Source organism: Aphis gossypii, unplaced genomic scaffold, assembly GCF_020184175.1.
Source record: "Aphis gossypii isolate Hap1 unplaced genomic scaffold, ASM2018417v2 Contig00334_ERROPOS140289, whole genome shotgun sequence".
Taxonomy (NCBI): Eukaryota; Metazoa; Arthropoda; class Insecta; order Hemiptera; family Aphididae; genus Aphis; species Aphis gossypii.
Genome location: NW_026083071.1, coordinates 67,534 through 139,622, shown reverse-complemented (window position 1 = coordinate 139,622; position 72,089 = coordinate 67,534). Strand labels below are relative to the sequence as shown.

The 72,089-nt window shown below is 31.4% G+C and overlaps 6 protein-coding genes and 5 pseudogenes across 6 annotated transcripts; 5 read left to right on the top strand and 6 right to left on the bottom strand.

The window, feature by feature from the left end:
* The first annotated feature begins 2,135 nt into the window (after positions 1 to 2,135).
* LOC126553822 (piggyBac transposable element-derived protein 4-like) lies at positions 2,136 to 4,423 on the top strand. Its single transcript, XM_050208933.1, has 2 exons — positions 2,136 to 2,422; positions 2,615 to 4,423. Exons 1-2 carry the CDS (start codon positions 2,326 to 2,328, stop codon positions 3,469 to 3,471), a joined length of 954 nt encoding a protein of 317 aa, XP_050064890.1. The 5' UTR covers positions 2,136 to 2,325; the 3' UTR covers positions 3,472 to 4,423.
* Positions 4,424 to 7,058: 2,635 nt separating this feature from the next.
* LOC114120165 (uncharacterized) lies at positions 7,059 to 7,841 on the bottom strand (annotated as a pseudogene).
* A 36-nt stretch (positions 7,842 to 7,877) lies between these two features.
* Positions 7,878 to 13,065, bottom strand: LOC126553820 (uncharacterized; annotated as a pseudogene).
* A 2,052-nt stretch (positions 13,066 to 15,117) lies between these two features.
* LOC114125282 (uncharacterized) lies at positions 15,118 to 15,675 on the bottom strand (annotated as a pseudogene).
* A 1,259-nt stretch (positions 15,676 to 16,934) lies between these two features.
* LOC126553819 (uncharacterized) lies at positions 16,935 to 17,663 on the bottom strand (annotated as a pseudogene).
* A 2,714-nt stretch (positions 17,664 to 20,377) lies between these two features.
* Positions 20,378 to 21,190, top strand: LOC126553818 (uncharacterized). The gene has a single exon (XM_050208931.1). The coding sequence runs from the start codon at positions 20,378 to 20,380 to the stop codon at positions 21,188 to 21,190; it is 813 nt and encodes a 270-aa protein (XP_050064888.1).
* Positions 21,191 to 22,091: 901 nt separating this feature from the next.
* On the bottom strand, positions 22,092 to 25,483 carry LOC126553817 (uncharacterized). Its single transcript, XM_050208930.1, has 3 exons — positions 25,075 to 25,483; positions 22,582 to 25,026; positions 22,092 to 22,510 (listed from the first exon to the last, which is right to left on the bottom strand). Exons 1-3 carry the CDS (start codon positions 25,481 to 25,483, stop codon positions 22,092 to 22,094), a joined length of 3,273 nt encoding a protein of 1,090 aa, XP_050064887.1.
* A 6,064-nt stretch (positions 25,484 to 31,547) lies between these two features.
* LOC126553816 (uncharacterized) lies at positions 31,548 to 32,240 on the top strand. Its single transcript, XM_050208929.1, has one exon. The coding sequence runs from the start codon at positions 31,548 to 31,550 to the stop codon at positions 32,238 to 32,240; it is 693 nt and encodes a 230-aa protein (XP_050064886.1).
* A 132-nt stretch (positions 32,241 to 32,372) lies between these two features.
* On the top strand, positions 32,373 to 33,605 carry LOC126553815 (52 kDa repressor of the inhibitor of the protein kinase-like). Its single transcript, XM_050208928.1, has one exon. It carries the CDS (start codon positions 32,373 to 32,375, stop codon positions 33,603 to 33,605), a length of 1,233 nt encoding a protein of 410 aa, XP_050064885.1.
* A 22,886-nt stretch (positions 33,606 to 56,491) lies between these two features.
* On the top strand, positions 56,492 to 60,458 carry LOC126553814 (KRAB-A domain-containing protein 2-like). Its single transcript, XM_050208927.1, has 5 exons — positions 56,492 to 56,625; positions 58,898 to 59,204; positions 59,297 to 59,651; positions 59,835 to 60,088; positions 60,162 to 60,458. Exons 1-5 carry the CDS (start codon positions 56,492 to 56,494, stop codon positions 60,456 to 60,458), a joined length of 1,347 nt encoding a protein of 448 aa, XP_050064884.1.
* A 6,213-nt stretch (positions 60,459 to 66,671) lies between these two features.
* LOC126553813 (uncharacterized) lies at positions 66,672 to 69,734 on the bottom strand (annotated as a pseudogene).
* Positions 69,735 to 72,089: the final 2,355 nt, after the last annotated feature.

Sequence of the window (72,089 nt, the reverse complement as noted above, 5' to 3'; positions counted from 1 at the left end):
AGGAGCTTGCAATTATTTACTTTGGCAATATTCTCAAGTTCTCTTGATCGAAGAGCTGATGTGTGGAAAAATGTAGATAAACTTGTTAATGTTAAAACTGAATGCTGTACTTCGGAAACTAAATTACTTGTATCTTTCCATGCTAAGTTGGATCTATGAGCAGCACACCAAATTGTAATTTATGGAATACTATTTTCTTCCAATGATCTATATTTTTGTTTAAATAATGTCCAAAGTCCTCCACGTTCTCCAGTATTAACAGAAGCTCCATCCGTCACAATTGATGAAATATTATTAAAAACATATTCAGTAGCTTCGGCACCAATCGTGTTAACAGAAGCGACTTCAATTGCATCTAAGATTCCTTGAGCCCCACGTTTAGAAACTAGTCCAGCACCGAGAAAAAATTGATCTTCTTTTCCAAACTTGTCAATAACTTTTATTAATACATATATTTTGTCTATTTGAGATCCATCCACTGAACCATCACATCTCAATGATATAGTCAAAACATCTTTCATTAGTTTCAAAGAAAACTGTTTCCTATAACTTGTAACTATTGTTTTTAATAAATCTTTGTGAGTGGCAGGAGTCAAGTATTGAAAATCGTAAGTATCAAAATTGTTTTCTTCATTAATATGATTAAACTTGAATGATGAAGATAGTTCGCCAGTTATTACCCTCATTGGATAAGTGTGAGCACTTAAAGTTAATTTTTTCGCATCACCATATATGAATCATTAAAGATCCTATTCTATTAGCAAGTTTTTCTTTCGATTTAATTACCATTTGGCCAAAAGTAGTTGATTTCGCGATTTCAGGTATTGACATTTTGCTTATTTTGAATGCTTTTAAGCATTCGTTGTGGTAATCCTGTTTAAGATGTTCATCAATAGTTATAGTTCTATACTGGGCACCTAAGTCCTGGCAGATTTTTGGAACTTGAGTTTTTTTAGAATACATTTTGACAAGTTCTGGGAATTTGTGACGTATTATACATCTAACAAAATGTTTACCTCCTCTGTGCATATGGTCAAATGTTTTGGAAAGTTTAGGCTTTTCGGTTATAATCATAGAGGGATTTGAAAAACTATTTTGGGTTGATTCAATCGATGAAGAAAAATCACGAAATGTTGTGGTGGTGGTTGTAGTTTCTGTAATTGTTACATGACTTTCTGATGAAGAAGTTTTTGTGTTAGTACTATGAGATTTTATTGATTCTGATAAAGCAGATGATGAATCCAAAGACGTAGAAGGTGCCATTATCGGTTTCACCAACCAATTATTCAAAAAATTTGATGTCATATTTATTATTTATATTATAAAATATGAATAACCTAGACAAAAATTTTAATTTGTAGAAAATAGCTGTTCAAAAGACAAAGACAAATGAATTTCAATAAAAAGTATCTAATAAAATATACAAGTTGAATTTAATACCAATTTCTGTATTAAAATATTTAATATTTTTTAGTTAATTAATTTGTTTATAATATTATCTAAGGTTTAATAATAAATTTTGCAAATGCAGTGATGCATCATTCACAGTCATTTGTACACAAGCCATCACAAATTAAAAATAACAATAATATAACTTTATAGCATATCGATGGCTTAGTGCACACTAGTTATAAGTCACAACATTTAAATTGTACAGGAAACTTTTTTAAATATTAACTTTTTTAAACCAGCTTAACTTAAGTAATATTTAATCTATTTGTTTTTTCTAAATTTATATTTACTTAATAATATATGTACTATGTAGTTTCCTTTTAATATATAAGTTTAATTCATATAACATGTATAAATGTATTTATTTATTTTAACGACGTTTTTTAAAAAAAATATGTGGACTTGGTAACTATGTGACAAAATAAATTTGGATAGACATGAACTTAAAATATTAACCCTTTCACTGCCATTGACGCACATGTGCGTCAATGACAATTTACATTGATAGGCCATTGACGCATATGTGCGTTTACTCGTTTATAATGTTATCAGATAATCTGATAGAAAAATTGATAACTGCTAAATTGTAGTATTTTCAAAGACGAATTAAACTACGTAAAAAAAAACATGGTACTGTTCTTATCAAAGAAGTTACATGCAATTTAATATTTTCTAATGTCCCAGGTTTCCCAAAATATTGTTATCAGTTGTTATGTTTTGATAATTTGTTATCAATATTCGATGTTTTGAATTTTTAAACGTTCATCAGTCATCGCGTATTTAGTATTTACTATACACCTAAGTGACTACGTTTGTATTCATTTTTGTTATACTTGTGTTTTTGTTGTCGGTATTATTCTACTTAGTTCTATCATGTCACATATTATGAGTGATGAATGTATATTGGCAAGTTTGGATGAAATTATAGCAAATGAGGAGTCAGACGACGAATTCATTAGTGATTTATTCGGTAATTATTATTATTAAATCGTTATAGTACATATTATACAAAATATATATCCTATAAACTTATGTATTGTATTATTTTGTATACGATTATGAACAATTACTATACATAAGTTCATGATAACATATCGTATAAGGTATACCATGTTGATATATGCTGTAAATTGTTTATTTATTTGTACTATGTATTTTACAGTAGGTTTTGATGATGAAGAAGAAATAGCTTCAAATCAAGACATTGGAAGTGTGCAAGGTGATGTTCACAAGTACACTGTATTCCAACAAAATGATGCTGAATATAAAACTATATCAGACACTGAAGAAGAAATTGTACAATCTGATAATGAAGAAGAAACTGAAGTTTCATTTCCAACACATCAACCAAAAGTACTTGTACCTCAAAAAATTAACAAAGACATGTTTACTCCAAATTTTAAATGGAAATCTGGTACACCATTTCAACCTAAGGTTCACCAGTTTTGTTCTGCTAAAAGTGGTATTCAAAAAGAGTTTGAACTGAACAGTAACTCTACTATTTTAGATTTTTTTGAAGCTCTTGTGACTCCATTTTTATTGGGCAAAGTTGCTTATGAAACAAATGAATACTTTAGGCAAAATATTGAATCAAATAATGTTATGTCATCTCGTGATACAAGTTGGTATGACACTACATCAGAAGAGTTATATTTATTCATTTCAATACAAATGCTTATGGCCAGAAATAAAAAACTTGAAATTGCAGATTATTGGTCTACAGATCCACTACTTTATTCTCCTATTTTTGGAAAAACCATGAGTAGAAATCGGTTTCAATTACTTTTGCGTTACATTCATTTTTGTAATAATAACAATCAAATCAAAAATGACCGCTTATTCAAAATTGATATGGTATTACAAGACATAAAGAATAATTTCAGATCTGCTATGGTGCCATTTCAAAATCTGGTTATAGATGAGAGTTTGGTGTTATGGAAAGGAAGACTTTCATTTAAACAATTCATAAGGACTAAACGTCATCGGTTTGGAGTCAAATTTTTATTTTATGTGATGTAGAAACAGACTATATTTAGATTTTATAATATACACTGGAAAAACTACACGTCTTGTTTCATGTGATGCTAACTTAGGGCAATCAGGTGCTGTTGTAAAAACATTGATGAAAAGATATTTGAATAAAGGTCATACTCTATATACTGACAACTGGTATACATCACCAATATTATCAATTTACTTGCATAAAAAAAAGACCAATACTTGTGGAACTGTAAGATGCAATCGTCGAGGAATGCCACCATTTAAAAAAACTAAATTTCAACCAGGTCAAACTGAAAGTAAACATACTGGAAAAATGTTAACAATAAAATGGATGGACCGGAGAGAGGTGCATATGCTTACCACAATACATGAAGATGAACAGTTACCAATTAAAAAACATGGTAAAATAACAATGAAACCTAAATGTGTTAAAGAATACAACGAAAATATGGGATCTGTGGATAAAACTGATATGTTACTAAGTAGTGTAGAGTGTGTAAGAAAAACAATAAAATGGTATAAAAAAATATTTTTCCATTTGATAGATTTATCATTGTTAAATGCTTACTCATCATATAAAACAGTTACTGGAAACCATATACCAATAGCTCAGTTTCAAATAGAACTAATAAGATAAATAATAGAAAAATATCATACCAATCGTGTAACAAAATCAAGACCACCAACTAAAGACCAACCATCAAAACTAATTGATAGGCATTTTCCATCAGAAGTTCCAGCAACACAATCTGGAAGGCTTGCCAGAAGAAGATGCCAATTATGCAAGAAGAATAATAAGAGAACTGACACTAGATATATGTGTACAGAATGTGATGTGGGCTTATGCGCAGCACCTTGTTTTAATATATACCACATAACAAAATGTTGACTACTATTTTTTTTATATTTTATTATAGATTGTACCTAGTATAATACTTAAGTATAATTACATGTAGTGTTTTAATTCTAATCCATGTATTTTTTTTTTTTTTTTTTAATAAATAATTAATTTTTGCAATTTATAATATATGCGTTATTAATTACCAATTAACGATAAATGTTGAGAACCAATGACTGATCAATTAAAAAATACTTACAACTAATTAGGAAATTAACTAATAAATTTTTTTTTTTTGCTGATTATTATTGATTCAAGGAATTCATTAGATATAATAAAAAAAAAAATGAAAATTCAAAAAAAAAAAAGCTTGGCCTGGCAGTGGTAAATAATTTTAAAGTGCTTGGCAGGGAAAAGGACCTACAAAGAAATTATTATATTTTCTTTTCATAAAATCTTAAAAATTAAATAAGTCCTACAACTAAAATATTTTTATTGCACTCATATAATATGTCCGGACTTATAACATGTAAGTAGTTAATAAAATAAATTGGGTAATACAAATCAAATTTATGTTAAGTACGGATATATAAGAAGTGTGCATTTAAATAGCAGTACAAGTACAAAATTTAAGGACTTATCATTAAGAGTCGAGGACTTAATACATTAGAGCAAAAATAAATATAACTAACTGCCATTCATGATAAGTGAAAATAGTAAATATCACATGAATAATTAATTAATAGTTATAGAATACAAACACCTTGTAAAAAACGAAGAGAATTCAATTTTCTAACGATTAGTATCAAAAAGTGTTTTTCGGAAAAAATTAACTTATAACAAGTTTGCATTAAGCCATCGATATTAGAGTAGGTATCTACTTATTAATATTAATTAATAATTTTACCTAAATAATGATCCGATGATGACAAACCCGTGAATAATGCAAAGTAAATCAAAAAAATAAAAGCATGTATGGTATACACACGTACAGTTTCAAGAAATAAAATGTAAAGTCGTAGATAATCGGCAACGATCTGTGATAATGACAATAATATGATATTATGGTAAATGGTAATTAATAATTATATTATTTAAATATAAAATCATAGTATAAATTTAATAGTAAACAAAAATATTCAAAACAAGGGACGCCTGCTGTCAATAATCTATTTTTAACATGTTCAACGCCGATAACGAGCGCGTAGTCGGCAATCGTCATTCGATGTCGGGTGTGACTGATATCACGTACCTACTAAATAATACATGCATTATTTAAATAATTTTGGAAAATTAATTTTTGTTGTATTTCTCAAGTGCACATATTCGCTAAGCCAACTGCACATTGTATATTTCCTAATGCACAATTAGTGTCCTACTGCACCTTACAATAAAGCCTGATAGTATAGCCCCTCGATTTAATCGTACACTAAAATAAATGTTTAGAGAGTTTACAAGCAGATTTAAATCCTACGTCAGTGACTATAAAACAACGTGAAATTAATAATGAAAAAATTAAATTCAAAGTTGGTGATAACGTTTGTATCAGTACACAAAAAGGTGTGTTTACAAAAGGTTATTTACCCAACTGGTCAACTGAAATATTTGAAATTATTAAAATAAATAAAACATTACTCGTCACTTATCAGTTACAAGATTATACGGGTAAACCGATTGCCGGTTGTTTTTACTCGGCGGAAATACATAAAACCCAACACCCGAACGAATATCTGATCGAAAAAATTATACGTAAAAAACAAAATAAAATGCTTATCAAGTGGCTTGGATTTGATAACACACATAATAGTTGGATAAATACACGTGATGTTAAAATATAGTGTCAGTCGTATTATAGCTATGAACGTGTTTGGAGGTTCTCAAGCTGGTGATACTAAAAAAATTATATCAGATATTCAGTCAAGTAATAAAACATTACAAAATGAAATAAATAATCAGCAGAAAGAAAATCATATCATAAAAAGTAATGTTGTTCATCTACTAACGCTGGAAAATCGCATGTCGGAACAGTTTAATAATTATATAGAAACAAATACAACACTTTCTTTTATACTTTCTTCTATAGACAGTGTAAATGCCGAAATAAAACGCATAACGGGTATATTTGATGAAAATTCTTTACCGAATCATGGATCATATATTTCAGATTTAAACACTCGTTTGAAAATCATCGAAGAAAATTATATTAAGAAAAATTAATTTTTTTACATAATATACTTTTTAAAAATAATTTTAGTCATGAATGTGTTTGGTAGTTCACAAGCTGGTGAAACTAAAAAAACTATTTCTAAACTCGATGACTATAAAAATAATTAGATTTGAATTAAATGAAAAAATGAGTCAACTTGAAAATAACACTAAAATTATTGAACACAAATTATCAAATATCGAATAATTAACCGAAAATTTAAAATTTAAAGTATCTGATCTGGAAGATAATGTGGACTACATGAAATCTCAAATATCAGACCTTGTAGAAAATGATGCAGAAAATATCGCTGAAATTAAGAAACCTAAGGAGTGAACATAAAAATATTATATTTTAACATTTATTATTGTAACATAATTTTTTTAACAATTAAAATAATAATATTTACATTTTAACATTGTTTTAAATATACATTCATTTTTATCCGAAACATATTACAACATGATTAATTATATATATATATATATAGGTATATATATATACATCAAACAAATAACATGGTTATATAGATAAAACAGTTTACAAAAATGGGGGGTAAAACTATTCCATTAAACATCGTACAAGCATTCTATATAATTCTTTATCTGAATCTGTCCATGGCTGTCCTTCAGGATCCAACTGCAATTCGAGTTCAGGCCAAAACTCAGATTCATCTTTTCTATAAAATTATAAGTAAAATTAGTAAAATTATTTTTAAATATAATTATGATAACTTACTCTATACTGTAGTGTCCATGAGCTAGTGTGTTTATTTTATCATCTAGCACAACCCGCTTATCATCATAACTGTTGTACGTCAATTTATTTGTTCTGATTGTCAACAGCTTGTGTTTAAATGATCTAATAGACACATTTTCTTGGTTAGCCTTCACACCGGCTTCCCCAAACAAACATTTTCTGTAGTCCTCTAATGTCATGTGATTCTTAACCACATGATGTCGGACCCCCTTAGCTTTAATGCTTTCCCTTCCTACAGTATCGGCCGTATTTGATGAGTATTAGTAAATGTGATGAGAGTAGTAATCTTATAGGCATAAGATTTCGCCCTCAACGCACAAAACTCTGATATAATATCACCCTTTGACTCGTCAGAAAAAAAATCCGGTACCTTTTTACGTGCTGTTGTATAGCACGGATGGTTAGATGGCAAGTCTGCTGTGTCTGACCTATCCATCAAGTTTGGATTTTCCAACAAGTCAGAGTAAAAATAATGTGATACACTAGTGAATCTGTAATAATGATATTAATTAATAAATACACAAGAGAATAGTTTTAATGTACATTTACCTGTGTCAGTATACATAAGCTTAATGTGTTCACCATAGTGCCTCTGCATCACATTATAATGATAATCATACATCAAAGTTTTGCTAATGTCCAATACAGCGAATCCTATAGAAAATAAAATAAAAAATAAATTTTTACCAATTAAAAAAATTAATTTATTAATTATATTTTTATATATATATATAAGCTTATATATACACCTTTACACCTATATGTATATATCATAGAAAACGGATCTATAGAATGCCAACTCTGCCCGTTTTTTGATACTAGCGCAGCGATAGAACCTTGTATCGTCACAGAATTTTAGGCCATTTCCTTATCTCCATGCGTAACTATAAACAACATCCTAACGGTTATGTAATAATGTTTCCCCGCTCTCCTACCCAGTGTTCGGTTTTCGCTGTCTGTCTGACTCCACCACCGTCGTTGGCTTTGCCGCGCCGTTGGTATGCGTCAGCAGGGCATACCTGGACACCCAAATTATTGTATGTTCCCACCTCAAAACGACACTGCAAGACACCAAAATTCACCGACTACGTCCATCACGATCTCCGTCTCTGCGCATTTTGTCAAAAACCGTCCACTTGGTCACTACTCACTACTCTTGGACACCGCTTTCAACAATTAATTTATCGTTTCACCCACGTGGTTGGTCAACGTTTTTTCTTTCTAAATATCTTTTTCTCTATCATTTTGTTTAACGTTTTGTCCGTTACAACATGATGGGCTAACTACATCGGCAGGCCCGTGGCGGGCGAAGCCACCACATTCACAACGGTTCTCCATCACGTCGAGATCGTCATCAACACCTCAAGCCTTCAGTCGTCGTAACGTATCAATTTTCCCCAAAAAACCCCCCTTTTTTTAATGTCTATCCACTTTACCATACCGTTTTTCTTATATCTCATTTCTCTCTTTTCTAAATCTCTATACCCCGGTAACCGTTTTTACGGAGCCGTGGGTCTTTCTTAATATATAATATATTATAAAAAATAATGTCTATCCACTGAACCATGCCGTTTTCTTATATCTCATTTCTCTTTTTTCTAAATCTCTATACCCCGGTAACCGTTCTCACGGAGCCGTGGGTCTGTTTTAATATATATTTTATATTAAATATTATTCCCATTTCTCTGTAGTTAATATAATAAGCTCGGTAACCGATTTTCGGAGCCGCAGCCCATATTAGTATTATTCTATCTTCATTTATCCCCCCAATCCACTGCCTTTTCAAATACATATTTATTTATTTCATTTCTTTCTTTCTTTCTTTCTAACTTATTATTTTGTCATATGTATTTTCATCAATTTGTCATTTAATAAAAAACTGTACACTTATATATTTTATACATTTGCCATGTGACAATTATATTATGCATTCTTGTAATGCTTTATATATTATATCTGTATTGCCATTTTTGCCATTTAACTATTGCTCCATTTTTAAATTATTTTTATTGTTAATATTATTTATTCTCATGTACAATATATATTTATATCTATTACCCTAACTTTCTCTTATTATTTCATAAGGTTTCTCTAGACTTAATATTATTATTTTATTTTTTGTTATTTCAACGTTAAGTTTGTTTAAAGCCCATAGACTCTACCGATGTGTCCACAAGACACCACGCGGTACGGTCTATGGGTCATCACATAAGTGTTCCCCTGATGTGATGAGTGGTCAGTAAGCCCCTAAAAAGGCTGAAAGCTCACAACCTCTTTTGCAACAAAAATCGATAGTGCATACAATCTATATTATTATCGATTACTATCATTATCGATACTAAATGTTTATTACATTTTCATTTTTCATTATTCAAATTCAAAATATAAAAAAAAAATCACCATAAAACCAATTAGTAAATTAATCAATTTATTTTTACAATCAATTTACATTACAAAACTTAATAAAAATAAAAAGTCACAGGAACATATTATATATGAATATATAATAAAACAAAAAACAAAACCTATATGTATAGATATCATAGCAATAGTAATTATTTTTGATATGTTGAGATTGCACAAAATAATTACAGTCATAGGAACATATTTTAATAAAATAAAAAAACAATAAACCTTAAATAAATATCGTAGATATAGTAATTATCTGTGATATTTGTAGATTGCACAAAATAAAAATAATCATAGGAACATATTATATATGAATACATTATAAAACAAAAAACAATAAATAAATGAATAAAATGATTTAAAAAAATGTCAGGTTTTTTTTTTTTAAATATTATCTTTTTCTTTGTTTTAAATAATATTGATAAGCCGACACTTTAAATGCATCACTTTTACACACATTATTTCTATCTAAGCCAATTAAGATACGATTGATATTTTTAACATATGTAAATAGAAAGAAATTTTTAAATTTATTATATACTAAATTTTTTAAGTCATATTTTGGGCACTGTATTTTAAAATCTACATTAATTTCAAAAAATAAAATTAAATGTTTACCTATGTTTTCTTGACTGATATTGGGTAAAATATTTTTGGTTACATAAAACATCTGATTAATAATATTTTTGACTTCATCTGATGGATAGAGTAATGATTTTTTTGTATGAACCATAACTTGAATTAGATCATTGTTTTTTACTTGACAAACCAACTCATTTTTACAGAGTCTACAAAAACCTGTGTCTTTTAGTACTGAGCGAGCCAAATAACCACATACATACCCTATTGTCATATCAGTAAGAAAAGATGCATCTAATGTTATGGGCATATCAATCATCGATATTGTTATTAAGTTATCATTAACATCATCTTCCCAAAGAAGGCTACCAGAACCACTTTCAATAAATTGTCTTAAGTTATATAATGCATTTTCACTATCATCATGCTCACAATTTCCAACTGAATTTATAGACATAAAATTATTTATCAATAACGTTTTAAAAGAACAAATAAATTGGTAACAATTAGGATTAATGTTTCTTACACCATGGCTACGTATATAACCAAATAAACACTTGTAACGATAATATTTTATACGCGTGTTGAATAGTTACAATATACGACAATAGAGCGCGTTATTTAGCCATGGTACTTGTTCCCTAGTACATAACACGCAATCAAGTACGAAACCTAAGTTTTTCTATGTACGTCAGGCGGTTGTGGAAGGGCATATAAGAGACCGTGTCGCACCACAAAAGTGAAGTATTTTCCCGATTTGATCCCAGCCATAATCTGTAAGGCATAATGGATCGTCTGGTTAGTGGTAGGCATCGCTCAGCCACCTGTTAAACAGGAAGGTTAGCGGAGCTACATCCACTCGGCCGGGTCCACCTGAAGATACAGGCTCGGGAGATCAAATTATTTTACTAACGTGACAGCGCCGTCGACAATTACCGGAACAGTATCAACGCCGATCCCGCTGCCCGGTAGATGTGAGTGTGTGTGTGTGTTGTCGCTCCGGGCAGTCAGTGTTATCGACTGTTGGCACAAACGCCGCACACACGATCATTTCGGTCATAAGCGTCGCCGGACGCTATTCAAGGTCACGACGTTAATAGTTATTAAATCGGCGTATTTATACCTTGTAACAATTACCGTAGATACGCTGATATCTGTGAGTACCCAAAACTATATACAAATATATATATATATGTTTGTGCGTGATAATCTCTTTTAATCATATCATATATTGTACAATTAATAATATCAAATGTTTCATGTTTTATTCAAAATAAATACTAATATTATATTCGGGAATAATAAAATTATATTTCATATTATATTCAAATTACGTCATATTATATAAAATATGTTACGTTTTGTACTGTATTTTGTTCAAAGCAGAAACTGATATATAGATGTATTATGTAAAAAAAAAAATAATAAAATGTTTTGTATTGGTTATTTTCTATAATTAATAAAATAAATGTTTTTTTTTTTTTTAATTTTATACGATTTGTTCTAACAAGAACTGGCGCCCAACCTTAAATACACCATTACACACTCTAATGGATCTTGGTTAACATGTCTAGGTAAAAAATATCTTAAATTCGATTTTCTCAACTGATGCCAAAGATAAATAAAAGATTTTAGAGAAAATATCCAATTTTTAACGGAAGGTGGTATCATGGTTTTACCATTGGTTTTGTTGATAAATTTCATAGATTCAAATACTTTGATGGCATACTTCTAATGATCAACATGTGTGGATCCATCTCTTATAGCCCTTCTTAACGGCTTTCCAAACTCAGAATTAATTGTTGTTGCATTCACTGAGTCAAAAGTCTTGTCCATAAAAAGACAAAACTTGGCTGTACCAACAGCATTGGCTAGTAAACTGTGTTTTGGAGCTAAAAAGTTTATCATAATATTAGTAACCTAATTATGTTTATCGAATAAGTTGATATACATACCACTATCGGACACCAGTTTCATTATTGATGCAACTTTGTGACTAAACGCCTGTGTAGCATTTGAAACTTTCATTTTGCTTCTTTCGATGTTAATGTGATTGTCATTCAACTTGACCAGAGTTCTGAGTTCGAATTCTTCATTTTGTTTGTCGTGCTCATATACAGCCACAATGTGGTCCCATGATGCTGTGTATGTAGTACCATCCAATGTAAATATAACATCCTTTGTAAATAAATTATTTCTTATCCCTTTAAGTAGGTGAGGTGGTGTAACAATTCGCACGGGGCCATACCCAGATTCGGCGTGGAGTGCACATTGACGAAGCTGGTGTAGGTCGCCAACCCACAGCCGAGATTCGAAAATCGGAGCATGCGGGATTTTCTTTATACAAATAAATAAATAAATTGGAAAAGGGAAAAAACTTAAAACAGAGTGATGGGGATTGGTTTTTTAATATATACCAGAAAATAAAATTTTAATTTATGGCCAAGAAAAGCCAAAAGCATAAAAACGTACTTAGCCGCAACCGAAAGTCACCGAACAAACAAATAAAATAAAAAATATAATATAATAATATATAATTGGACGAGATGCCAATTCCAAAACACGGCTCCGAATATTGGTTACCAGTGTATGAATAAACAGATAATAATAACAGTATATGAGTATAATATATATATATGAAGGACCATGTTTGATAATATTAACGAACACCAAAAGTGTCAAAACCTATTTTAATAATAATATTAATTCACCGGCCAAGGTGTGGGTGTACGTGTGTTGTACGCACAACATTAACAAAACACATTACCATCTTCTTGGTGTCTGTGCCGTTGAAGCGTCGTCCCGAAAACGCAATCCCCATCACTCTGTTTTAAGTTTTTTCCCTTTTCCAATTTATTTATTTATTTGTATAAAGAAAATCCCGCATGCTCCGATTTTCGAATCTCGGCTGTGGGTTGGCGACCTACACCAGCTTCGTCAATGTGCACTCCACGCCGAATCTGGGTATGGCCCCGTGCGAGTTGTTACAGTGGGTCATAAATTGGGATTATTTCTTTGCCTTCGATTTCAAATCCCAAATTTGTTTTTTCCTTGTTGAGAACTGCATATCTGTTTCGTGTTTCAGTCATTAAAAATTTAATTGCAGCCGTATTTGGTCCTCCTTGGTCGCAAACAGTAGCTACAATATTAAGTCCTGTTTTGCTAACACTTGTGATGACTGTTTTTAAATAAGAGACTAAATCACTAGTTTTTGTAGTGCTGTTACAGAAGTAGTAGGCATATGGTTGTTTCCATTTCTTCACAATGCCTCTTAACATGAAAACAAGAACATGATTCGAAAACTTAGGCTGTTGTGTTGTGTTGGATTCAATTTTCTGAAGGCCATATATCATATCATGTTTTTTATCGTATTTTAATCCAGCACTTAAGGACATCTTATCAAAAATCAAAATACATTTCTTGTTGTTCTTATGTAATTTTGTTGCTTGAAATTTCAAATTTTCCTCTGTGTGGATTTACTCCTGGTTTAAAAGGAATTCGATATAACATTAAATTTAATGTAGATCTTGATAGAAGTGCAAAAATTGAAGACAACAATTTATAGCCTTTTGGTGAAGTTTTATACAAAGAAAGTGATAAAATTGTATCATCTAATGTATATCTTCTTCCCTTTGGCCTTTTTTTTTGAATATTGACTTGAGTTTTAATGAAGTTCAATGTTGTGTTGTTAAGTTTTTCAGACAAGTTGTTACAACTATCAGAAGTAACAAACTTTTTGGCATATTTCAATTGTTATTTAAATGATAAATTTTTTTTACTCATAAAATTAACTTTTTTGATTAATTTCTTGGTCACTGTATACAACTTTACTTTTCTTGGGGTCAAATCTGCTTTTCTTCTTATTCCAATACTACTTAACAATTTTGTCTTCCTTTTTGTAGACAATTTATTAATTTGCATTGTACATGATTCTGTAAATAAAATGATAAATACAAATATTAAATTGCCTATTATGAATCACACTAATAATCATGGTTGGAATGTATAGTATAGTATATAAAATGAATAAAAAAAGAACGACTTTGTTAGTAGGTACTTATTTAAAATTCGGATTTTTTTTTTTTTTTTTTGAAAAAATAAAATTATACAAAAATATTGATTGTTAAATTGTATTTAATTTTTAAATTGAATATTAAATATAAAAAAAATGGTTAAACATTGTACGCATTATAATATGGTAGATATGATACGCGTAATGTATAAAACGTTTATGACACATATCCATATTTAATCATCTCTGCAATTAACAAAGGAGTAGGAAATAAAGATAAGGTAAATAATTTATACAATCGTATTAAATAAAAATAATTAAGTACTTTATTAGGTAATTTATACAAAATTAGAATCAGTGTTTTACAATATTTATGTAGATATACAACTAAAGTTCGCCCATGTATTTCAAGTTTATTTATTTATTTATTTTAAGAATAAACGCCGATCGACTTTTACAAAATAGTATATGTTTTATCTACTATTACTACTATTAAGTATAATTAGATAATAGTAATATACTAAAAAATACTAAAATATAAATACAGTAGAATTGTGATAACTCGAAGCTGGAGAGGAATAAAAAACCGCTTTGAGATATATATTATTTGTACGTTGAGTATAACGAGAATTCCGAAAAGAATAAAAAAAAAATTGAAACTGGTGAACAAACATTTGCTATGTTGAATGTGTATAAGACGGAGACAACGTCTTACAAGTGTGTAACATATCAAATATTATGCTCAGCAGATCACGTTTAGTTCTGTTAGTTTAAAAATTAGAGTGAATTAACCTGTATAGAAATTTTACGAAACTTTACGCTTTTTACATGTGTATTGTAATCCCTGGTTAACTCTGTATATTAATTTTTACCTAATGGTGAATCGTTTATAGGTAAATCCAATGGTGACGAACTACTAAAACTCGCAAATTCAATTGACTCAATTACAAATAGATGTTCAAGGCCATCTAATAGTCTTGGGTGAAATTATAGCTAGAAATAAACCAGGTTAAATTATTAAAAATTCAATAAATAAAAGTATATTTAGTACACAAAGTATACTTGTATACCAGTTAAATAATTATTCAAAAATCATTAGTGGTATCAAATATTCTAGTACAAAGTAGTCTTTTATAATAAAATAACCAAGTAAACATAATAATACATACATGGTAATGAAACGGTAGGCAATGAACCCTTCTTCAGTCGAAAAGTTCCACAACTGTAGTTGGAACTATTGAAATGTTTGGTACATATCAAGTATGTTTTCCTCACATCAGACTTGGAAAGAGCCTCCAATTTTACGTTTCCAGTTCTTGAAACCCATGTGGCAAAGTCATTGTCTTCCGCAGGAAAAACATGTTTTTTAACCGAATTACCACTTTCACAGCCCAACACACAGCATTTGTTGGATGGCATAATTCAAAAATTATGTAACAATAAAATATAATTGAAAATGCAAAGAAATTTGGTAAAACTTGTTAAAAACGTTAGTCGTTAGATATTTCACTTTAACGGGATTATAAAATTCTTCGGTCATAGAGTAAACGAACATAAATGCTAAATTGTAGTCAGTTATTCTGTGAGATACGACCCTAACGTAGCGACTGTTTCTCTTCTGAACTAATATCAAAGTCATCGAATTCGCAGCTATAAGTTGACTAGACCTGGTATATATGTATCAGGATGAATCATGAATATTGACGAGTAAATGGTACTTTTATAGGATACAAATAGGACTATTATAGGAATTTCCTGTGAATGTCATAGTGGGATATTCCCGGGAAGTAGACATTAAGCAATTATTGGTATATTACTTTGGATGTACGATTTTAAGTCTGGGACCTGATCAAGATGTTCCTGAAATAGGTCTAATGCTCCTGTCTGAATGTCCATGGACCTACTTTTAGATGTCCCTGTGTTATTAGGGTATCAACACCTGAGCACTTTTACGACACTCAGCCACTTATTATATTAGTTACATGTACTTTATTTATACGTAATAATAACATTATTCATTATTAAGTTGTAAACTTTCATTCTAAATAACATTTGGATTCAACTCTGATATAGGCACGCAACAGTGTCGTCTACGTATTATTGGCCTGCAATAATGTGGAAAAAAATGAAATTATTTTTAATACATCACAAATTAATATACACAACGATAACATATAATATAATTACATTTTTAAAATAACTATTTCCGATTACAGAAATTTAAATACATGTTATGTGTTATTTATATAATCTTATAAAAACGATGTTGACTTTTACTATTTGAGTTATTTATTTTAAAATTGACAATAACAATAAGTCTTTAAACTCTAAAAGAAAGTCCCATTGGAGGCACGATTTTAGAATTAACATTTTTATTTGTAATAAAAATATGTAAATTAACAAACACGCTCCAAAAACAAAATAGGGACCTAGTTTATTTTTCAGTGGTTAATGGTTATTATTGAAACACGTTCAGCAGGGCTGTATGGTTGTAAACTGTATATATAAGTACCTAGTGTCCTAGTATAAATATTAATTACTACCAAGTTGTAGTAATTTCGATACAATTTTATTATAATGTAGTATTTAATTTTAAGACTATTAGGTTGTATTTTCATTGAAATTATCTTTACACTTTATTTACTGTATAGTATGTTAAAATTTTCAAAAATCATTTTTTAGGAACTTAGAATTTTGGGAGCCTTAAAATATAAATACATAAATAATGTAATATAAAAATATAAAATTAATCTATTTTAACTTATTTAAATTACTTCTACTGTAAAAAGTTCTCTTCTATAGGAGTGAGTTGGTTTTTGGAATTCAATACTATGAGAGAGTACTTGTTTAGCCTATTTGATTGAATAACGAGTGTATAGCCCCTTCCTTCAATGAAAACACTTTTTTCTGTCCAAAATCCTTGAAAATAAATTAACTTTTATACCAAATTCCTTTATTATAATCTGATATATCAGGGGTGGCCAAACTTTTTTTGTTCACGATATACCAAAAATTTACTTCACCTTTAAGGATCGACTTTCATAGAAAATTTTTTTATTATTAAATAACTATAATTATTAAGAAACATAAGGAACGTGAACCTAAAAATAAATTCTAACATGATCGACTTTGAAATTGTCCACGATCGACTGTTTGGCCGTCCCTGTGATATACCAATTCATTTAAACTCTTACTTCAATTACATCTGATGGTATTGGATATGTAGTACAAATATCCTCAGGTAAAAAATGTTCTAAACAAATATACTTCAGGTCTTTTACCCGATTACTTATTGAACTACGTATTGCTGTTTCCCGAGATGATTTATTAGCATTTGTGACACTGAAAAGTGTCACTTTAATATTGTGATTTTGGCTGTTACATTCAGCAACTGAACACTTACGCATTTCAAAATTAATTAAGGCAACAATTTGTAAAAAATAAATCGTAATTTATCAGTATATTATTGTTTATGAATTATCTTTGTCTTTAAAATTTGGAATGTTCGGATGGAACTTAATATACGATATGTAATATGTTGGTCAGTGATTTTTATAATATAATATTATTAATATATAATATACTATATATAATATGAAGGTTTTTTTGGCGGGAATACAATATTAATTGGTACATGGTTTATCATTGAAATATAGATGGCGCCAGATTAGCTCATGTACGATTCCCCCTTACTACACCTCTCTTGCTGACACTAAGCGGCCCGGTGATAAACGTCTCGTTTCCAGTCCAGTGTAGTAGTCCGTGCCACGGACTAAGATAGTGAGGACTGGAAACGAGCACTTTTTTAACGGTTCCGAAGTGCCTTGGCTGTTTTCCGTTGTACACGGCTAGTTTTAATGCTATCTTGTGGCATAGTGAAAAATGCAATGATGATAAGAATTAAAATTATATTCAAATAGTTGATATTTTACCAAGCAGATAGCGTGCAATTAGTAGTGCACAAATTTGGGTGGGAAAGAGTAGAGGGACCGAGGCGATTGCGGTCCGGCTCCCCGTCACCCGCCTATTAAATTGTTTCCAGTCATCTTTATCTTATATATGTATATATATGGTATATGCTACAATACAGATTGTAGATACATCATTTAATTGTATCAAATTCATTCAAAATAATAATGTTCATAAATGATCTATATAGATATAGCACCGTCTCTAACAATATTACTCAAGTATTATATACATTTTCTTAATATAAATATACATAACATTATTTTGTTGGGTAGGTTTTTTCAAAAATTTAAAACTTTTTAACAATATAAATATATAATTAAATAACAATCAATAAATTAAAATTATAGAATTATACTTGATTACCTATAATCAACATAAACCAAACACTACAATACTATTGGTGAAATATACTTGAATTTACCAAATGTGCCTCCTTACATGACGTTAAATATTTAAATGTATGAATACCTGACTTTATGCACTTACAAATATGTATCGAATCCAATTTCTTATATCTGTTTCCAAAACAAATATGCAGATGCATTAAGTCTCAAGCTCTGTTGATAATATAACAAATGTTTTAATGAATCAACTAAAAAAAATTAATTAAAAAAAACACAATATTTTGCTAATGTCAATTCTTAAATTAATGGACAATATAAAATATGATAACTACTTTTATAAAAAGATTTTCAATTTCAAATGAAATATAGAATTAGCTGAAAATGAAAATATATTTGTGTATATCAAAATTGTTTTCTTTATTTATTACCTTATATATTATACATAGAAATTAGAAACATTGGTAATCATCTTTGAAGTGCAATATACATTAATATAGAAATAAATGAACATTGTTAAGACACTACAAGATTAAATTCCTTAGTAGGTATTTTTCTTTCAAACCATCACTGTAGAGACGGGTGTAGTCATACGCAAGATTTATGTGAAATAATAGCAATATCCACATTGCCAGATAACATTTAACCATTCTGAAAGTAAAAACAATGAATATTATTTACTAAAATTTATTTATTTAAGTCTTTAAGCCAAGGTACTTTTTAAGATTGATCTTTTAAGATTTGGTAAAACTACTTACATTTTAAAATAACGTTGCAGTACGGTGCCTACTTAATAAAATGTTAAAAAGTGACAATAATTTTGTATTTAGTTTTTAAGTATTCATAATTAAGATTGATTTTAATTGAATATTTAAATACGAGCTTCGCAAAATAAAAATAACATCTATTATTTTTTTCTGAAATCAAACATATTATGAGATAAAATTATGTTTGATATTAATTGAAAAATAAGCATAAAAAATATTTTACTTACAATTATGTGCAAACTATCTATGAATAATTTTGTTCAAAAAATTTGTTTTATCTTGTGTTTTATAGATTATACAATTTAGGTTTGTTGGGTATCAATAAACCTCAATAGTAGTATGAAATAGCCGGTTCTGGATCCCCCCCGCTTCACCATCCCCGGCCATAAACGCGGCAGGTTCTACGTCACGACCACTACCCTCCCCCCGCGCGTATCGTGGCCCTATACTACGCCCCGCCCCTATCCCCACCCCGCCCCGCTACCCGGCCATCCCCGTGGCCCAGGCCGCGGCACAACCCCCGCCCCAGCGTGCCGCCGCCGCCGCGTATCGTGGCCCTATATCTCACCCCGCCCCGCTACCGCAGCAAACCGCGCCAGCCCCGTTACGTCATACATACTATATACATACCTATATACTATATAAATACATATATACATACATACATACATACTATATACTATATACATACATACATATATACTATATACATACATACATACATACATAAATACTATATACATACATACATAGCTATATACATAACACATAAGTGCGTGCACAGGGAGCTCGTGGCACCCTCTATCCGGTTCGCCAACCCTTTTATCGTATATGCGCGAATTTTCGCGCTAAATTAATATTGTGCTCGCCGCTTGACGTTTTGAGCGCTGTAAGTCGATCTAGTCTCGATAACTGATTACGCAGATTTATTGTTAACTATAAGATAATATCGTTATATAATATATTTCACGCGGCAGTGACGCTCTGCCAGCTCAAAGTTCAACAAGTGCGTTTAATTAAAACAGTGTGAAGCAACAAAAAATGGCAGGTCAAGCTATTCCTGTTCAGGTTTACGGTGGACTTGCGAGTAAAAATATACAACGCTCGTCTACTATACAGTCACCACCACCACCACCACCACCTAACGATTTAATTGACACCACGAACTTCGTTATAGACTTCGCTGCACGGAAGTCCATCAACATAGGACTCGATCCGTGGGACGTATTCAACGTATCCGTACAGATAATAACACCATCGCGTTATGTAAGCATAACAAGTGACTTTTTGAGGTGTATTTACTCATTGATGGGATATATTCTCTCAATTATATCTGACCCACCTGTTAAAAGTCGAGAGAGACTTTTCCTCAAAGACGAAATTAACACGCTGTCCAAAACTACTTATCGTGGCGAAAATATGCTCGTAATCGAGTCACATCTCCGTCAAGGATGTCGCGTGCTTTTGAACAGGCAAAATCTACTAAGGCTTCAAGATATACAATGGGCAATCGACGAATCGATCGCACGAAAATCTAATGTCGTACGATGTACAGTAATGGAGCAAACTGACCTAATTGCGTCATATTTAAGTATGAACGTTTATGTGGAAAAATCTGCGTGCGTTGAAGAAATGATTGCTGCCACCCGAAATATTCATAACAATTTACACACAATGAATATAATACCGGAGAGTCAATGCAGTTTCATTAACCAGATTAAATTGTTCGCCAACAAACAATTAGCATTGTGTTGGTCGGCGAACGTTCAGGCTAGCAGCGCGAAAAAATGCCGGTCCCGTTATAAGATGAAACACATGTGCATTATAATACTTTTCTGTACTATCTGTATTTAGGTCATCCGCTCACGCATTAATATAACATATTTTGTACATTTTGTATTAATTATATTATTGTAAAGACTTGTACATGCATGCAATATTGTTGAATTTCTTCATATTATATTATACATTGGGGGAAAAAAACGCGTTATATTTGTTATTTTTACTTTATTTATTACAAAAACATAATTATGCATAATATATAATAGTATACATACTCTAGTTGTACATATTGAGTAAAGTGAAAAAAAATACAGATTATTTTATATATACAAGGATAATATTATATATACATTTTAAACTATAATAATACATTTTTCTAACTTCTCCGCTAAACGGGTTGTACTGAATGACTCGATCATGTATAACTAGACAATAGTCTGCCGTGTTTGGTGGAAAATTATTAGCTGCCTCGATTTCAACTCGAAGATCTACGTTGGAAATCTTAGCGTCATCATTTTGCCGTGAACAATCTATGCAGATAAATGGTCCCAACTCTTTATATTTTTCCCTCGTCAAGCACGGCTGGCCAGTAAGTCTCTCGTAATAATGTTTTTGGAAATCGGCGTAATTTTGATAGAACATGGTAAAGAGATTTTTGTCAAAGTTTTCGTTGAAATCTTCATACGGATATTCGATTGAATTAATATATGCTTTAACGTTTGTCAGTGAACATATATCATAATCTCACGTTATAACCGTCCGCTACAGTACCGGGTGAATTGGTGAGAAAAGCAATTATTAAGCACCTAGGTTTTTCCACCTGCGAGTACGTTTTAACCATTCACGAGTGTTTGCTTGTCTGCGGCAGATTCGGGTACTCGCAAAGCTCCCAATTTCTAAAGGCGCAATTTATCATTTTTTTTGCTATCCACGATTTTCATTAGCTTCAACCTCTCCCAATCATCGACTTTGATCACAGGCACTTTCCACAACACACGCGTAAGCTCATTTTCCATATAAAACCATATTCTTTTAAGTTATTTCCACCTAGATTCAAAACAAAGTCTTCAATTAATACCAAACACTTATTATAAAGTTCACTGTCTGTTATATTATTTTCTAGATGTTGTCTATAATATTGTCGCCGAATATCGTCTGAAAAATCGTCCTTATACTTAGTCCAAAGACTTGAAGCATCTGAGGGATGGCAAAATATTAATATTACACTGAAAAGTTCTCGCATTTTATTAGGTGAACGACATAATGCTGCTTCTTCTAAAGCAAAATCCCACTGATTGTCATCTTCTAATAATCCAAGTGCTTTACATGTGGCCTGGAATGTCGGATACTCGATATTGTTCACAATCTTCAAAAATGAATACGATGTTGGACCTTTACGTAATGAAGAAGAAGACGAAGATGGTAACATTCAACATTGTTTGGGTGGATTGTATAAACTCTACCCAAAGCTGTATCTTTCTTAACTCCTGGCCAACCTTCGACATTCTGGCCTTGTTTACGTCTAACAAAATTCTTATTTTTCCACACATAATACGAAGCAACTTGTGGATAAAGCAATGTTCTTGCAAAATTATCGGTTTGACATATCTGGAAAAAAGCCTGAAGAGTTGTTGTTGGTGGATTTTCTATTCTTTCGGCAACATTATTTGCTGTGAAGTAGACACGTTGTCCATTTTCTAGGTGAACATCAAGATGAATAATAGCTGGATACCTATCGTGTATATAAAAACCTAAAATTTTCCAAGCTGCTTCGGAACTACTTATATACCTGCCACTTTCATATATTTTTATTTCATCTGTATGGTCAGATTTTCCTAAACCAAACGCTGCGTGATCACTACCTTTTGTGACATATTTGCATACATATTTTATAGACTTGATTGAACTGGTTATTTCTACATTTATATGAGCACTAAAAGTACGCAATAACACAGGGTTATATGGAACAACCCACCTGTTATCTAAGTCAATTGACTTAATACTCACTTTGAAACCACCATCGTTTGTTGATCGCCTTCTATATTTTGGATAGCCATCTTCACCTCTTTGAGTTTCTTGAATGAGCGTAACTGGATAACGTTTGCTGCAAACACCTCCTTTCATGCACGGAGAATTTTTATTCAAAAGTCCACATGGTCCATGTATCATGTTAGCCTTTACTATCTCGTACAGTAAAGGATCTACATCTGGATTCGGAATCTCAGCACACACGAATTTATCTATCATATCTGATGTAATTTGATTCTCCCACCATAGTAATATGTGTACGCGAGGTAGGCCTCGTTTCTGCCATTCAACTGAATATATATGGCACCTCACTTTCCCAAACAAATCTCCTTTTGTCAACAGATCTATTAACTCCTTAACTTTTCGATTAAATACTCTTGCAATGATGTCTGGGCGATGGTAATGTTTTTGTCCTCGTAAAAGTGCTTCTTGGATTTCTTGCCATTTTGGATTACACGTAAAAGTTACGAATAAATCTGAGCTGCCATAGTGTCGAACGTACGTCAGTGCATCTTGGGCTCGTTCATGCATATATCGTGGGCCTCCTGTAAAAGATGATGGCAATACAACTAATTTTCCAAGTTGATCTGCGTCAACATCTTGTCTTCCAACGGTATCTTTTAAATGAATATATTTAACTGCTCTAAGCTTATTTTGATGATTTCTAATGAAATTTAATCTTTCAGTCTCTATTTTTGCGTACATATCTACTAAATATTGGTTGAACAATGGACCATAACGAAGCAAATGATTATCTTGTTCTTTCCTTACCATAATTTTATATGAATAAAAATTGGCAGCAGATACAGTTTTATTTGTAATTAATTTTGTAGTTGCATCCTTCTGAGAAATATCTATTGAGTATCCATCTTCTCCATAACAAAACATTAGACGGTATTGAAGTGCGTCGTAGGATCTGTGTAATTCACTTATCCGTTGTAATCGATTATCGTGGCTTTGAATAATAATATCACGTTTTTCAAACTGCTGCCCAACTATAACTAAAGCTACTTCATTACATGTTGCAGCATTATAACAGCCTTTGTGTCCATTAGCAGGTTTTCTATCAGCGTGAATAACCACCTGAAAATTAGTATTATTTTGACTTGCATTATCTATTGTGGTTTTTAACTCTCGAATATACTTATTTTCAGTATGCAGCATATTTTGTAGCTGTTTGACTAATGCTTGTTTAACTTCTGGATAAAGAGAGCATCTAAGTTGAACTTCTTTTTCATCTTCGCCAACAAAATATATTTGTAAAAATTGTGGGTTTTCCTGAGTATTTGGAATCAAACTGCCGTACAAATGGTAGACTTGGCCTTGCACTTTAAATGTTGGCATAAAACCTTCTTCAACAATCTGTTTAGCACCAAACGAAGTCATTTGAAAACAACTATTATATTTCCTAGTACGATTAATGAAGTGATCATGATCAGGATGGTCTCCCTCAAGTAAACTGCGTAATGGTTCTGGGGGCGGCTGTAAGAGATCGAGTTGTGTTTTACCTATATTACAGCACATACCAGGAGTTTCGCCTTTCCACTTGAGAGCGTTACAAAAATTACATTTTTGGTTCATAGTACCAATGTTATTTTTATAATCAATAGTGGGATTATATGCTAGACCAGATAATTTCTTAATTTTCCATTTGAGTAAATTAATTTTAGTCGGAAACCCTAAAGTTTCTTGGTGTTTGATTACTTTGTACTTTGTTATAGCTTTCTTAACTTGGTTGATTCGAGTTTTATGTGTATATCTAGCACGGCGACGCTTCTTACTTTTTTTATTAATTGTATTTTTATTTTTATTACTATTTTCTGTGACACTAACATTATTAAAAATAGATAAATCACCCTCTGAAGTAGTATTTAAATTTACTGCAACATTATGAATATTAGGAATAGATAAATAAACATCAAAATGACCACTATTAATATTTCCAGTTAGACGCAATCTTTTTACTGGGAATGTATCTACACCAAATTTAGCATAAAGATTATGATTATAATAAATTTGAAATAAAAATGGGAAAATATTTCCAGCTGCAACCAATTCGCAATAACCACCGTAGACAGTAGGATTGACCATTTCACGAACATAAGCCTCAGCAGTGGAAAAGTTGTCACCATTTGAATTGTAAGACATAGTAATAAAAATATTCCAATTATCAGACACATACGAAACAATTTTATTTCGGATCTCCTGACGTCTTTCTTGAGTGTTAAACAAATGAAATGATATTGAACGGAAAAGGCAGGCACCATCACCGATAATTGGTACAACTATTTGAGGTGTCAACATTCCATTGACAAAAATGTCTTCAATCGATGACATTTTAAAAAAAAAATATTCAAACAATTAATAAATTGAATAAATATAATATTTTCAATAATTATATACAAAGCTAGAGTAGCTATAGTAACAGCTAGAGGCTCACGGCTTATATTATTGATAATAATTATAATTTTAGATAAGAATTAGAAATAACCGTACATAAACTGGGGTGCGTATACGAAGACGCATTAATAATTAATATTCGAAAATAATAAGTAAAACACCTAAAGCGTAGGGTATTTTACGACTTCATGTTATCATGTTTTTATACATAATAATAATAATTAGCTGTAATAATAAAGTGATAAATGTGTTAACACATAAATCAGGTTGTTTAAGCAACCATTTATAAACAAAAATTATAAACAAAATTTCCATCGTAAATCTCAAAATCCCCGTTTGAGCAACCCTTTAAAATGAGAATTTCGAAAAATCCTTTCTTACTGCGACTATACATAGTAATAAGTACATATCCTGAAAAATTCAAATAAATCCGTACGGTAGTTTTGGCTGTACGTTGATTATTGGTAAAGTATACTTTCTCTTATATATATATATTATTATTATATCTATATTTTTTTTACTTTATAAAATTAAGTCGCTTTTTTTTTGTCCGGGCTAATCTCCGAAACTACTTATTCAATCGTCGTGCAATTTTTTTTAAATTAAAGAGAATGTCGGGGAGCGGGTTTATAGCATAAATTATGGACCTAACTCCTGTGAGTTATAGATTTAGAGACAAAAACTGAGTTACATCGGTGGCGCCCTCTAGCAGATAAAAATATAAATATAAATATAATAAATATAATAGCAGGGCTTGAAATCGATGAATATCGATAAAAATCGAAAAAAAAAATATTTTTATATTCTGGTTGATATACATTTTTTATTATAGATACTGAGAACTTTAGAGTAAACAAATATAATAGTTGGCACATTATTCATTTTGTTTTGAAACTTTATCGTTTTATGTTACCTATGTACTTTTTCAATTGTTAATAGAAGTTAATCATTTAAAGCCGTAATTGATTGTACTATTTATTAAATTATTTACTATTTATTTAATTGATTGTACTACTTTCATTTTTAAAATACCTCGACGAAAGTTAAACATTGGTCGATCTCAGAATGATGCCAAAAGAAAGCGTGTAGTACGTAGAGAACGACAAACAAATAATGATGATGTTGTTAAAGGAACTGTGGTGGAAGGGCACATTGACGTCAAAAAAACCGATGTTCTGGGCAGAGTATATACAATCCATCCTAACAATACCGAGTGTTTTCACTTGAGGATGCTGCTCCATATAGTTAAAGGTCCAACTTCTTTTCAAAGTCTTCGCACAGTGAAAAATGTCATTTATGACACTTTTCAAGGTGCATGCAAAGCGTTGGGTTTATTGGATGACGAGTCTCATTGGGAAAACACGCTATCAGAAGCGTCTATATGTTGTACACCTAAATCACTAAGATGTTTATTTGCTATCATGCTAACGTTTTGTCAAATTACTGATCCTTTGAAGCTTTGGCAAAATTATCGTGAAAGTATGGCCGACGATATACTGCATCGAAAACGACAGGAATTGTCATCAAATGATATTAGTTTTGACCAAATTATATTTGATGAAGCTTTATTTGAATTAAACAAAGAAGTGGAAGTTTTATCGGGGAAATCTATAGTACATTTTGGTTTTCCCTTACCGATAAACATAAATAGAACAACAATTAATATTGAGTGTTTAAGAGAGAGAAGTTATGATCAACAGCAACTATTATTGTCCGTTCAAAATGAAAATCAATTAAACCGTGAACAAAGAATTGTATATGATTCAGTAATGTCGTCTGTTAACAATAATGAAGGCAAAATATTATTTTTAGATGCTCCTGGGGGCACGGGTAAAACTTTTTTGATAAATTTACTTCTTGCAAATGTAAGATATGGTGGAAAAATTGCTCTTGCGGTAGCGTCATCTGGCATTGCAGCTACGCTATTAGTAGGGGGCCGAACAGCTCATTCTACATTTAAACTTGCTTTGAAATTTGATAGTGACGATATTACGAGTGTCTGTAACGTTTCAAAGCAAAGTGGTACTGGTAAATTGATGCAGGACTGTTGTCTAATTATTTGGGACGAAGCGTCAATGTCCCAAAAAACTTCAGTTGAAGCTTTAGATAGAACGATGCGAGACTTGCGTCATAATAATAGTCCTATGGGTGGCTGCACAGTGTTGTTCTCTGGAGACTTCCATCAGATCTTGCCTGTGGTTACAAGAGGGACAAGAGCTGATGAAGTCAACGCGTCATTGAAAAGATCCTACTTATGGCCTTATATAAAAATATTAGAACTTAAAAAATATATGAGAGTGCTATGTACAGATCAAGATAATATAAATTTTCTCAAAGATTTACTTTTAATAGCAAAGGAGAATTTCAAGCAACGAATGATAAAAAATATTAAAAGTTTCTGTAATTCAGTACCCACTATAACAAAATTGATTCAAAACGTGTGCCCGAACATTCAAAATATATCTTCTAAATCATTGAAATGGTTTCAAGAAAGGGCTATTTTGTCACCAACAAATGAGCAAGTCGACAAAATAAATGATTTGATTCTATCTAGGTTTGACACGCTCAATCACAAATGTACTATTCAGTTGATACAGTTTTAGAAAAAGAGGATGCAGTCCATTTCCCAACTGAATTTCTTAACTCTTTAACACCTCCAGGAGTCCCACCACATAAACTGATTTTAAAAATAGGGGCACCTATTATTTTAATGAGAAATTTGAGCCCACCCACACTTTGCAACGGTACAAGACTACAAATCAAAAAATTGAGAAGTTCATTACTCGAGTGCATAATATTAACAGGCTGTGGTAATGGAAAAACTGTTTTAATACCAAGAATACCAATTATACCCTCAGATTTACCTTTTAAGTTTAAACGTATTCAATTTCCCGTTAAATTAGCATTTGCAATGACTATAAATAAGGCACAGGGACAAACACTTAACGTTGCTGGAATTGACCTAAGCGTTCAATGTTTTTCTCACGGTCAACTATACGTCGCCCTGTCACGTGTGACATCCAAATTTAATTATTATTAATATTATTATTATTATTATTATTATTATTTTTGCCCCTGATCCAGAAAAAGTTGATAACGTTGTTTATAAAGAAATTTTTTAAGTCTTTGAATAATTATCAAAATACTGGCATAATTCATCTTTTGTTTCATCCATAGTTATACCTACAAAATGTACATACACAATTTACATACATCTGAGAAATCTTGCAATAGCGAAGCATTGCCGGGTCAGCTAGTATACTTATAATAATCGTAATAATATGGTATTAAAAAAAATCGTAAACGTATGTATTTATCGTATAAGAGAAAGCATTAGCTTTAATTTTCAAAATTCAAATTAAAAAATCAAAAACTAACTCGAAAAAAAAATGCAAAAAATTGTTGAATACGGGCGGAGGACACGTTAATTAGAGTGCCGCCGTAAAAATGCGCCAAAGGCACAGCCAGGGAGGGAATCGAACCCGCTACCTCCTATTACCTTTCACGGGGAACTTACGCCTTGTCCTATCGACTACAGTTTAAGCTGGATACTGGTGCCGAATCTCGAGCACTTAAACTGTTTCTGTGCTGCTACGAATTTTTCGTTCAGCTCAGTTTTAATTCGTATAATTCGTGTGTAATAAAGCTTAATTATTCTTATTAATTATCTAATTAATGCAGGGGTGTCCAACCTTTTGTGAAGACTGGGCCACATCATATAGGTAGAAGTTGTTGTGGGCCACATATTTTTTTTAATAATAATACATTCAAATTTAATGATTAAATTATATTTTATAATACAACAATATATTTTTTTTTATAATTTTACAATAGTGTATAATAAGCAGAAATATTTTTACAAGTATTAATATTTAATTATAAGTACACAGAAAAGTATATTTATTTATAACAAAAAAAAAGTTTTAGCTTAAAAAAGTTATTTAATGTGAAATTTACACTAATAAAGTTTATCTTTAGGCCCGATGCACACGACCGTATGTAACATAAGATAAAATGACGCAACGGTAAAAATATAGACGTGAGCATCGGCCCTTACAGTTTATTTGATGTTTTATAATTTTATATTCTTAAAATAAATTTGTTCTCGTAATATTAATGTATTATTTACAATTAATTCACGGTTTTTAAATTGAAGTGAGGGCCGCATCAAAATCTACTAAGGGCCGCATGCGTTGGGCACCCCTGATTTAATGTATATCTGTAACACTACCTACTTATATACCTTAATCATACATCTATTTAACGTATTTAATAATAAATCTACAAAATAAGAAGTTAACGTTTCTCAAAGCAACGTACAGTTAAAATACTCATACCTATAGGAATTTTTATAACATATAATCATGTACACGAACATTGTATTGCTTGGTGAATTGTCGTCTAGAAACACACAGCAAAAAAAACAAACAACGGTTGAATATAAAACAACATAATTTTGTATTATAATATACAAATTATCAGACAGATCGGAAAAAACAGTCGAATAAAAAAAAAAAATCGAAGGAAAACGTCGTCATACTCGGAAGACTCCAAAACGCACGGAACGGAACGGAAAACGTTCGGAAAAGTATGCAAATCGTAAAAAAAAGTAAAAATTTTTCGAAAAACCGCATAATAATCGAGCGGAAATCGAAAACGCGTTATATATATATGTATATAATACTATAACAAAAGTGTCATAAACATTTCCTACAGAAATTCTTAGGTATGATTAAAAATATTTGCAATTACAACTTTGACTTACCTAACTATACTGAGTGCGCCGAAAGAGTGCAAATCGGCTATCAAGTTCTGCGCATCCTCTTGTATCTCCCTGCTGTCCAAACTGGTTTCCCTATGGCAGAGTGACGCTTGGGGATGCGCAGTAAAACCGAATTTGGTCGCCGCCGACTTGCGCTCTCTCAGCGCACTCAGTTTATACCTGTAGGTACCTAACTCTTTCAGGGGCTTTTATATTATGAAACATATCAATTGTATATGTATGTGTGTGTGTGTGTGTGTGTGAATAAATATTATATTAAAAAATGAAGAGTATGCCATCATATATACCTGTATAATTCTGTTTAATTCGTGTGTAATAAAGCTTATATTAATTGTCTATTTAATATAACGTTTCCCAAAGCAACGTACACTTGAAAGTTGAAACCCTCATACCTATAGGTATTTACGTAAAACGGGTTGAAAATACAACAACGTATTATAATATAACAAATAGCCGATAAAAAAAAAAAAAAGTTAAAATCGTCGAAAACCCGCGTAATAATCGAACCTAACCTAAGAAAAACGCGATATCGAGACGGCGTTGTTGGAGAACCGTCCGTTTTCGATAACGACGGCGGCGGGCCATGGAGTATAAAAACGGCGACCGAGGCGCACTCTTTTCTTAGTGAACGAACTATTATTCACGCTTTATTATATAAGACTAGCAGGCCAGCCTGCTAGCCGGGTGTGCCTCGCTCTGCTGTGAAAATCGGTCTAAGTGAAATTCGGTCTAAGTGATATTCGCTCTAAGTGAGTATCCTAGATTGGAGACGGGACTGTAAAGAAAATATCGTAAAAAGTCTAGTAGTCACAACTTTAGTTAACCTAACCTCCGATGGTTTGGAAGGAGCCGAGAGAGTCCTAATCTAACCTTCGAGGGGGTCGGTTGAAAATCGTGTTATCAAAAACCTAACCTAACCGTTTCCCATTGCATTCCCCTTTCTTTTTGTATATAAAAAAATGTATTAAGCGAAAATGGTAGTCGAGTGTCTAAGTATCAATCATCACATCACGTACCTAAGTGTGTATCCTAAATCTATATCTGACAATACAATCCGCCTGCGCCTCCGACATCGAAGGTCTAATGTTGTATTGTAGGATAATAGCTATAAGTATAAAGTCGAATAAAAATAAAATGAATCTTTTCGTAACTATGTAGCAAAACATGGCTTACATCAAAATCTATCCGATGATTTTTCTTATCCCGGTCGAAAATATAATGACAAAACAGTTATTTCAGAGGAAAATGTTAAATGGTGAATTCGCATTACGTTCATGGCTTGTATATTCTAAAAGTAAAGGTGTAGTATTTTGTGGGCCTGTTCGTTTATTTGAAAAAAGTTTAAACAAAATTCAACTTGTAACAGAGGGTTATAATGACTGGAAAAATGCCAATCAGCGTTTCAATTGGCATGAAAATAGCCAAGAAAATAAAAATTCAATTATAAAATTAAAATTACGAGGTAAAGAACTCGGAAAAATTGATAACAGTGTAGTACTACAACTACAGGAAGAGACTATATTATACTGGAGGAATGTTTTAAAAAGGATAGTTGCTACAATAAAATCACTAACTTCTCGTGGATTACCGTTACGTGGTCATAATTCTATTTTTGGCTCTAATTACAATGAAAACTATATGATGTCTTTAGAATTATTAGCTCAATTCGATTCATTTTTAGCAGATCATATTGCACGTTTTAGTAATAAAGGAAGCGGTACAACTTCTTATTTATCACACAGTATTTGTGATGAGTTTATACAATTAATTACGAAAAAAATGAAAAATACTATAATACAAGAGTTAGTGAAATCTAAATACTTTTCAATAAGCGTAGATTCTACCCCAGATATCTCTCATGTAGACCAACTTTCTTTTATGGTGAGATATGTACAACGGCGAGCCTATTGAACGTTTCTATGTTTCACTCCTAATACAGGACACAAAGCTGAACAATTAGTAGATGCTATTTTAAATATTTTAAAGGTTTATAACATTGATATTGCTAATTGTCTAGGACGGGCATATGATAACGCCAGCAATATGTCCGGCATTTATACAGGTTTGCAGGCCCGAATAAAAACATTAAGCCCCTTAGCTTATTTTGTACCATGCTCTGCGCACTCTTTAAATCTAGTAGGAACATCTGCCGCTGAATTTTGTAGTAATGCATCTTCATTTTTTGGACTTATTCAACAACTTTACAATTTTTTCACAGCATCTACTCATAGATGGAATACTTTACACGACAATATGAAGCAAAACTCATACACACTTAAATCTTTATTAATAACTAGATGGTCGGCTCGCGCGGATGCATGTAGAGCTTTAAATGCATCATGGTCAGAAATAATAAACTCATTATTACTTATTAAAAATAATGAAAACGAAAAATGCATTACCAGAAACAAAGACAAAGGTCTATATAAAAGTTTACAATCTTTGGAAACTGCATTTTTGACCGTTTTTTGGACATATGTATTAGATCAGTTAAATATAACTAACAAAACTTTACAAGGTACTGCAATTGATATTGGTACAGCTTCAAAGTTATATGCATCGCTTATTAATCTTATTCAAGAAACTCGGGATAGTTTTGACTATTTTGAAGAACAAGCAAAAACTATGTCAGGAATTGAATTATATCAAGATACAAAGACCCGTTTTAAAAAGAGGAAAGTATTTTATGATGAAAAAAGCGATACTGATACATCAATGAATGGCCGAGAAAAGTTTAAAATATTTACATTTTATGTGGTTATTAATCGAATAGCAAGTGAATTAGAAAAACGGCGACAGGCTTATGATTTTTACTACACTAAATTTATCGTACTCCACAAGCTTATTTCTTTAAGTGTTTCGGAAATTATAGAATATGCCAATAAGTTACAAGAATGTTACAAAGATGATATTGAAAAAGCATTTTCAACAGAATGTATACATTTTAAATCCTATTTGGAATCTTCAAATAAACAAATAAATTGCATTTTTCCTTTACAAATGTGTAAGTTATTACGAGAAGATTCTCTTACGGACGTGTATCCTAATATAGATATTGCACTTAGAATATATGTTTATACTCCAATTTCTAACTGTACTACTGAGCGTTCTTTTTCATGTCTTAAACGAATCAAAAATTATTTAAGATCGACTATGGGTACTACAAAACTCAATAGTTTGGCTATATTGAATATTGAAGCGGATTTACTGTCGACTTTAAATTGCGATGATTTAATTGATGCATTTGCTGAGGAAAAAAGTAGAAGAAAAAGTTAAAAGTTTTAATTTTTGTAATTTGATGTTCATTAATAATGTATATTTTTTAATATAATATTATAATATAATAAATTGTATATTTAAATATGTTTTATAAATAATTTTTGGAAAGATTGAGGGGGTGGGGGAGGCGGCGAATTGGAAAATGCCTATAGGCGGAAAAATCTTAAATACGCCACTGGTTGTATTGTAGGATTATAAGTATAAAGTCGAATAACATATTATGAGCATTCAAGTCGAGTTGTCAGTTATCATTGGGAAAAATCAAATTAAACTTCATTAAACCCACCACGTAGGCAATCCGACTGCGTCGGATCGGGGACAATGCGTGAATAGTAGGTTTATAATGCCAATATAGTATAATATGAACAATCTGATACCGTGTTCCGTCGCATGCCTGGTTCTTTTTTTCATATTATAAAATTTATTTAGTGAAAATGGTAGTTGAATGTCTAGCTATCAGTCATCATAATATATTATGTAAATCGATGTCCGAAAGTTAAATACATAATTTTCATACCTCCTAATGTCAAAGGTTAGAATATATCAGATGTTGTTTTTGATATGTAGGAAACTATATAAAACATATCAAATGTCATAAAAATTCAAAATGTACTCCATTAACGCGTTGTAGTACTACACTTTATATTATACTAATAATAATCGTAATAATATGGTATTAAAAAAAAATCGTAGACGTATGTATTTTATCGTATAAGATAAAGGAATAGCTTTAATTTTCAAAATTCAAATTAAAAAATCAAAAAATAACTCTTAAAAAGAATGCAATAAATTTAGAGCGTTCGCGGGTGGCCGTGTATATCAAATCGCCACAGTAGGATCGATTATAATATGTATTATGAAGTAAAATTAAAATTGGCATTAGTTACAATGAATAGAACAATAAGTATTTGAGTTGACTTTTCTACAATTTTAATTTATTTTTTTATTTTTTATTATTGTAGGTGTTTGAAATATTTGAAATTTGAATTCAGAATAATTTTGAAAAGCAAAAGAATTACACGATAGAATAGAAATTAAGTATTTGAGGGGGGGTCTAGCAATCAGTCATCACCTAAAGTAAATCTTTGTAATATGTACTTTTAAATACAACATCATTATTATCATAATTTAAAAATTGTTTTGAAATTTTAAAAATACATAAGGTGTATATCACACGTGATAAATATAAAAACAGGGTAGGTAAATATTTAACCCATCTTTGAAATCCTTTATTGTACCAATATTTTACATTATTGACCAGTGTCGTGTATTCGTTATAATATAGTCAGTATTATTAATATATGTGAAGGAAAGATAAATAAAATAAAGAATATTAACAACAAACAGAAAATAATCGTTTGATAATTATAATTTATAGCTCAGCATTAATGAAATATAATAAGTTGTTAAATAAAAATTAGACAATTTATTGTAATAAATGTATTGGTTTATTCAGAACCAATTTAAAAGCAATAATGCTTTGTAAGTGTAAATATGAATGAGTGTGTATAATGTTCAGATAACTGGTTTACATTAAACCAGCATTTTAAGCATAACGTCTCATAATATATAAGCTAAAAAAAAAACAGTAGTACAAAAAAAACTTGGTGCTTAGATGACAGATGTTGTATATTGTGCAATTGCATCTTATTATTATATACGTATTTTCCGTGTCTATGATATTGGTGTTCATAATACTTCCCATACATAATATATGTATTTAAGGGGTTCAATGAGGTATTGGTTTTCTACGAATACAAAATATATACCTAATAAGCAAAATTTGTATATACTTTCGCATATTTAAAGTTGTACGTATTTAACAATAATACGCCGACTGTGGAAGTGAAGGCGTATAGGTAGTAATGATGGGTAACTACACTAATAATTAATAAATACTAATTTTGTATTGAGTATAACGAATTTACCAACAATAAATAGATTTACAATTCGTCAAATCGAAATCTTATCGACGATAAGATAATATTACTATACTCAAAGATTAAATCTAACACGGCAGCCGTTGACGTCCAATTAATATCGGACTGCGAAGATGACAATATATATTATATAAACATAATATAAACGCCACGTAAAAATAAAATCGAAATCTCCGTTTTTTTTAATGTTTAATAACAATTGCATTTCATCGGTGTGTAAAAACTCGAGATAAATCTGTACGTATATAATATAAACACAATTATATTTATGATATGGGTACGTATAATGCAGCATTGATTTATCAAGTAAAATGAAATCCAACTGCAATATACACCCGAATGAGTTGAAAATCGATATTGAATAACCAATCCGCTTAAAATATATAATTACCCATGTATACAATATTGCCGAGTTCAAAAAATAATAAATATACATCAATACATGAATAGCGTATAGGTAGTAAATATATGGGAAACTATAAAATATATAATATTCCAGTAATATACGTAGGTATGCATAATATATTATTAAACGGTGGTAATGGTGAAATATATTAGAGCTTTAACTCTCGACAATCAAACGAAAAAACGAAAAAAAAAATCGGAAAAAAATGCAAAAAATCAATAGCGTCCGGGCGGCCGTGCGTGTTAAAGCGCCGCCGTCGGATCAACGATGAATCCGCCAGAGCGGGATTCGAACCTGACTACCCTAGCACGGAGACCTAACGCCTAAACCTATTGACTACAGTTTGAGATGGTAAATCATGTCGGCGTCATAGCGCGGCGGAACGGAATTTTGTGATTGGTAATTGTCTATAATACGGGTGGCGCCGCGCCGGCGGAAAGACGAACCGCTTCACGCTTTATTATATAAGGTTATATAAGGAGATAAGTAGATTGACGGACAACGGAAAACTCATGACAAAATAAATTTATTTTGTCAAGGGAAAACTGTTAACGGAACACATATACACTATCGCACATTCCTATAACCAATAATAGCGATCGCAACAATTCGAGTTGTATCGTAATCGCAAGTCGCGACCGCTGCATGTATCGTTTCAGTTGGGTTTTCATATCTCATCTATTTTTAGTTTTTTACACGTATTGAATATTCTAGTTATAATAATAAACTCATAGACGGAGCATCCAGGTGGGATGCGGGTTGGTGGTGCGGTCTCGGCAAATTGCGTATTACAGTGATGTATATTAATACATTATAATAAGTCAATATTATAACGAAAAAGTTGAAATCAAAAACAAGACTAGCTAATTATTAGTAATACTTAATACAAGTTCAAACTTGTTCTTAATTATTCTTAATTTGTTAAATCGCATTAAAAGTTGTAAGAAATATACATGAACAATGATATTATAATAGAACGTATTCGTAAACGTATTTTAAACGTAAAATACATGTATAACTATATCCAAGCTTCGACGTAAGTTCGACCAACCGACAATCAACGTACGACCAACGTTAATTAAACGTAATTCTTTCACGAAAAATATACGAGTACTCGTATACGTATTTTAAACGTAAAATAAATACATTTTAACGTATATTATACGAATATTAACTACGTATATGTATTCACCAATGTTATACTCATTACATACGTAGATTATACGTGCTATGTTTGCTAAGTAGTTAGGTTCGACGTTTTTGATTTCATAGCTAAATGTTATTCGTTTAATATAACTTGAAGCTGATCTGGTTTTTTTTCAAAAATGTTTAGTAACAAATCTCTAGTTTTTATATATGAATAATTAATCATTAATCTTATTCTTCCATCAGGTGATATTATTAAAGGTCGACCTCGTAGACGAATAATTTCAGATTTTACGTGAGTCTGTGATATAGCTGCAGAAATAAGTATTAAATCTGTACGTTGATAGTTGCTGAATTCAAAATCAATTATAATTATTTTATTTTTTGGTTTTTGCCTGTAATTAAACAACATCAATTAATAGTATCATAGTATTATTTTTATCTATATTACTAAAATATATTTTAATAAAAATTTAATACTGATTTCACAATTTTTTATTTTATATAAAATTTAGATTATTGAGTGTACTTTATATTTTATTGATTTATTTTTTTTTATTTTTGAGTAATATGAATTTATTTGATATTAAATATTTCATTATTTATTTGATTTTTATTTCACTGAAATTTTGTAAAATATTAAAACATATTTTTTTATAATCAATGATATAAATATTTTATAGACACATAACTTATTATTTTTTAAAAATATATATTTTATTTTATTTTATTTTATTTTTTTTTATTATTTAACAGTACATGTACAATCTATACATATTAATGCACAATAAGAATATAAGATAAAAGTCTATACAAAAACATGATTTACTTGAATAAGAAGTCATCCATTAGTGACACTTAGCTTGGCATGTATTTACATTGGTGAGAGGTATTTTTAATTTAAATGATCACGGCACCATTTCCTTTTAAGTCTGCGTTGTGGATTACCAGGCAGTGTGAAGGTATGTAAATTTTTAATTAGAGGGTTAGGGTGATTTTCTAGTTTGGCAAAAAATCGTTTGTAGAATAATTCCACTTCAGATGAAACAGGTTGGATACATAAATCTTGGTGGAGGGTTAAATTAGAGACATAGAAAGGAGCGTTAGTGAGCTTTCTTAAAGTAATATTCTGAAAGACTTGAATCTTGTTCAAGTTTGATTTTTTTGCTGATCCCCAGAGTTGTAATCCATATGTCCATATAGGCTTTAGGAGGGTTTTATATATTAGTAATTTAGTTTTTAAGTTAGTGAATTTATTTTTTGATAATAATGTTTTTAGTGATCTGGATCGAACGTTAAGGGTCAATCTTTTGGCTTTTATATGTTTGTTCCACGTTAATCATTGAGTGGTGGGATAGGTATGTTATTGATTAAAACATTTGGACAGTGACCGTGTCTAAGGGTAAAAGTTGTATGGACTGATTTGCTGTGATTTACTTTTACGCGCAATTTTTCATACCATTCAGATTGTAAATCTAAATGAGATTGTAAGTTAGCAGAAGCTATAATTGGATCATTATGAACTGAAAATATTACTTTATCATCTGCATAGTCGGCAATTGTAGTGTTCGGAGTTGTGGGCTGATCAGAAGCATATATGTTAAATAGTAATGGTGAGAGGATAGCTCCTTGTGGAACACCGGCGGTAATTGTAGCTATATCTGACGTAGATGATCCGCAACGTATTTGAAAGTGTCGATCTGTAAGGTAGGATTCCATTAAAAGAAAGAGCGGTGTGTGTAAAAATTGTCGAAGTTTATAGAGTAAGCCCTCGTACCATATTCAATCAAAAGCCTGAGATATGTCCAAGAAAACGGATGTGCAGTAACATTTTTTTTCGAGAGATGTGCTAATAGCATCAACTACTCTATGAGCTTGATGTATTGTACTGTGTTTAGCTCTGAAACCGAATTGTGAAGACGGGAGTAAATTGGTTGCAAATATATATGGAGTTAAAGTTTAAGAATAAGTCTTTCACAAATTTTTGAAAGGTAGGGTAAAAGACTAATTGGTCTGTACGAAGTAGGGATATCAGGTGGGTTTTCTGGTTTGGCAAACATAATTATTTGTGAAAATTTCCAGGTTAGTGGAAAATATGAAAGTCTTATAATTGCGTTATATATGTAGGTTAGGAGAACTATGGCCTTTTTTGGCAGCCATCTAGCGACTTCAGCTGTTATCAAATCGAAGCCTAGAGATTTTTTACTAGAGTACTTAATTATCATGGTTTTAACTTCATTTGGTGTAAAGTATTTTATAGGGCGAGCATATGGTAGTGGGGAGTTAAGATATATTTTAACATTTTCTATATGTTGTGGGTTAAAGGTGTCATTGTGTGGTTGAAAGATTTCAGAAAGATGACATTGGAATACCATGGCTTTTTCATCATCTGTGATAGCTAAGGTATTATCAACATTTTTTAGTGGGCATGAAGGAGTTTTATATTTAAGCAAACGCTTGGTTTCTTTCCAAAGACTACCATCTGTAGTAGACAGAGATTGTAATTTTTGTTCAAACACATTTGTTTTATATTTCGCTTGAACCTTTTTCAGTGAATTGGCTAGCTTATTATATGCTGATTTGTGTGATGGGAGCTGGGAGGATTGATATCGTGCCCTGGCTCTGCGTTTTTCAACTATTAAGCTCCGAATTTGTTCAGGGACTAGGTGGGAATTCGAATATGCGTTATGAGGTTTGATATATTTAGTAGCTGCCCAAGCAGCTAACTGTATGAGTGTGGTTAATTTTTTTACCGCTTCATCTACGTCAAGTTTAGATTTTAGTTTTATTTTGAAGTTTACTTGTTCGTTTACTAAATTTTGAAATTGTAAACGATTAGTTGATGGATAAAATAATTTAGGTGCTTCAGTTCGAGTTAGTGGGGTAGCAGAAATACTAAGTAATACTGAGGAGTGATCTGAATTTAAATCTAATATATTATTAACAGAGCAATGTAAATTGCTTGGTATTTTTGCAACAAAGATATCTAAAATATCAGGTTTTTTTCTAATGGACGAAGGCCAGTAAGTGGGTTTAAGTGGAGAGAGTATATTAAAATTATTTATATTTATAAAATTTTGCAAAACGATGCCACGAGGGTTGTTCGCGCGACAGCCCCAATGATGATGCTTAAAATTAAAGTCCCTTCCTATAATAAATTTATTTTTAATTATATTAAAAAAGTCAGTAAAGATAATATTCGTATTATTGTGTCGGGGAAGGGAATAAAAGGCTCCTATGGTGATTGGGATACTATTCAGTTTAATAATTGTCATGCAAGACTGTATATGGTCATGACAGTAGTTGGGAAGTGGCTGAAAGTGAAAACTAGATTTAATAAAAATTGCTACACAGCCGTGTGCAGTGTTGTCCGGGTGGTTAACTTTTAGTAAAATGTACCCAGGTATATGGAAATTTGAATGTTTAGTACAATGCGTTTCGGTAATTAACGCGATGTCTATTCGTTTGTGATATAAAACATTTTGTAGCTCATTAATATGGTTTTTAATGCCGTTAAAGCTGAAAATAACTTTAGTAAGTAATTCAATTAACGGGTTAATTAAGAGTTTAAATTCGTTTATTTGTGTATTATTATCTAGATTATTTTGAGTGGCTTGAGCATACGTTTGAGAAGTTGGGTAATTACAATTATTGGGTGGTGTGTTAATAACTGATGGGTGACTCTTTTACATCATTAGACTTAAACTTAAGATTAGATATATTGTGGTTATTTGAAATTGGTTTCTTACGAGACTGAAGATCTTTATACGTTGAACATTCCTTATAGTTCGCCGGATGGTTGCCAGAGCAAAGGGCACATCTCATAGGATCTTGCCGTGAATTCGGGCAGTCAGATGAATGGTGATTGTTTCCGCAGCGGACGCATATGAGGCATATGTCCGCAATAGGATTTTGTATGACCGTAAGCTTGGCAATTATGACATTGGCTAATGACCTTTGGCTTGTGAGGCTCTTCAATTTTAATTTTTGTATGTAATAATTAGAGCAAGGACTTTCATGCATGTGCACGTTTTTTCTGGTTAACTTGTTCGTATGCTGAGTAAGTACATAATACATTTCACAATATTTGTGACCAAAAGCTCAAAGTTTTTAGTGCATATTTTTGCATATTTTGACATTTTTGGGTTAAAGGACATATTTTTTGATTATAAGAGCATATTTTAAGTTTATAGTGCATATTTTGAAAGTTTTTCGAAAACTATGTACATCGGTGAATATTTTTCATGATCAATTACACAAATTATTATATTTAACTGTTTCTATATAATTTCCCATAAAGACGATAGAGCCTCATTTTATCTTAATTGCGAATCGGTAGATTAGATGACAATATAGCGATATCAAACTATTTAGTACGTTTATTTTTGTATTTTTGTACAACAAAATGTACGTAGTAAAATAATTATTTACTTCTAGAACATTCGCCGTGTGTGTATTACGTTGTATTGTATGTGTTGTGCGTATTACGTTTTATTGTAAGTTTAATTGTTGTATTAACTATACCTATATATAGGCTTGCCATTCGTCCCGGTGTCCCTGCCTGTCATTCATTTTGTCCCGGTTAATGGAAGCTGAGAAAAAATATATTGAATATTGCATTATTTAATAATAAATGATGGGTTGGCGAGAATAACGTGTTATGTAGAATCAGAAAATTCCCAGAATATTTTTATTGTACACAATCATTAGAAACCGGCGATTTATAGATAAGATAACTATTTTAGTTGTACATTTATAATTTATAATTTCTGATCGTATTATATTATCTAAATTTTATCTACATGGTTACAGGTTTATTTTTCATTCTATACGATTAGCCTTTAATATTGAGCCATTAGGTAGTTATATAAAATATAAATCCAATTTCATTATTATCTTTGTCAGTCTTGTTCGTGATTGCATGTGTAAGACGTAAATGTCTGTGCGGTTATATTTTTTCGTTGAAATTTATTTACAAAGATGCCTAAAAGATCGTATACTTTTAATAATGAATTACAAAATGAATATCCGTTTTTAAAAAAAGTATTTAATCAAGTTGACCGAGTAAAATATTCTTGTGGTTCCGAATTTTCAGTATCTCACGGAGGGCGTGCTGATATAAAACATCACTTAAAATCAAGTAGACATAAAAATAGTTTGTTGGTATCGGCTGGTTCTTCGAAATTAACTTCATATTTCAAAAGTTCTGAACCACATAATAAAGAATTTTATTTGGCGGCTTAAGAGGCAACATACGCTTACCACACTGTAAATCATAATCTAAGCTTCAATTCTAATATTTGTAACTCTAAATTGATTTCCACATTTTTTGAGCCTAAATTTACCCTTGGTAAAACAAAGTGTGAGGCTATATTTTAAACATCCTAGCTCCTCTAGCAAATGACGACTTCATGATGATTTAAATAAATGCAACTTTATCACCGTAAGTATGGATGCTTCTAGCAAAAAAGATATAAAAATTGTACCTGTAATTATTACGTTACTTTCAACCAGAATTTGGAATAAAAGTTAAGCTTTTAGAATTTAAGTCAGTCTCGGGAGAAACAGCTGAAATACTTACAAACCATATTATGACAGTTTTAAAGGAACACAACTTGGATAAAAAAGTTATCGGATTTTGTGGAGACAACTGTAACACAAACTTTGGTGGAGTAAAGAGAGGAGGAAACAATAATGTTTTGGCTAGAATGAAGAATGAATTAGGCAGAGAAATCAATGGAATTGGTTGTGGTGCACACATAGTTCATAATTGTATACAAACAGCAGTTGATGTCTTACCTATCGAAATTGAAGCTTTAATTGTGAAAATATACAAATATTTTCATATTTACACAGTACGAGGAACTAAGCTTCAAGAGTTTTGTGAATTCGCAGAAGTAGAATACAAAAAGGTATTACAGCATGGTAGCACACGATTTCTTTCCTTGCTACCAGCAGTTGAAAGAATATTGCTAATTTTTGAAGGTTTGAAAGCTTACTTCTGTAGCCAAGATTTATATCCAAACCTCATAAAAATTTTTTTACTGACAAGCGAGGAGAAATTTATCTATGGTTTATTCATGGTCAACTTTCTCTTTTCAATAACTCTATTCAAGCAATGGAAAAAAACAATGCAAGTGCAACGGATGTAGTAAATATTCTAAGAAAATTGCAGAATAATATCATAGAAAAGAAGGATGCTAAATTTGTCCCTTCAGGCGCGAAAAAGGTTTTGAACACTTTAACTGACGAGGAAACAAATACTTTAAAAATTGAAGAAGACTTTAAATTATTTTATGAACGATGTATAGCATATATCAGACTGTGGAAAAATAGTTTTGGTGATGCATCTACATTTTTTTGGGTGGATGAAAATGAAATTAAATGGGATCATTTTTTAAAAGCTTCAGAAATTATAAACTTGAGACTAAAAAGTGAAATTGTAAACCAAGATCAGCTTTTCGATGAAGTCGTACTAGCTAAAGAGTTTTGGTTATTGAAAGTTAAAGATTGGAAAGAGGAAGAAATAAAAACTAAAATAAAAGTTACAAGTGAAGAAAAATGGGTGCAGCTCTTCTGCCATTTTAAAGAAAAGGATATATTAGCTCCGAATATAAAATTAATTTTACAGTATATCTTTTGTATGCCAGAAATGTCTGCTCCAGTAGAAAGAATTTTTTCGCTTATGAATAACGCTTGGTCAGACGAAAGGGCAAGGATGAATGAAAATACTGTACGAGGTCTAATCTAATGGTATGTAAAATGAATTTTGGTTTAAATTGTAATGAATTTTATAATAAAATTAAGTATAATACTACTTTATTGAAAAAAGTTCATTCCGCCGAAAAATATCAATATTAGCTTATGTAAATTGTAAAATATAAAAAAAATATACTGGTTTATTCATTTTTAAATAAAATAGCGGCTATTTATTATTTCCATTTATTAACTAAACTAAACTAAAAAAAAAAGGTTGTCAATATGATGTCGTCCCGGTTTGGTTATTTTAAAATCTGGCAACCCTACCTATATAAATATGCCAAAAGAAAAATCGTCGAAAGTTTGGCGTTTGCGTAATTTTGTAATGGAGTTTGGTGAATCTGTATTTTCAACGGATAATATTATTTTATTTTGTAAAATCTGTAACGTAAAAGTTGCAAATGAGAAACGTTTTAGTATCATACAACACCTAAAAACTGACCAACACATCAGAAGTGCAGCACGTTTAGTAAACAAAAAAACAAATAATGTGCAACAATAGGTTACAAATCGTAATTCAAAACTATCGGAATTTAATTCAGATTTATGTAAAACTTTGCTATCTGCAAATATTCCACTTTATAAACTAAAAAACACTCATTTTAAGAGTTTTTTAGAAAAATATATGCAGAGAGATGTGCCTGACAAATCGACACTTCGAAAATATTATGTAAACGATTGCTATAACAAGATAATGGATAAAATAAGGGCCACTGTCCAGGATAAAAAAATATGGGTATCAATTGATGAGACTACTGACAGCAATGGAAGGTATGTAGCTAATGTTATCATAGGTACACTAGAAATTGATTGTCCTAGAAAAATTATGTTGTTGACATCCGAGGTATTAGAAAAAGTTAATCACTCGACAATAGCAAAGTTATTTGATAGATCAATGGCTTTATTATGGCCCTACGGTATTCAGCATGACGATGTATTGCTTTTCGTAAGCGATGCAGCACCATGTATGGTTAAATCGGCATCTGTAATAAAAGTTTTTTATTCCAAAATAGTTCACATTACGTGTTTGGCTCATGGTCTTCACAGGGTTGCGGAGGAGATTCGTAACATGTTTCCAAAAGTAGACAAACTAATTTCGAATGTTAAAAAAACTTTTTTAAAAGCACCATATCGAGTCCAAATTTTTAAAACCGAAGCTCCTGATGTAATGCTACCACCCGAACCTATAATTACTCGTTGGGGGACGTGGTTAGATGCAACAGACTACTATTGTAAACATTTACAGAGCATTCGAAATGTTTATGAAATTGAACGATGATTCAGTTTCTATATTAAAAGTAAAAAATATTTTGGATGACCAAAAATTAGACGCAAACTTGGTTTGTATTACATCAAATTTTGGAATTATATCTAAATCTATTACTCAGCTTGAAACACGTGGATTAAAGCTAGTTGATTCAATTAACATTATAAACCAAATTAAGAACGAAATGAACGTAATTAATACACAATCAGATAGTATAAAATCAGTAGTGGAAAAATTTAAAAAAGTAATAGAAAAAAATAAAGGTTTCAATATGCTTCGTATAATTTCAAATATTTTAAATGGTACTGATGAAAACATCGAAATGGATGAATTAGGAAATTTGAATGCTTGTGAAATGATTTACTTCAAATATGCACCGATCACTTCCATGGACGTCGAACAAAGTTTTTCGCAATACAAGAACCTGCTGACAGATAAAAGACGTTCTCTACTATTTGAAAATATCAAAGAAATGTTAATAATTCAGTGCAATTCTGATTTAGGTAAGGAAAATATTTGAGAATTATTCAACAATTATTTTTAAATATATATTATTTTTTTTTGTTTTATTAGGTACAGAATAATAATTAATAAAGAAGAATGAGATACAAAATTCAAAAAAAGAAACCAAACTAATTTAGTACAGTAAAATAAGTAAAATAAATTTAGTCAAGACTTATAAAGAGAATATAAAATTATTAAAATTAAATATTTAAAGAAAAAATATTTAATATTGCTGTAAACATATTAATCGTAAATTGTATTTAACAATGTAAAAATACTTGGTGTATTAACACAATTAAATTAATAAATAAAAAAAATATTTTTTTTCGGGAGCATATTTAACTGCATATTTTAAATTTTTTAATGCATAAATGCATATTTTTAAATGCATATTTGTTGATTTTTTAGTGCATGAAAGTCCTTGCTCTAGTAATAATGATTCAAGTTTATATATACCTTGTGAAAAGTCTGTGGGTTCGAAGTCGATGTTTATTGAGTCGATGAATTACTTGGGTAACTTGCCTTACTTCAAATAATCGTACTTCCAGTTCGCTTTTAATTAAGGCGGTCGGAGTAGAAGGATGTAGATTACGCAAAACTACGCGGGTTGGTTTATCTTCATTTAATTGGAAGGTATGGAACTCGGTTTTTTCTTCTCTTAGAAAATGCACTATATTTCTATAAGAATCTGGGTTCGATGTTTGAATTTTCAAGTGATCCGTAGTTGATTTACAAAAAAAATTATCAACACCTATCAAATCGATTAATGCAGTACATAAGCCAGGAAAATCTTCGACTCCTTTAATAAATATTGGAGGCGGTGGTTTAATTGTAGGATGATCTGAAGTTGAAGTAGTGGGTTGTGGTTCATCTGTGGTGATATTTACATTGGTTGTTTCATTTGGTCTAAGTACATCACATCTGTTTGGTGAAGAGAACAGTTTTTTTTTGTTTTTATTGGTGTGCACATGCGGAGATGTCGGGGGTTCAGAATTTAAGGAAATAGAAAGATGTAGACATTGTTAAATTTAACTGATTATTCGGCGGTTTATCTTTATTTTTCGCCTTAGTTGTGTTAATCATAATTACATTAATTAAATTAATATGATTGTCGCGATCGTATATCCGTTTTAATTATAGTTTTTAAAGATAGAAACTTGTAATCTAATCGCAGGTCCAAAGGTCACCGCGTATCGGTGCCTTGGTGGTGAGATTAATATTATACCATGCACAGTACTACTTAGCACGCACATTGTTATAATATATAAAATTGTTACTCACTGTAGCGCAGGGGTTTACGAGTTGAGCTGATGATGTAGGGTTTAATGTGTTCACAACCACGTCGAATGGTAGAAAAAAAAACGAAAAAATTCGGCATGGATTAGACGAAACATTCGAGCATAACTCAGGACGGCTAAAAGCGTGTGCGTACAGTACGACTGTCCGTGCGGGAATTTAAAAATATATAAAAAAAAAAATAAATACGATCATATCTTTATTCTTTTATATTTATTCACTAAGACTAGCAGATTCACTAGCAGCTTAATTAATCTATAATGATATAAACAATATTCAAATAAAATAATAATTTTCAACTTTGATTTTATATCATATATTTTTTTTAATCTGATCGTGTTTTACAACTTTTATTATATATATTAAATATTGAATTTGAATTCAACCAATTTTATTTTTTTATATTTTATTCATTTTATTTATATTTTCATATTATACGTATGTATTAATTTATATTTCAAATATTTCATTATTCATCTGATTTTTTATTTCACTGAAATTTTGTAAATTATTAAAACATATTTATTTATTTATTTTTTTTTTTATTTATTTAATAAGAAATATACAACTATACAATTAAGCAAACAAGTAATAATGATGAAAAGGATTACATAACATGAATAAGGCACGATGTAGGAGGGCTCCCAATGGAGCTACCTACTTGGGTATTTTATTAATTAATGGAGGAGGTCTCTAACCCATTTACGTTTGAGTCTTCGAGGGGGGTTGTCAGGGATGTGTTGTGAAGCGAGATAACTAATGTTGGGGTTTCTATGGGAGCTAAATTTTTTGTGGAGTTTTTGGTTAGCCGTTTTAGTGACTTGGTTTACGTAATTTATTCTCAGGTCAGAGTGAAGGGTTTTGTTACTTACATACCAGGGGGATTTTGTGATAGTGCGAAGGCAGATGGATTGGAATGATTGTATTTTTTGAATGTTACTAGGGGCGGCGTTACCCCAAATTTGAATACCATAATACCATAGAGGAAAGATCAACATTTTGTAGATAAGAGGATTTTGAGTTTAAGGTTTAAATTTGATCGTAAGAGAGGATGTAGTAGATGTAACCTGGAGTTTAGTTTCTTTCTTGTGACAAATATGTGGTCTTTCCAAGTTAACCTTTTGTCAAAAATGAGTCCTAAGTATTTAACTTGGTTGGTTTGGGGTAATAATTGGTTACAAAGTTTGACTGGTGGACAATTGTTTGGGCGAAGGAGAAAGTAATGTGGCTGGATTTGTTTGTATTAATTTTATTTTCCATAGTGTGAACCAGTTTTCGAGTAAGTTGAGGTGGTGTTGGAGCTTGAAGCTTGTTATTGTGGGGTCAGAATCGGTGGCTAGGATACAAGTGTCGTCGGCAAAAGTATTGAGGATGGTGCAAGAGGTTGTATTTATATCTGCAGTGTAAATTAGGTATAAAAGAGGAGAAAGGTCACTGCCTTGGGGTACACCGGCGTTAATCGTGAATTGGTTTGAAATTGAATTGTTTAGATTTACTTGGAAAGAACGATGAGTGAGATAGGATTTGAGTATTAGATAATATGGGGCTGGAAAGTTTGATTTTAGTTTATGGAGGAGTCCGTTGTGCCATACTTTGTCGAATGCTTGAGCGACATCGAGGAAGACACCCGAGCAGTATTTTTTTTGTTCGAGAGAAGATGAGATGGCATCAGTGAGACGATGTAGAGGGTGAATAGTAGAATGGTGAGCTCGGAAGCCGTACTGAGAGTTAGGAATAATTTTGTTTGTTTCGGAGATATTTTGGAGGCGTTTTAATAGAAGTTTTTCAAAAAATTTACCCAGGGAAGGGAGGAGACTGATTGGACGGTAAGAGGATGTTGTATTTTTGGGTTTGCCGGGTTTGTGTACTAGTATGATTGTTGAAATTTTCCAGAGTGATGGGAAATAAGAAAGTCGGAGCATTGCATTGAAGATGTGGGTTGTGTTGAGAATTGCTTTATTTGTAAGTTATTTGAGTATATTGTTTGTAATGAGATCGTGTCCAGGGGCTTTTCCATTTTTTAGCTTGCTGATTGTATATTTAATTTCATTTGGAGTGAAGTGTTTGGGAGGTGGGAAAGAGGGTAGAGTGCAGTTTAATGATTGGTTGATTTTATTTAAATGGTTGATAGGCGGGTTAATATTGTTAGGTTTAAATACTTCGTAAAAATATTCGGCAAATGTGTTCGATTTTTCCAAGTCGGGTATGACTAGCTTGTTGTTGGGTAACTTTATTGGCGGAATAATTTCTTTGTGATTTAATATGTTTTTTGTTTTACTCCAGAGGGAGCCATTGGATGATTGAAGTTTGTTGATATTATTTTCGTAACGTTCAGAATTAATTTTATATAATTCTTTTTTTAATCTGTTAGAAATAGAGTTGAGCGTGTGTTTATCCAGAGGGTGTCTAGTTGATTGCCATCTGGCTCTTGCTCTTCTTTTTTGGGCTAACATTTCTTTAAGGATTTTCGGGATATTATTTGGTTTGGTAGATTTATTAGGGTTGGATGAAGATTCAGAGACAGCGCTTTGGATGTTATTTGTTAGTTTGAAAGCTGCTACTTCGATATCATGTGTGTTTTTTAGTGGAATTTTTAGAATTGTTTTATTATCTAGGATAACTTTGAATTTTGTCCAGGATATGGGGCCTCTAGCTAAGCTAGGTTTGACAATGGTGGGGGTAGTTGTATTTAAGGAGAGTAACACAGCTGTATGATCAGAGCAAAGTTCGTTTAAATTTAGAATTGAATGTTGGATGGTTGGGGGGTTGAAACTATGAAAAAGTCAAGGATATCGGGGTTTCGGTTTTGGTGAGAGGGCCAGTAGGTGGGATGTAGAGGTGAGATAGTACGTAGGTTGTAATTTGTTATAAATTTGAGTAAGTTGCGACCTCGGGTGTCAGTGGTGTTGTTACCCCATTTGGGGTGTTTTGAGTTGAAGTCGCCTCCTATAACAAAGTTTTTATTGAGAGAAGAAAAGAAGTCGTTTAAGATGATTTCGTTGATTGGATTTGCGGGCGGGAAGTATGCAGCTACAATGGTAGTGTTTGTGTTGTTAATGTTCAATTGGATGTTTGCACTTTGAATTGATTGGTTAGAAGTAGGAGGGCTGATACTGTATTTGGTATTGTTACGAATAAAAATTGCTGCTCCGCCGTGAGCTGAACCATCTGGGTGATCGGTTCGGATTGTGGAATAATTTGGGAAGAATAAAGTTTTGTTTGGAGTGAGATGCGTTTCGGTGATAAGTGCAATGTCGATGTTTCGGCTGTTGAGGCAAAGATGGAGGTCATGATAATGATTTTGTAAGCCATTTGAATTCCAAAGTAGGAGTGAGAGGGGTGAATTGTTAGGGTAAGAGTTTGTCATTTAACTAGTAGGGTTTCGATGAGTTTAGTGAGTAGTGCGATAAGGGGGTTTATTAGGGATTGGAATTGGACTAGGAAATTAGTTAGTTGGGATGAAACGGAATCGGTATTTAGGTTATCACAGGGTTCAGTGGGATTTTGTTTTTTTTTAGGGTGGGAGTGGGTATTAGGGAGGTTTGGTTTTGAGGTAGACTGGGAGGAGCTCCATTGGGGTTGACAAAGTGGGGGAAAGTTATTATCTTGAATGGTGTTGGTTTTGATTGAAGTTTTGGAGGTGTCTTGAGTTTCAGTTGGCCTGTTGGTTTTGATTGAAGAACGTCCTTTCTGGAGCAGTTTGAATTTGGGACAGCCTTTGTATGATGCTGGGTGATCCCCGTAGCATAGAGCATATGTTGCTGGAGTATTTGAGTCTTTTTGGCAATCAGTAGAGAGGTGAGTGTCACCACATTTTACACATCTGGGTGTGTGATGGCAATAGGTTCTGGTGTGCCCATAATCTTGACATCTTAGACATTGAACTGGGTTTTTTTTTGGATGAGGTGCTTCGATTTTAATTTTGGTATGGCAAATTGAATCAACTTTATAGATGTTTTGGTTTAATGGAGAAGGTTCGAGGTCCACAAAAAATAATATTTATTTATAATTAATTATATTTGTATTTTATTTTACTTATTGTTTTGCTGCATAGTTTGATGAATACCTCAGTCCACGTTGTTGCATTGAATAAGTAGGTTGTAGTTTATCAATTAAAAATGAATTAAGAACTAAACTGTTTCTTTAATATTGTATTTAATTTAGATTAATTATTAATAAAACTTAACTAATGTTAAAAACCTCGCTTGATGGTAGTGTTGTAATAAAGTCAGCGACTTACACAAGTACTGAAAGGCTGAGGATAATAGTCTATAACCAACTCAAGAGCTCTTTGTAAATGACTATAAGTCTATAAATATTGAATGATTATGATTTATGGACCAGATTTATAGTCTGATCCAATGGTGTGATATCTGATCACGCCATATTACACTTTGATCACAGATATTTTTTATAGATTAGGTAAAAATATGATCACGCTATATTAAACTTTGACTACAGTTATTTTTTTATAGAATAGGTAAAACTATGATCACGCTATATTACAACGCTACCACAGTTATTTTATAGATTATGTAAAACTATGATCACACCATATGATACCACAACCTTACAACACACATACACACACCACATTAATTTTTAATATAAATATATATGAATGTATAGCAGCAAACAGAACCAATAGATACGTACAAGGATGCCTTAGCTAGTGTAATTTTGAAAGGAAATATTGAAGGTAACGTTTCAAACTCAATAACATTGACGGAAGGAAATTACACGTATACGATTCGGTGTCCAGTAGTGCCAAAATGCGATGACTACTACGTCATCCAACATTATAAAACTAGTGCTATAAAGGACATTCCGTCACTTGAAAGGTAAAAACCATAATAAAAAAAACCAATGATTAAATGATGAACTATAGTTAAACAACAGCGATACAATCATTTATTGATCACCAGATTATTTTTTTTAATTTGACCGTTACCTATTATTATTCAATACAAATAAATTATTAAATTCTAATTAAAATAATAAGATTGAGGATTTTATCTTTGATATTTAACTATAACATGATTAAATAATGATCTTTTATAATAGATGGAAACATTCTGAAGCTAGCGTGAAGTTGTATACTTGCAATACCTATCCTGCTGATAATGAAATATCGAATAAAATAAACGAACTTATTCGTTCAATTTTGAATCGATGTTCATCAGACCCAAAACGAAAGATTGTAAGAAACAGCAAAAAATAAAATGTAAATATATTATAATGTGAAAACTAACAAGATTATAATTATTATATAAGATTATAATATATAGAAATAACGAGATCGCGGAATTGTCCGTCGGCTGTATATTATAATTGTGTCAGTCTTCTCTCCAGCGTTGCTGTATTAACGCCCGTTTACGTGTGCTAATCGCCGTGTAGTATTTTTTATGATATATTATTGGTGGAGCATGTATCATTTATTTGACATTTAAATTAGGCAGCAGCTGGCCAGCCGAGTGTAGTAACCAGTCATAGTCACTGCACGCTTCTTTTACGACGAATGCACGTTCCGTCGTAGGTTGGAGAGTTGAGGTATATAAGTTAACAATAAATTAATAAGACAATTGATACGTTTATTAACTTGTTAAAACAATAAATGAAAAGGCTTTCGTTAGCGTAAGCACAAGTACTTAGCTACCGGAGAGCAAGTGACAACACTGACTTAGTCTAACTGACTCTTAACTAACTCTAATTAAATCTATGATGAGGACTCATATTTATATGGAACATGCCGTGATGGAGAATCGGATGATCTACGTCTATGAAGTGGCGTGATGTGTTTAATCCAATCAGGAATCGGCATTAGTGGTCCGACTCGGTGGCGTGATATAGTTATAGGCCACTGGACTTTAGAACTACGTTTTTATACTAAAAACGTCGGTTTACTACACGAGCACCAAGAATTATTGTGACTTTTATTTTTCTTTCAATTATTATTTATTTGTATTTTTACTATATTTTTGGTTGTGCCAAACCAGCAACTATTATTATTATATATTTTTATCTGTTGGGCCAAAAGGGCCATAATCTACCATTTTATTATATTACCAATTATTACCAAGTTGGGTTACCATTTTTACTAGAGTTACCTATATCCGTTTAGCATTTAAGTACACTGTTATGGGCTATGAGATATCTTAAGATATCTACGAGATATCAAGGCTAAGTTAGTATGACCATGCCTCGTGTCGAGGGTAATGCGGATGCTACTATGACCATGACACGTGTCGGGATAGTAAGCGCACCAATAATTATAGTGCACTAATGATGCATTTGAGATGTTATTGCACATTCTCAAATTCGTATCCGATTTTGCAACAACAACTACTAGGACACCTGGTTTCACCCAGAAGGCGACAACACTACGTAAACAAGAGACGCACCACAGTATATAAGGGAGCCCGAAGACCAACAACAGCAGATGTACCAAAGCTATCAACAACTGAGCACTTTCACGACACTAAGCCACTTATTTTGTTTGTTACATGTATTTCATTTATACGCAATAAAGACATATTTCGTTATTGAGTTTAACTTTCATTCAAATTAACCATTTGGATTCAAATCTGATACTGGCACGCAACAATTTGGCGCAGTCGGTAGGATTCACTTTTCAAGGAGGCAAACTGTCAAAGGCTACCATCAACAAGGAAGACTTGATCATTCTTCCTCGCTGATAACTCCAGAAGAGAAGACCATTCAATTCAACGTTGCAGAAAGTATCAAACAGGATGACAACATCAACGAACATCGCATTATTGTGAGTGAATATTTAATTAAATTATTACACAGATATATGTTACAAAAGTATAAAACCTAAGAAGTATCATTCAAGTAACTGAATATATTTAAGTAGATCGTAAAAAAACTATTTAGGAAATTTTTTTTTTGATTATTAAAGGGTAATTAATTTATTTGAATTATTATTGAGATTATTATTGAGGGCATATTGTTGAACTATGGAGATTATTATTGAGAATTATTTAAGGGCATATGTATATTATTGAGTTATATTATTTTAGTTGATTGTAAAACGTATCAAATGAGTGTGAAAGCAATTTATGGAGAACACAGGTACATCTCCTTTGGAAGTAGCTAATCCATCGAATAAGACGTTTTTAGAAACTCCAGATTTGAGTTTAGAAGTATTAAATAAAACCCAACAGTTGATTGATTTGGGAAGCCCTAGTAAAAGCCCTAGCCCTAGTAAAAACCCTAGCCCTACTGAAAGCCCGAAAGAACGCCCTAGTCTATTTAGAAGCCCAAGTGAATGCCAGAGCGCGAAAATAAAACACAGCTTAGCGAGAAGTTTACGTTTAGACAATAAAAAGGTTACACGTAGCAAGGTTACGGACGATTTTGAACACACTGAGTTAACGTTCGGGGGAAAACCGCGGGTAAAGAAAATGGTTACCATAAAATTAGAGGAAGCATTTAAGCTTATACCTATGTGTACGGGAGAAGACGATATCTATCCGTTCATAAATGCATGTGATATGGCAGTAAATTTGGTTGAAGAAAAATGCGCACCGACTTTAGTTAAATATATAACAACTAGGTTATCTGGTAGAGCATTAGAAATGATAAAATATAAAAATGTTACTAAATGGGTAAATGGCTAAATGGATTAAGAGTTATTTGATGGATGCTTTTGAAGATACGACAACCGCTTCAAGTTTGCAGATACAATTAAATTCCATTAAAATGCGTCATGATGAGGACGTCAATGATTATTTCCATAGAGTAAAAAAATTGTATTATAAATTATGTACTGCGTGTACACTTAATAAAGAGGAATCAGAAGCAAAAGTAATTCACGAAACTTTAAAAGAACAAACACTGAATATTTTTATAAAAGGATTAATAAGTCCTATAAGAACAATTGTAAAGGCACGAAATCCTAAGACATTAGAGGTAGCTAAGCAATTGGCAAAAACAGAAGAAGTAGAATATAATTCAGAAAGAGAAAATAATAGATACAGGAACGATTTTAATAAAGGCAATTATAATGCTTCACGACTAAATAATAATAATTTTCAACGTACAAATAATACAGGAAATTATAACACGAATAATCATATCAGTAATTTTCAATCAGATAATATATACCAAGGAGGTTGATCAAATATAGAATACCTGTAATAAAGTGAAAACAATAGTACAGGACTTAACGATAAGTTAGTAATAAATAAAAATAATAAATAATAGAATAGAATATAATTAGGAAATAGGTTAATAAAAATTTTGGAAATATGGTTTTATTCGAAAGTAATGTAAAAGAAACTATAGGTACACTTTTAGAAGCATTAAAAGAGTATTATATAATGACAAAAATTAAAAAACAATATAATTTAACATTAGGAATAAAATATGAAATAAAACGTAAGTTAGGAATTAATTTTTTTTACCGATTAGTAAAGTAATAGGTAATTCACCGTATGTAATACAGAGCAATCTTTATATTATTTCTATTAACATAAAAAAAAATAGTAATTGTCAGAAGTCAACATACGAAAATATATTATAAGGCGTTATTGAACTAAAACAGTTTCACGATTCTAAACTAGGGGGTCATTTAGGTGTTAATAAAAGTATTAAATGCATACAGAAGCAATTTAGATGGAAATGTATGAAAGATGATGTTAAAAATTACGTAAGAAATTGTACATTGTGTCAAGTAAATAAAATTTCAAATCGGCATGTAAAACAACCATAGGCTAGGTTAGCCATACATCAACAAGTACAAAACCATTTGAAAAAATATCTTTAGATATTGTAGGTCCATTACCAACAACCTTGTCTAGTAATAATTATATTTTAACAATGCAAGATGACTTATCTAAATACACGCTAGGAGTACCAATACCTAATCATCAGGCAAACACGGTCGCGGAAGCTTTTGTTATACATTTCGTGTGTGTACATGGAATACCGGGAACGATATTGACAGATCAGGGAACGGATTTCTTTAGCAAAACATTTACGGAAGTTTGCAAATTGTTAAAAATAAATAAGGTTAATACTAGTCCTTTTAGACCACAAACAAATGGAGGTCTCGAAAGATCACATAGAACTTTGGCCGAGTACTTAAGACATTATATGGAAAATAATTTAAATAATTGAGATCATTTGTTACCATATGCATTTTTTGTATATGTTACCGGCAATGTGTTGAATCCGGTATTATATAGAAATCCTAGGTATTCCATAGAATGCCAAAATCAGCAGGAATTCTATAAAATATAATACAATAACTAAGTATTCTATATACTACCTAAACTCAAGCAGGTAAAGTATATAAAATTAATATAAACCTTAGATTTTTACCAAGTGTAATCAATCAATGATGCTCGTAAATGTTTATCTTGACGATTATGATTTTATCGTATACAACACCTGTATGATATATTATCGTGATTATTAACTAATGATATATTTATATTATTATCTTGTTAGTGTATATGGAAAAATCCAATATACGTCTTTTAAAATATTATTTCTTTTAAATCTTGTAAAAGTGTTTATCGAGTCAAGGTACAGTGTAAAAATGTCCGAACGTTTTTATATTGAACTAAAGAAAAGTCGAAAAAAGTCGAAAAATACTGTTAATTTATCAAATGAAAAATATCAACAAATATTGAATGAACTACTGCTGCCTAAAGATGGTAAAAAAAAAAGCATGTGAGTGCGCCTTTGTACTCACGAATGATGTGTAAACATCTTAGCTGTAATACGACTTTGATTGGGGAATATAATGTCATGGTTTGAGTGGGAATTTGTATATTTCTTCAATATCTCTTATACATGTAATTATTTTTTTATGGTAGCTGAAATAAGATACATAAATTTCTGATTTTCTAACATTTAAAAATCGCGAGAATACACCGTCTAGTGTAGTTTTGTAGTTTTGTACGGTCCATAATTAATATTTAATATGAACTTGTCACAACTCACAGATAGACTACTGTGTGTGGTGTGAAACTGCGTTAACGACTGAATGTCGAGTAAAATAATAATAAATATAATATAATATAATGTGATACATGTGGTGTGAACTGTGTAATAATTTTATATTAAACATAAACACAGTGTCATTATTTCAATAGTAAAAATAACTTGTGAGTTGTGTCAGTAGAAATAATTATCCGTCATCGTCGCACGTCGGCCGTCATCATTGTCGCGGATATACGGGCGACGCGGTCGGCGTCAAAATATAGCATTACGTACGTAGGTACTTACTGTGTATTATAAAACTATAAAAGTATAAAATATAATTCTTGTTTGTAAAATCTAAATTATGTCCTAACCTATTTCTACTTCACTAGATAATTGAAAACCGATAAAAACCCTAATTACCGGTATTTTTTCGGTTTTATATTAGGGTTTCGGTTTTGGTTAGGGTCTTTTAAAAATGTAAAATAAAAGTTACGGTTATTTTCGGTTCTTTAATTTATACAAGGTTTTAGGTTCTGTAACCGGTTTTTTCGGTCCGGCTCAGTCCCTGTGTATTATACAGCTGCAATTTTATGGATAAAAGAAATAATAACATTTTGATTTTTTTAGCATTAACGTTGTTTTAAAAATTAAAAATTATTAATTAAATTAAATTAAAAGTAACCTTTTCAATTGATAAACCACAGTAATGTTTGAGTTACTCAATACCTCGTAATATTGTAATATCTCGTACAGACACCACGACGACGCACAAAACGAGTAGTGTATAATAATATTATTATACGATACAAACACGGTTTCGCGCGTATACGTAAACGAGAATAATAAATAATATTAATAATAATAATGAATCGGTGTTGCCACCCCCACTCCGCCCGTGACGTCCGCCATCGCCCACGCGTATGTTGGGTAGCCTGCGCGAAGACCGCGCGTAATAGCCTCACACCACACACTCAAGCAGTCACATCTACATGACTTACGCCTGACGCTCGATTCCCCAAGAAGGTCGTACTACAAATCGATAGCATAGATGTTTACACATCAAAAAAGTAAACATCGCGTGATTACTAGATGCTTCAAAGGTATTTAATTATTTTTTATGGTTTTTTTTTTAAATTGTATTGTATAAATAATACTTATACCTTTTTTTTCAATATAATTAATATTAAATAATTTTTAGATTTTGAATAGAGTGAGAAATGTATAAATTTTACAATGATGCGTGTTATTTTTTATGTGTCTGTGTACATCATAACCAAGACTAGGATTTTATGCAATAAAAAATTATAAAATAGGCATTTTAATTTTTAAAAGATATATACCGAAATATAGTTACAAAAAATATATTTATTATAATAAGTATATTTATTTCAAGAAATACCATCAGTGATTAATTGATTGGCATATAATACATATAATTGTGATTAAAAATTAAAAATTATTTATTTATTTTTTGCGTGCATTAATTATTATTTTAGCAATAACATTTTTTAATTCTCAATTAATAGTAGAAATATGTGTTTTATATCCTACTACCACATATTTTTTTAAATTTTCAAATATAAACGATCGGTGAACGTACATATTATATTGTACCATAAAATTATATTTATATAAATAAAATTTATTTTTGACCATAAAACCAAGTTATATACTTTGATCAGTTTAATTATTATCGACTTAAATACAATAATTCGATCATACTAAATATACGATTTTAAATATTTGTTATTATTCCAAAAATGAAAGTCGTAAATACTTGAAAATTTCACCAGTTATTTAGATAGGAATCTTCTTTTTATAATTTAATGTTTAAAATATTTCGTTAATTTTAAAGTTATTAATAGGCATTTAAAATATTTAAAATATTGACCAAAATCAAGATTAATTGTAATTTATAAAAATGTTTGTATAAGTAGTTGAAAAATTGAAAATTTATAATTATTATTTTATTATTTTATTTATTTAAAATAAATTATTAATATTGGGATTTTTCTAGATACGACATTTTGGTTGTACAACAAATAAAAAAATTAATTTTTCCGGTAACTGCTGATGACAAAATATTATTTTATGTTAATGAGGATGAACTTTACGAAATTCTAAAAACTACACATGAATCAATTGGTCATGGTAGTCGCGATAGAATGATTTCTGAACATTCAAGAAAATATAAAAATATTACTCGGTGTGACGTAGAGGTTTTTTTACATTTATGTGAACCATGTCAACAGAAACAGAAAGGTGTTAAAAAGGGTGTAGTGGTTAAGCCTATTATTTCACCGGAATTTAATTCTCGATGTCAGGTGGACTCATTGATTTCCAGTCACACCCAGATGGAAAATATAAATTTATATTAGTATACCAAGATCACCTAACAAAATTTATTATTCTTAAGGCACTTGAATATAAACGAGCAGAAAAAGTAGCATTTAACCTCATAGATATTTTTACGCTAATAGGAGCTCCATCGATCTTACAGTCAGATAATGGACATGAATTTTCAAACAATATAGTTTCTAACTTAAAAGATATGTGGTCAGAACTTAAAATTGTTCACGGTAAGCCAAGGCATAGCCATAGTCAGGGCAGTGTCGAAAGAGCAAACCAGGACATCGAAAATATGCTCACAACATGGATGCAAACAGAAAAAACTTCTCAGTGGAGTCAAGGGTTGAAATTCGTCCAGTTAATGAAAAATAGGGCCTTACATTCTGGAATTAAGATGTCACCATATGAGGCATTATTTGGCTGTAAAGTAAAGGTTGGACTTAGCACTTCAAATTTACCGAAAGAAGCAATCGATAATTTAGAAAACGAAGAACAATTATTAGAAATATTTGAAAAATGAACATCAAAATGATAATTCAATACTTCCCGATAAAGACAATAATAAATAAAAGATATAATTCAATTAAATAATGCAAATGCAAAAGTACTTCCATGTGATGATCCAATACATTCCGATAAAGACAATTCAATACAAGACACAATTCAATCAAATAATGCAAATGCCATAGATAACCGAAAAAAGGCTAAACAAAATCTTGAAAATCAAGCCGTTAAAATGAAAACATGGTCAGATAAAAAACTTAAACCGGCAGAAGTAGGCGCTACAGTTAGGGTTCCAGTACCCAATGTGGACAAAGGTCGCGGAGATGCTCGAAATATTTTAGCTGTCGTTATAGAAGTAAACATAAAATAACACATACAGTATAGTAATTAAACCATTTATATTTTATGATCATTTAAATATTTTGCAGGTTACAGTTGATGGGTATTATCAATTAGGAACTAAGGAAGGGCTTTTAAAATCTTTATATTCAAGGTCTCAATTCACAATATGCCAAAAAAATTTAATAGCGATTGAAGAAGTCCCAAGAGAAAATACATTTGCTTTACGTACAATTGCAACTCAACAATCTACAGGAACTGGACAAGGTTTTATAAAATGCACATGCAAGACAAAATGTCAGTCCGAAAAATGTTTATGTGTAAAAAATAATATATTAAGTACATCGAAATGTCATGCATCAACTATATTATGCTGCAATAAATAAAAAATAAACAATAAATAATAATACTTAAACATATTATCTTGATTTAATACATTACCTAACATTGTATTGGTGTTCTATAGAAATCCTAGAAAATTTATAGATTGCCTAGTCATAATATAAAAAACATTCAAATTTAATACATTGCCAAATAGTTCAAGGAATTCTATAAAATGCCTAGGATATTGTTATCTATACAAATATATTGTGAATTGGACTTTTGTCCGTATTAATAAATAAATAAATAAATAAATAAATGTATAGAATGCCTATATTCAATACCTTACCGGTAACATATATAATTCAACGGTACATACATCAACTAATTTTCAACCATACGCGTTAGTGTATGGGCGTACGTTAGAAATACCGATTAAATTAAAATCTGAACCAGAGCCGCAATATAATTATGATGATTATTTATATGATTTGAAACAGAGTATGCAAGTGTCGCATAAATTAGCGAGAGAGAAGTTAATTGAACATAAAGTAAAAAGTAAGGAGCGGTATGGCAAAAATGAGAATCCTGTAAATATACACATGAAAGATTTCGTACTTTTAAAAGATAACGCGCATAAAAACTTAATTCACTATGGTTAAGACCATATGAAGTAATTAAAGTAATAGGAGATGAAAATATAGTTATACAACGTGACCAACGAGACACTACCGTACATAAAAATAATGTAAAACGGTATTATAATGATAAAGCAAATGATTAATTAAATATAAGATTATAGTATTAATGAATAAATTTAAGAAAGATTTGTGAATATAAAAGAATTAAATAAATAGTAATGAATAAACTAGGTATGAATGACGAGTTAGAATGTAAAAAAATAAGGTCGATGTTACGATACATATTTCGTAAGACTAAAATCAAAATTATAGTTTGCACAAATTTAAACTGCAAAAACGTAGAGTGTACGGAAGAAGAGAAAGTAACTATACTAAAATAATTTCATGATCTAAGAATGGATGAAGAATTTACTAAACATAATATATTTAATCATATTATGATAAAAAAAAACAACGATATGAAAATTTAACAAAGCATTTTAAGAATATAAATATTATTATATCCTATGAGTAAGTTTAATTATTCAGTTATTTAATTTGGTATGTGGGTATAACGTAACATTCGTGTGTAATATTAATTAATTATTCACGAATTTATTTTATTATTTTAATTGTATTAATCAAGGTGAAGGAGATTTAAAATATATATATATATATAAATAATATATACTATACTAACATACTTTATATTGTATTCTTAATTAATTTAAATTTTATATAACTAACATTATTATTAAGTTACCAATGTAAAACTGAAATTGTAAGTGTAACTGAGTGTATTTAAGAAAAAATTGTAAAGATTTCTGTCTTTCAGACATAAACCTTTTTTTTTCTGGGGAGATGTTATGGGCTATGAGATATCTATAAGATATCTACGAGATATCAAAGCTAAGTTAGTATGACCATGCCCCGTGTCGAGGGTAATGCGAATGCTACTATGACCATGACACGTGTCGGGATAGTAAGCGCACCAATAATTATAGTGCACTAATGATGCAATTGAGATGTTATTGCACATTCTCAAATTCGTATCCGAATTTGCAACAATAACTGCAAGGACACCTGGTTTCACACAGAAGGCGACAACACGACGTAAACAAGAGACGCACCACAATATATAAGGGAGCCCGAAGACCAGCAACGGCAGATGTACCAAAGCTATCAACAACTGAGCACTTTCACGACACTAAGCCACTTATTTTGTTTGTTACATGTATTTCATTTTTACGCAATAAAGACATATTTCGTTATTGAGTTTAACTTTCGTTCAAAATAACCATCAGGATTTAAATCTGCTACGGTCACGCAACAACACACACACACAATAATACACACCTACACACACCGCAGCAGTACCGCACACTAGCACTCTTTGGTCTTGCTCGGCGACCTCGTCCACTTCCTTAGAGTCGCTATACATACACGCACACCTTTACACAGGTCGGTCGATTTACCCGGTGCAACGACGAAGTATTTGGGTGACCGGGCGTCACGGCCTATTATTGTTCGTACCCGGCCCGAACACAGATACTGATGAATGTTTAGCCTCCCTGCGAGTAGGACACACTTTTTTTTAATACTTTAAGTCTGATTGTTTTAGCAGTTTCATCACCAAATGCAAGTGATGCCCATCTAAGACAACTAGAGCTAAAAAAATTAAATACAGACTGTAATGTTGACATGTTGTAAAGAAGTTAGTTGCAACTTGAGTTGATTTTGCTGCATCACAAATCACTAAGTTAAGGTTATGAGCGCCGCAGAGTACATAATGTGCATTCGACACAATAGAAGATATTCTTTGTTGCACTCCTGAATAAGATCCACTCATAACTGCGGCGCCATCATAACCTTGGCCTCGATAATTTTGGATGTCTAAATTGTATTTTTTTAATACATCATAAATAAGATTTTCATAATCACGTGATCCATGGCTTTTAATTCGAAAAAACCAAAAAAAGATTCGTTTACTTCTAATGATTTTGTTTCGTAGTTTAAAACATTCTTTAAAATGTCCTCGGTCAGTTGGATAATCATTTGTTAAATCCAAATCTATTAATTAAATAAAATATACTTTTAAATTAAAAGGTAATGACTAATGAAGATCAAAATTATTAAACTAGGTACCTAATTAAAAGTTATATCAATATCTAAATACATTTAATATCAATTAAAAACAATTAAATGATTTAATTATTAATATTAATGAATTCATTATAGTTTAAGTATTTACATTTTAATAATTTTGATAATTATAATTTACCCGGTTTATCAATTATATTTGACTCAGTGTAGTCATATGTCACAGAAGATTCCACATCAGTATTTTCAATTGTTGTTTTACTTATTAAATTGTTAGTACAATTATCAGGGGCGTAGCGTACATGTAAGCACTGTAAGCACTGCTTACACTTGAAAAAAAGAAAAAAAAGTTTTCAAATAAAATCAAGTCAAATCATTTTATAAAAGTTATCAGTTATTTTTACGATGTGCGTAACATGTTTGATGGTTGCTTACACAAGAAATGGTACGGGACACCGCGCCACCACTCCCACCGTCGTATACATTATCGATGGCCATAATAATTATTAGCGATTTATTTTCGTATTACTTTATTTATAGTTTATACTCCATGCCGTCGCCGTGTAATGCGGATTGAAACTGCTTACGCGAGCCTACTAAAGAGACATAGACAAAGTGACATTGGAGGGGGGCACGTATTATTACATAGTTGAATAGTTCGTAAGCACTTTTCATAATGCATACGCGACCGTGTATCTGTATAGAACTACGTTTTTTGAAAAAATGGACTCTTCAGTTAATAACGAATGCAATTGTATTATTGAAAAATTACTATTAAAATCGTTTGGATCGAATACTTTTATTGAAAAGCAAAATATTATAAATAACGGGAGACCTACACCAACACTTCAGGATTTAAAATCAAATACTACGTTTACATGCACAGCTAAAACCGATTTAAATCAATTCGTATTGTTTAACTCCCGAAGTTACATGCATGTAAACAACTGTTAATTCGGTTTAATATCAATTCGGTTTACCTAAAACGGTTTAGTTAATTCACATTTGAAATGCGCATTAGAAATAACTACGAGTGTACAAAATGCATGTAAACGGATCAGTGTTAACAACAACCGAATCAGGATTGCGGTTGGTTATTGCGATAAGGTATAATAATAGACGTTATCAATAAATAATTTAAAAATAAAAACCCTTTGGTTTAACCATGGGTTTTATTAATATTCATCATATTATTTCATTATTTTATTCTGTGATAATAAATCGTGATTACTGATTAGTAAATACGAATAGTGAACAGTTGAGACTTGAGAGTTGACATTTGATTGTTGACTGTTAAAGTGTTGAGTTATGTTTATTAAAAATAATTATAATGAATCAAATGAAGAAATCTCGCACTAACTGGCCCGAATCGGTCGTCTTATGTATGCTGGACATATTTAAAGAAAAACATATTTTAAGTCATTTGGATCATTCAAAATACAGAAACTCTGACATATTTAAAACAATTGAAAAGTCTATGGTCGAACGAGGATTAAATTATAGTGTTGATCAAGTAAGTAAATTTTTTTTACTAGGTAAAATATGTATAAAACTAATTATTAAATGACATGACAACTTATGAAAGAACCAAAATAGGCTAATCCGCCCATACATAAGAATTGCTGTCATAATATTATGATAAAATTATAATACTTACAGTATGTGTAATTTAATATACCTTGTAAAATAATTTTAGATCCGTATCAAATGGAAAGCACTGAAGGTAGCTTATAAAAATGTTATCAAGCACAATAGTCGGAGTGGTGTGATAGAATTACTTGCCCTTACTATGACGAACTTGATTCCCTTTTAGGTCATAGACCAGGTACTGGTATCCTTGTAGATGGAATAGATTCAGATATATTAAATGGTAATAAAATATTTTATTTGTCTTGTATATAATTATAAAAAAACATATCTAAATTACAGTCTTGTAAAGATACTTTTAAAATTGTACTTAAATACAGATATAACTAGGAACATCCATTCAGAGAGTATTTAAAAAAACGTTTAAAATATTTTAAGAAAATGTATTTAAGAACAAATACAAATAACAAAGTCAGTTTGCAAAACTAATTTTATAATTACTAATTTAAAATAATGCAATGTTATATTCAATTAGGTATTATTAGAACTTTATTTAACTATTAAATTGTATCTACTTAAATGTATACTAAAAATCAAAATAAATAAAACTAATTATTATCAAAACAAGTCAGACACATGCCAACTAATAAATAATTGTTTTGAGTTTTTTAAGTATTTGAACTTAAAATATTTTTCAAGTACTTTATTTAAAAATTATTTCCTCGAGTATTCCCAATACTATAAAATGTTTTAAATACATTTTTACTAAAGTAATTTACAAGACTGCTAAATTATTTTATTAATATTTACAAAAAAAAGTAATATTGATTAATATCATTAGTTGATAGAGTTGATGAGGATCCAACTAATACTCAAATAATAAGTGATTTTTTCAATGAAATTGAAGCTACACAAGAAAACAATACTGAACCTGTTAACTGTGATACAAAGGAGACATCATTATGTGTAAATATTGAAAACAGTGACTGTTCTGCAGCTTGTCAGAAAGTTTCAAAATTGTTGAATAAAACAAGTAATTTACTTTTAATTAATTCAATTAGTATGCATTGTGTAATGTGTAAACTGTCTTGTATTATAGAGTCTGTTAGATCTGCACCATATGCGAGAGCACTGAAAGGATTTAGCATGGAGTTTATGGAGTCACAGAGGCAACTACAAATAGAATTCTTCGAACAACAGTCAAAATTGAACAATGAATATTTTGAGAAACAAAAGGCATGGGAGAAAAAGTTATGCAGAAAGAAGAAGAAATAGTATGCGATAGAGCATCTAACGAATTTATGATGACAATATTATGCAATTTATGCAATAATATATCAACATTATATACAATATCAAATTAATGCCAATTTATAATACCTCCTAATCTCTATATACACCATGCATATTCCTGCCTATCCATCTACTCATACATCATTTCCTTCAACTTCATCATCTACTCAGCTTCCTACTTCATACACAAATCTTCCTTCAACTTCATCATCTACTCAGCTTCCTACTTCATACACAAATCTTCCTTCAACTTCATCGTCTACTCAGCTTCCTACTTCATACACAAATCTTCCTTCAACTTCATCATCTACTCAGCAGTTGTTTTCGGCTTCATTTCAAACTGAACAAGAGTGAAATTGTTTTTTTTTTGTTTTTAAAAAGTTTATTTAATTTTTTTTGTTAATCAGTACAAACTATTATTTAAAAATGTTTAAGTGTTATTTAAATTTAAAGTCAAGTGATTTCTACTGCGACTGAACAGAATTAATGCTATTATATATTATATAAGTTTAAAAAAGTAAATTGTTTTTTTTTTATAAGTATAAATTGTTATTTAGAATTAATTTTTTTTTTTTTTTTTTTTTTATTTATTATGGCTTCGACATCGAAGGTCTTTAGCCTGCATTAAATTAATATACAAAAATGAACATTATAATTATTACAAGTATTTACATGAGTTTACAATTTGTGACTTATGTTTATATTATGGAAGAATACATTGATTGCGTCCGTATTTTCTTCATTGAGTGCTTGATGGAGTGAGGTGGGGTTTTTGAGGATCTTGCGGGCTTCGGTGTATTTGGTGCAATTTATGATGATGTGTTCAAATGTGAGTATCTCATTGCAAGTATCGCATACTGGGGCTGGTTCTTTTCTTATGAGATAAGCATGAGTTAAATGTGAGTGGCCTATTTTAGCTCGAGTAATATTTACTTCATCTCTTCGTTTAGTGTTAGGAGGGTATTTTAATTTTTTAATGTATAATTTTACATTTCTCAGTTTGTTAGAGAGGGGTAGGTTAGACCAGAATTTTTGCCAATCTTCCATTAATTTATGATGTATAATGTTGTAATTTTCAGATGAGGTAAGTGTGCTTATCTTGTGTGGGGAAGGAGATGTGGTGGCTTCATAGGCTATAGAGTCAGCTTTCTCATTTCCGGGTATCCCAATGTGAGAGGGGACCCACATGAAGCTTGTTGGTCTATTTATTTCAGATACTAGTTTCTGGATATGTTGGACGAGCTCGTTTTTTGAATAGGGGTTAGATAATGATAAGAGGGCACTCAGAGAGTCACTGATGATAATGCTGCACTTTTCCGGGTTTGAAGATGATACAATTTTAATGCTTCATAAATGGCGAAAGTTTCGGCTGTATATATGCTGGTGGAAGGCGGAAGTTGGAAAGATGATTTTCCTGGTTTGTGATGACGGAGAAACCTACACCATTTGTATTTTTGGAGGCATCGGTGTAGATTTGAGTGTATTCCGGGAATTGTTGGTGTATTATTTCCAGAAAACGGTTTCGTATAATTAGATTGTCAGTGTTATGTTTGCAGTATTCAGTCAGTTCGGTGTTGATGATTGGCGACCAGAGCCAGGGAGGATGAGACGGTTGAATTATATTTAATGTTTGTGTTTGGAAGAATAGGTTTTCACTAATAGTTTTAAAGTTTTCAAGTAATGTTCTTCTAGAGGGTGATAGATTATAGGGTAATGGGTTGTGAAGAATAGTTGGAGATGTGATCAGATAGATTTTTAATTTTGGTTACATATTTTAAGATATGTTTTTGGCGTCTGAAGTGAAGGGGAGCTTCTCCTGCGTAATAGAGTATACTGTCAACTGGGCTCGTCCTAAAAGCTCCTATGGCTAAACGTATGCCTTGATTGTGTATGGGTTCTAGGGTATTTAGCACTTTTTTTTTTGCCGATTGTAGATTATATCTCCATAGTCTATTTTGATAGAATGAGGGCTTTGTAGACTGTGATTAGGCTATTTTGTCAGCTCCCCAGTTAATGTTCCCAAGTATTTTTAACGTCTTAATTCTTGATTGGCATTCTGTTTTTAATTTTTTAAGTGAGGTCTCCAGGTGAGTTTGTGGTCAAAGATGAGGCCCAAATTCGGATAGTGTTTGCAAATGGAAGTGTGTGTTCATGAATTTTAATATTGGTAGGGGTTCCTTCTTCTTTTTATTGAAAACGATACACTGTGTTTTTGGTGGAGAGAAGCTGAAACCAGTTTCAGAGGACCACCTGGCAAGAGAATCAAGTGCTTGCTGGAGGAAAAGAGTAGTTGTTATAATTTGCGATCCACTGCAATATATGGTGCAGTCGTCGGCAAAGAGAATGAATTTGGCTGGTTTAGGTAGGTTATTGCATATGTTGTTAGTAGGATATAAATAGCGGTTCTGCTGCCCCCGCGCACCACCCCCCCCGCCCTCGTCTCGTCCCTGTCTCGTCCTTCCCCCCCCCCGCCCCACGTCTCGTCCTTCTACTACGTAATGTCTCGTCCTCCCCCCCCCCCCTACCCGCCCACGTCTCGTCCTTCTACACCATCATGTCTCGTCCTCCCCCTCCCCTACCCGCCCACGTCTCGTCCTTCTACACCATCATGTCTCGTCCTTCCCCCCCCTACCCGCCCACGTCTCGTCCTTCTACTACGTCATGTCTCGTCCTTCCCCCCCCCTACCCGCCCACGTCTCGTCCTTCTACTACGTCATGTCTCGTCCTTCCCCCCTCCCACCACCCCGCCCTCGTCTCGTCCTTCTACTACGTCATGTCTCGTCCTTCTGCCCCGTCGCCGTATGGATCGTCCTCCCCCCACGCACATCTCCACCCTCACCACCACCTGTTGTCATATATATTATTGTACATGGCATATTATTGTACACAGCATATTATTGTACACAGCATATTATTGTACACATATATTTATTTTGGAATTTATACATTTTATTGTGTTCACTTAAAATATTTGCAAAAAATATACAATATTCTGGGATAGAATCGAACCGGTATATGTACAAACTTAACCAAACATATTTTACCCGCTTCGACTCTATCCCATTGAGAGATATTAACAAAACTGATATATTTAAAGAAATATAATATGGGTCATATAAAACTATAGTTGCTCATTTGCAAAGATCTATATAATAACACCACACCTACTAGCGGGTGGCGCCACTAAACATTTTCGAAAATCAGATTTAAAGAAATATAATATGGGTCATATAAAACTATAGATGGTCATTTTCAAAGATGCATATAATAACATGACACCTACTAGCGGGTGGCGTCACTAAACATTTTCGAAAATCAGATTTAAAGAAATATAATATGGGTCATATAAAAACTATAGATGGTCATTTTCAAAGATCCACACCTACTAACGGGTGGCGCCAGTGCCGCGTCACTAAACATTTTCGAAAACCAGATACATTTAAAGAAATATAATATGGGTCACATGAAAACTATAGATGCTCATTTGCAAAGATGTATTAATACACTACACCTACTAGCGGGTGGCGCCACTAAACATTTTCGAAAATCTGACGCCACTAAACATTTTCGAAAATCAGACGCCACTATACATTTTCGAAAACCAGATACATTTAAAGAAATATAATATGGGTCTCAATGATCATTTTTGAAAACTAATATCAAGATCGCATTTTAAGAAAAAGACGGGTATTTTTCAAAGTAAAAAGGCACACACCCTATTAGTGGGGGTGTTAGGTACATTTTACCAAAAGCAAACATAGTTTTCGATTATTCAGTGTTATATTTACCGCGTACAAGGCAGTACAAGATTTCTTCAGCTAACGAAAAATTCAACAAGTCCAAGCCGTTAAACGTAAGTATTTGGTTTTACAATAATAATTAAAATATTTTATAAGTATACATAATCTAATTCTTAGATGACGAACAACTACAATGAATTCGATATTGAAGAAATAATTAAAGAATCGCCGATATTCCCGTCATCAATGGTAAATGTTCCATATAGTCCCATAGTAAGTTATTTTTTTAAAAATTATTTTTTTGAAATTAAATGAATTGTTATTATTTAGACTCTATCGGAAGCTTTTTCCCCTGATATGTTCCCGTCATCAATGATAGAGAGCATAACTGCTCTATATAGTGCAATAGTAAGTTATTAATTTTAAAAAGAAATAAAAATTATTTTTTGAAATTAAATTAATTGTTATTATTTAGACTCCACCGGAAGCTTTTTCCCCTGATATGTTCCCGTCATCAATGGTAAATGTTCCATATAGTGCAATAGTAAGTTATTAATTTTAAAAATTTTTTTTTTTTGAAATTAAATTAATTGTTATTATTTAGACTCCACCGGAAGCTTTTTCCCCTGACATGTTCCCGTCATCAATGGTAAATGTTCCATATAGTGCAATAGTAAGTTATTAATTTTAAAAATTTTTTTTTTTTGAAATTAAATTAATTGTTATTATTTAGACTCCACCGGAAGCTTTTTCCCCTGATATGTTCCCGTCATCAATGGTAAATGTTCCATATAGTGCAATAGTAAGTTATTAATTTTAAAAATTATTTTTTTGAAATTAAATTAATTGTTATTATTTAGACTCCACCGGAAGCTTTTTCACCTGTCATGTCCCCATCGCCAAGCATGTTACACATGCTTCCGTTGAAGACTCCTCGCGAGTTTCACAATTTGATTATCGGGGTTATCAAACAATGCGAGAACAAGTCTTCTTCCTGGGGTGACGATGAGGACGAAAATCACGCGCTGAATATGGCTATGGAGCGGTATGAAAATACCATCACCGCCGCTTCCGATGACGACTGGGGGGGTAACGAAGAAGAAAATGTGGAATTAAATAATCTTATGGATATTTATGGTATTTAGGAATATACACATTTTTTTCATTTATATAATTGACTTATTATTTTAACTTAGTATTTAAATATTTCAAACATTCTGGTTAAAATAGTATATGAAAACGGTTCTCTACGAATATAAACCTTGCCATTTATTGTTACAATGGGTAATGTATTATGCGATCGCCATATAATGCAGGTGTTTTTAGGTCGTCCCATAAGACGATGGTCATTGTCAAGGACACGCACCCTGTTCGCCACGCCTATTGCGGGTGAGTATGGTCCCACCCTATAACATATTGGCTGAGATAAACAAATAAGATTTTAGTAAAAATACGGATTTACCCCCTCCCCCACCAAAAAAAAAAAAACACTGAGATTTCTGGACACTTGCTCTGTTGTCCACCATTGCAGGATCATTATGCCACAGTTCTTTGTACGAACACCTCGCCTTTGGTACACTTCTGCTCTTCGTTATTACATTTTATAAGTGTTTTATTTTTTAACGTTATATATTTCATCATGCATAAATGCCAGCAGTGTGCCTCGGTTTTTAAGTTAAAAAAAAGTTTAGATAGACATGAAAAATTACATACTGGTATACTTTACCGATGCACAGTATGTGCAAAAACATTCAAAGACGAATCCAACTTGAGGAGACATTTGAAAAAAGTTCACGGTATTTATACAATTTTTTTTTTTTTATTTTCTATACTTTCAATATTAATTTATCTGTAATATTTTTCTAAGCTATCCTTCACGCACCCGCTACATTGAGTCCTCAACGAGAGAGTGTTATTAAGTATGCACCTCGTATTAACCGACCTGCTGTTCCAACCGACAGTTCAAACATAATGTCAGATGATGACATTTGTATGGCTGCCATGGCCAACTTTGAACAAGAACAGGAGGATCGAGAATACTGTATTGAAATTGCACCCGCAAATTTTGTTCCTGATATTCAGGCTGGTTGTTCAAACATAATGTCTGATGACGACATTTGTATGGCAGCCATGGAAAATTTTGAAAAAGAAGTGCAGAACGTTAATAAAGGTTAGTGTTATTTATTACGATCGAATTAATTAGATTTTTTTTTTTTTTTTAAAAAAAGACTGCGATTTTATTTGTCCGCCTTGGATTAACAATTTTTTTTTTTTTAAATTTAAGATTCTTATACTACCGGTGTTAATGGTAAACGCGTTTCCACCTCCAACACCTCATCCGCTGTTAGGTCAAAAA

Coding starts and splice junctions, on each gene's coding strand:
- LOC126553818 (XM_050208931.1), top strand. CDS start 20,378: ATGGCAGGTCAAGCTATTCCTGTTCAGGTTTACGGTGGACTTGCGAGT.
- LOC126553814 (XM_050208927.1), top strand. CDS start 56,492: ATGTCCGAACGTTTTTATATTGAACTAAAGAAAAGTCGAAAAAAGTCG. Junction 59,652..59,834: donor ATATGAGGCATTATTTGGCT/GTAAAGTAAAGG, acceptor CAAATGCAAAAG/TACTTCCATGTGATGATCCA. Junction 60,089..60,161: donor TTTTAGCTGTCGTTATAGAA/GTAAACATAAAA, acceptor AATATTTTGCAG/GTTACAGTTGATGGGTATTA.
- LOC126553817 (XM_050208930.1), bottom strand. CDS start 25,483: ATGTCATCGATTGAAGACATTTTTGTCAATGGAATGTTGACACCTCAA. Junction 25,027..25,074: donor AACTGGAAATATTAATAGTG/GTCATTTTGATG, acceptor ATAATGTTGCAG/TAAATTTAAATACTACTTCA. Junction 22,511..22,581: donor TAAGAAAGATACAGCTTTGG/GTAGAGTTTATA, acceptor CATTACGTAAAG/GTCCAACATCGTATTCATTT.
- LOC126553815 (XM_050208928.1), top strand. CDS start 32,373: ATGTCCGGCATTTATACAGGTTTGCAGGCCCGAATAAAAACATTAAGC.
- LOC126553816 (XM_050208929.1), top strand. CDS start 31,548: ATGACAAAACAGTTATTTCAGAGGAAAATGTTAAATGGTGAATTCGCA.
- LOC126553822 (XM_050208933.1), top strand. CDS start 2,326: ATGTCACATATTATGAGTGATGAATGTATATTGGCAAGTTTGGATGAA. Junction 2,423..2,614: donor ATTCATTAGTGATTTATTCG/GTAATTATTATT, acceptor TGTATTTTACAG/TAGGTTTTGATGATGAAGAA.